A 65,907-nucleotide genomic window follows, 5' to 3' on the forward strand; every position below is an offset into this window, starting at 1 on the left:
ATTGGAATTGAGTGGGTTTTGTGGTGGTGTTAGACTTTACACTTCCAAATTTCGTGTCTTTTTCTTTCGTGGGGTTTTATGGTGGTGTTAAACCAAATTGAGTGGGTTTTATGCTCTGAAATTTGATACGAGTTCTTTGATGGTGATTTTTGTTCTGAAATTTGAGCAAACAACATGAAAAAGCCGCAGTAAGGATCTCATGGCTGATTCTTGTACATGGAGACCATAATTGAAGCTCTAATATCATTTTGTGAGTGAGACTTCTGCCAGCTTGGACATATTCACCATTTGTAGAACCTCAAGGAATCTGAACATACTAGGATTGGTTTTTCCCTATATTTATAATCCCTTTTTCTTCTCTTTTTTTTGTCTTCTTGTGTTTGTTCCTCACTAGTATTTTGCTTTTATATGGTTGTCTATGTTGCTGTGACTTACTTCTATGAATTGGTTTTCAGAACAAAGATCACCTGAAGACTTTAATTGGTTTTCAAATTCATCTTATGAAGTTGATTTTTATCAGTTTATATTCAAGTTTATGAAATCAGTTTGTAGTATTTACTCAATAGTTTGTATAAATTTGATAGTTAGTGATTGTTGTTAACATGTGAGTATATGGGTATTTGGTTATTGTGCTGAAATTATATGTCCCAAAAAAGCCACTACTTTTATCTTGCCAAACTCAAACTCTTGTTTCAATAGGGCAATGAAGAGATCAAAAGTCTTGAAGCAATGTAAAAAGAAGAAGAAAACCAAGGTATACTTGTTATTTAACCATGTTTACGAGCATATAACACGCCTTGGTGTTAGCATGTAAGTTGATTTTTTTTCTTCTTCTTAGATGGATGAAGCGGATGGTGTAATAACCGAGCGTGATTGGGGAACAGAGTCAGAGGAAGATGAAGATTGGGAAGCACGCGGAGAAACGAAAATCGAGTTAGAGGGAGAAGAAGAAGTATCAAATGCGTCTGAGGAGGAATTATCAGAGTAAGAAGAATTAGGAGGGGGAAATGGTCATGAGAAGGCAGGGAAAATGAAGAGGAGGAAGAAGGTGGACGATAGAGTTTACCGAGTAAGCGCGATACAAATTAATGTCATGTTTTTACTTAGAGTATAACACGTGATTAACACTTACATTATTCTGGAAAACATGTGTTAAGACTCGCTTTCTTACAATAACTAATAATGTGTTATTGTAAGTTCACTTCATAAAAGACATTTTTTTTAAGATAACATTTGATGTATGCTACTTGACGCTGAAATATAACTGATAAAAAATAATTTGTTAATCGAAATAAAATTTAATAAAACTATTACAATTCGATGAAAACATGCTCACTACTGCGAAATTCAGTAATAATCTCTCTTAAACACTAGATTATAGAATCATGATTCAGTATAGTCACACTAGTAGTAGGTTTATCCTACAACTATTTCTGATGTATGAGTTTTGTTTAATTTGGAGCAGGTGAACTCACTAAGTGACACATATGAGGATATGATCATTTTCTATAAATCCTAGTTCTATTAGGATTCTTTATGAAGTGTCCTAGTTCTGTTAGGAGACTTTGTATTTTATTTATTTGCTTTATAAGTCTTTATTTTATTTTGGGTGTTTGAGTGGTAAAGGAATCCTATTATGTTTAGGAGTCTAATTTCTTTGTCATTGAATCCTGTTAGGAGTCTAAGTGAGCTAGGATATGGTAATTCTTATCTTAGACATGGATAAGATTTATCTTAGGAGTGGATAAGTTTTACTTTAGGCGTGTGATTAATTATAAGATAGGATTAACTTAATTCTTATCTTGTTGTTAATTTTTATCCTAGGTTTATGCTTATCTTTAGTCGAACATGTACCCTATATAAGGGATGTTTATTTCATTAATGATAATCAGCTTTTTGTTGAGTAAAAGAAAGTGCGTAATTGCATATGTTGAGCTTAAGCTAACAAATTGGTTTCCGAGTAATAAATCAAAACAAACAACCGAGACTTGTTTGTCCATGCTCTTAACCGCGACTTAAGTGTAATATCCCTTTAGTTTCATAGTTAGTTCGTTCATAAATCACAAGACCATAAAAAGAGTTCGAAACAACCACGAAAATCACATCAAGTGGTATCAGAGGAGGGTTCATTGCGACGGCACGTGAGGGTGTGTGCGGTGTCCAAATTGTGATTTTTTTGGTTATGTAGAAAGCTAACATACAGGGCTACATCGTGTCAAAATTTCAGCTCAATCTGATCAGTAACGAAGTCACAACGATCTCAAACTTTGACGCAAATATCCAGTCTTTTATGGGAAGATGGTGAGTGAATCTTCCAAGAAGTTGGAGGACGATGTTGATCTCCTAGGGAATAAGATGTTACAGCTGGTATCTAGCCTAAATTCAGTGGTTGATGCTATGAAGGAGATGCAAAAGGAACTATTGGGGTTGAGGCACAAAGCTGAAGAATGTTCCTACAACTCCTATGATCGACAACCACGCAAGGAGGAGGAGATGAAATTGAGTGAACTTTCGGAATTTGATGGTACTTTAGAGCCTGATGTTTATTTGGATTGGGAGAGGCATATGCAGCGAATCTTTGATCACAAGAAGGTTAGTGATGCGACGAGTTTTTCTTATGCTACTCTTAAATTCACAAAGTACGCTTCTTTATGGATTAAAAACATGCAAGTGAGACGAGGAAGAGAAGGGAAGGAAGCCATCTCTACATGGTCAGATTTGAAGCTTAAACTAAAGAAACGTTTTGTTCCACGTACTTATAAGCAAGATTTATTTGTAAAGTTTAATTCTTTGCAACAAAATCAATTAACTTTGGCACAATATGTACAAGAATTTGAGAGGCTTTCAATGGCTTGTGACTGTAAGGATGAAGATGAGCAAAAGAGTGCCAAGTTTCTGATTGGACTCAATACCCCTATTGCAAATCTCGTGGAACTTCAAGTCTATCATTCTTTTGACGAGCTATGCTGATTATCAAGCAAGGTCGAGCGCCAACAAAAGGAGGCTAAGGGTAAGAGTACTCGATTTCCGTTTACTCCTAAATCTGAAGCAACGTTTTCTTCACCAAAGTTCGAGGCTTTAGATAAAGGTAGGACTATATATGCGACGGTGGTGGGGGATTTTGAAGCCAAAGCAAGGACCTTTGACTCCGGGGCAGGTGATCATGAAGGGTAAGCAGTGCTTTAATTGCCAAGGACATGGACACATAGCTCGACAATGTCCGAACATGGTTCTTATTTCGGTGGAGGAGCATCATGCTCTTTTAATGGAGCAACAAGAGAGGAAACAAGGTTGTTGTGGTAACAAGGCTTCTATTGTTTGAGGAGATGGAGGCTGCCTTGTTTAGTACCAACTTGTGCATCCAGAAGAGGAGAGACGATGGGAGGAGCATGATCCTTAGGCGTGCGTTGTGTGCAATCTATCGAAGATATGAGCATGAGCAGCGTCAAAACTTATTTCAATCAAGGTGCTTGATCAATGGTAAGATGTACAATTTATTATATTCGGGTTCTTGCACTAATGTTGTTGCTCAATCTGTTGTGAGCTCATTAAAGGTACCTACGCAAATACACCGTAGACCTTACAAGTTGAGTTGGTTGAATGAAGATGGTGGTGTGTTGGTTGATAAGCGGGCGTTAATAGCCTTTAGGGTAGGCACATACATGGATCAGTTGTGGTTTGATGTTGTCCCTATGAGTGCTTGTGATTTATTGCTTGGGCGTCCATGGCAATCAGATCGCCAAGTGATACACCATGGTCGAGAGAATATCTATTCAGTGGTGAAAGATGGGGAACGTTTTGGTCTCAGACCTTTACCTCCTACGCGTAAGATGGTGCCTAAAGCTGCTGAAGCTGCGTCCAAGGTAGATGAGAGTGTCGGCCATGTATGCATAAGTTCGTGTAGGGATGAGGAGCTAGATGCCGCAAGCAACAAAAGGGAACGACGAGCTAAGTTGCCGCACCTTCGTCAAAGTCCACGGATAAGCGAGGGAAATTATGTTTGGTTATCCCTTAGTGCTCAAAAACTGCATTTAGATCACAAGAACGATGAACCTATGGATGAGGGACCGTTCAAGATTGTGAAGAAACTTGGCTATGCAACATACAAAGTCCTGTTGGGCAAGGGGGTATGCGCCACAATTGGGAGTGCTGATCTTGTGCCGTGCCTGGAAGACCCTTGAGGACAAGGATTATTTTCAATAGGGCGAGGATGATACATATAGGGATATGGTCATTTTCTATAAATCCTAGTTCTGTTAGGATTCTTTATGAAGTGTCATAGTTCTGTTAGAAGACTTTGTATTTTATTTATTTGCTTTATAAGTCTTTATTTTATTTTAGGTGTTTGAGTTATAAAGGAATCCTATTATGTTTTGGAGTCTAATCCCCTTGTCATTGAGTCTTGTTAGGACTCTAAGTGAGCTAGGATATGGTAATTCTTATCTTAGACATGGATAAGATTTATCTTAGGAGTGGATAAATTTTACTTTAGGCGTGTGATTAATTATAGGATAAGATTAGCTTAATTCTTATCTTGTTGTTAATTCTTATCCTAGGTTTATGCTTATCTTTAGTCGAACGTGTACCCTATATGAGGGACGTTTATTTCATTAATAAAAATCAATTTTTTGTTGAGTAAAAGAAAGTGCGTAATTGCATATGTTGAGCGTAAGCTAACAAATTGGTTTCCGAGTAGTAAACCAAAACAAACAACCGAGACTTGTTTGTCCATGCTCTTAACCGCGACTTAAGTGTAATATCTCTTTAGTTTCATAGTTAGTTCGTTCATAAATCACAAAACCATAAAAAGAGTTCGAAACAACCACAAAAATCACATCACTAAGAGTAGGTGGTAGGATGAAGGAAGTTGGGAAAGTCCTTGCTAGAAGGTTGAAAATGCACAAGAAACAAGTACTAATAGGCTTGCCATAAAGTGCTTATAACATATTCATGCTTTATTTGTTGTAATGGACATATATAATAGTCTATGTTTCTGTTGTTTGCATCGTGACTGTGGTGTTTTAGTTATTGAAAGAACATAATTACATGTACACCAAACATAATTGTTGTCTTCATTTTGAGTTCTGACTTTGTGTTTGAATTACTAAAGTTAGATAGTCATTTGCACAACTTATGCCAGTTCACCATGTGTTTGAATTTATTGTTAGTAAAGGAAATATTATGTGATTTTATGAAAGTATATTATTAATTTAACCAATTATTATAAAAGAGAGAAGGCCATTGGTGGTACATATTTATAATGTAATTTGTCTCCAATTTAACCTTGTAGGACCCTAATATAAATTGTCGCGTGGAAGCATTTAGGCAAATAGTGAAGCAATTTTATGCGACAAAGAGACATTTGGTTAAGGAGATGAGCCGTGAAGGATTATTGTATTTGGCTGATCATAGCTTGCCTCGAAACTTTTGCTATTGGTTATGTACGTTAGTGGATGCTAAGCAAGCTTCGATTTTAGTCCTGCATGGGATTGAATTTCCACTGTCCAATGTTCAAGTGCATTGGGAATTTGGAATCCCAATTGGACCTAAGAAAATACCACATACTGTTGAGGATGCAGCTATGCAAATTAAGGTGTAAAGGTTAATGACAACATATGGTTCAAGTACACCCTCTGGTCCGAAAGGAATTTCACGTGCACAGATTATGCAAGAGGTTGTAGGTTTGTCTTTCATACCAAAACCTTGTTTCGTACTTTTTTTTTTTATCATGCTAGTAGTTACAACGAATCCACAAATGTTTCAGTTCATTAGTTAAGACTCGGCAGTCAATTGCCACATCCTTAGTCCTACACAGTTAACTTGATATGTAAAGTTAAGAATAATAAAAAATTTAAAAAAACACCCCGACTATGCTCTTTAGAATCACACTAGAAATAAATAAAAATCATATTCATATGAATTTGTGAAGCTGATCCGAAAAGGTCGTTTATAATATTTAATCCATATTTCCAAATTGGTTGAAGGTTCCTGTGTTGACGAGTTGGAGTTCAAGAAAGTGTTTATGATGATGTCCCTAAATGATTTGATTTGTTCGACAACATGTCATAGGCTATCTGCGAAGCTGCTCCCTAGTGTCGTAATTGCAGAAATTTAAAGGAGTACGACATGTGCACTTTCTTGCTAGACAAACTCATCTATGCAGTAGGGAACTTTTCTAAAAGATTCTACAGTGATGGGTTTGCGAAAGGGTGTGGCGGATGCACAATGTTTTTGGTGGTAATTGACAATATTACTATAAATTTATGTCCCCGTATTAGTTATGTTTACATATTATGTGTTATTTAACCTTATAACATTACTATTTTTATCATGTGTTAGATTTTGTACCTAGATCGTTTGAAGAGGCGGCCTGTGAATTGGGGAACATTCCCTAGGATTAGGGCGTGGTCGAAAACTGAGGTGATCGATCACAACGAAATATGAAGATAGAAGACACTCGGGTGACTACGGCAAACTTGGGGTTTGTTATTACTATTGTCAATGTTTACATAATTTACTTGGGGTTATTACCTTTTGAAAAGAAATTACAATAACACAATCATTTCTCATTTTTCAAATTCAAAGTTTATACAAGTTCACGAGCATATAAGACATGCAAAAGGTGGTCATAATGATTTATTTTTCATAACTCATTAACGAGGATATAAGACATGCTGAAACCAATCTTAAACTTACAATATTAATTATGTGTCTTGTTCCATTTTTTAATAAGTGCGTGGATGTGGCTTATGGTGAGAGACATCCAATGGTAGCTCGAGATTCAATGCCAGGGGAAGATGATGTCCTCCTCGGAAATGAGGTAAAAACATTATATATGTGTATATTCATACATGGTTAAATATTGAGCAACTACAACTCCAATTCTTTATACTTAATATATTATACAATCGAGTTTGAGATTGTTTGGTATTATGCGAGTATAAAGGCCTAATAAAACAAAGATCAAGGGAAGAAGGAAAGCAACTTCCCAACACAACCCATACCAAAACAAGCTATGGAACGGTAGTTTGATGAATGATGATGAAGTTGGCAAGAGTATGTTTATATTGTGTTGGATGATATGTAGAGTAATTTGTGACTAGCATAAAAAGGTCAATAGTTAAATAAGACTCAAAGTATGCTTAATGATATGATACAACGTTATGACTAGCTTAATAAGGAAGTTTATTATATCTGTTAATGATGTTTTTCACTTGCATGTAAAATAATATGTGTACTCTACTTATAAACTATTTGAAAAATATAAGGTACGAATATTTGATTTGATTGTTTGCAGTACAAGGAACACAAGATGAACAAGAGGAGGAATCCACTCATGAAATGCTCTATGGAGGAGAAGGATCATATGCGCATGAAGGTGAACATAATGACTTATACCGAGCAATATAGTATACTTAGAAGCTATTTGAAAAATATAAGATATGAAGACAAGATATGAGTGTTTGCGGGACAAGGCCCACAAGGTGAACGAGAGGAGTCCACTCATCATGAAGTGTTCCATGAAAGAGAAGGACTATCTGCACATGAAGGTCAAAAGTAAAAACGACTAATACCTAGCAAAGTATAATGCCTTATTCTCTTACAAGTTCATTTTCATAGTTTTTTAATAACTTAATGTTAGAGATAAATAATAGCGAGTGAAAATAATTTATGTTTAACCGAACATGAAGTTGGATAATTTGTAATAATATTCAACTTGTACTAAAGTTGACGGGATTGATTGAATTTATACTTTTATAATGACGTTGTGGTAGGAAGAGTAAACTTGTAAATAATGAAGAAATAAAGTACACATTTATTGCTAAACTAAACTTACTTGTGTGAAGGAGAGGACTCGACCCATGAAGGCTTTAATAAAGATCAAGGGCCTACTTTGCTTGGAGAAGGGGTCATAAACTCCCTGAACAAGTCCTTCATGGAACTCAGCCAAGTATGTTGTGCTGATTACATGTCTTTGTTTGTCACATGCAATCATACACAATCAGCCTTTAATGGATACTTATTATATATGTTGGTGATGAGGAAGGTAGTAGTATAAACCTAAATGTCATTTCAGAAATATATGAACAATTTGGCAGTCCGACTACATCTACGTGGGCTACACCTTCATCTGGAGTAGGTGGTTAAAAATACACCTTCTCATTTGGTGAGAAAGACATTGTGAAGGAGATTAGATATGATAATTTGGATGGTAATGTGAATGAGAAGGACAATGCGATTACATATGATAACTTGAATGTCAATGTCATTGAGAGCGACATTACAATGTAATTCTCAAGGAGAAGGGGGTAACCAGGAAAAGAAAATTAAATGTAATGTCGTTCTCAATGATATTGACATTCAAGTTATCATATGTAATCGCATTGTCATTCTCATTCATATTACCATCCAAATTATCATACCTAATCTCCTTCACAATGTCTTTCTCACCAAATGAGAAGGTGTATTTTGAGCCACCAACTCCAGATGAAGATGTAGCCCACGTAGATGTAGTCGGACTGCCAAATTGTTCATATTTCTGAAATGACATCTAGGTTTATACTACTACCTTCCTCATCACCAGCATATATAATAAGTATCCATTAAAGGCTGATTGTGTATGGTTGCATGTGACAAACAAAGACATGTAATCAGCACAACATACTTGGCTGAGTTCCATGAAGGACTTGTTCAAGGAGTTTATGACCCACTTCTCCAAGCAAAGTTGGCCCTTGATCTTTATTAAAGCTTTCATGGGTCGAGTCCTCTTCTTCACACAAGTAAGTTTAGTTTAGCAATAAATGTGTACTTTATTTCTTCATTATTTACAAGTTTACTCTTCCTACCACAACGTCATTATAAAAATATAAATTCATTCAATACCGTCAACTTTACTACATGTTGAATTTTATTTATCATATTGTCCAACTCTATGTTCGGTTAAACATAAATTATTTTCACTCGATATTATTTATCTCTAAGATTAAGTTATAAAAACTATGAAAATGAACTTGTAAGAGAATGAGGCATTATACTTTGCTAGGTATCAGTTGTTTTTTCCTTTTGACCTTCATGCGCAGATAGTCCTTCTCCTTCATGGAACACTTCATGAGTGGACTCCTCTCGTTCACCTTGTGGGCCTTGTCCTGCAAACACTCATATCTTGTCTTCATATCTTATATTCTTCAAATAGCTTCTAAGTATACTATATTGCTCGGTATAAGTCATTATGTTCACCTTCATGCGCATATGATCCTTCTCCTCCATGGAGCATTTCATGAGTGGATTCCTCCTCTCGTTCATCTTGTGTTCCTTGTACTGCAAACAATCAAATTAAATATTTGTACCTTATATTTTTCAAATAGTTTATAAGTAGAGTACACGTATTATTTTACATGCAAGTGAAAAACATCATTAACAGATATAATAAACTTCCTTATTAAGCTAGTCATAACGTTGTATCATATCATTGAGTATACTTTGAGTCTTATTTAACTATTGACCTTTTTATGCTAGTCACAAATTACTCTACATATCATCCAACACAATATAAACATACTCTTGCCAACTTCATCATCATTCATCAGACTACCATTTGCTTTCCTTCTTCCCTTGATCTTTGTTTTATTAGGCCTTACTACATACACTCGCATAATACCAAACAATCTCAAACTCGATTGTATAATATATTAAGTATAAAGAATTGGAGTCGTAGTTGCTCAATATTTAACCATGTATGAATATATACATATATAATGTTTTTACCTCATTTTCGAGGAGGACATCATCTTCCCACGACATTGAATCTCGAGCTACCATTGGATGTCTCTCACCATAAGCCACTTCCATGCACTTTGTTAAAAAATGAAACAAGACACATAATTAATATTGTAAGTTAAATATTGGTTTCAGCATGTCTTATATCCTCGTTAATGAGTTATGAAAAATAAATCATTATGACCACGTCTTGCATGTCTTATATGCTCATGAACTTGTATAAACTTTGAATTTGAAAAATGAGGAATAATTGTGTTATTGTAATTTATTTTTAAAAGGTAATAACCCCAAGTAAATTATGTAAACATTGACAATAGTAATAACTAATCCAAAGTTTGCCGTAGTCACCCGAGTGTCTTCTATCTTCATCTTTCGCTGTGATCACCTCAGTTTTCGACCACGCCCGGCCCTAATCCTAGGCAATGTTCCCCAATTCACAGGCCGCCTCTTCAAACGATCTAGGTACAAAATCTAATATATAATAAAAATAGTAATGTTATAAGGTTAAATAACACATAATATGTAAACATAACTAATATGGGGACATAAATTTATAATAATATTGTCCATTACCGCCAAAAAGTTTGTACATCCGCCACACCCTTTCGCAAACCCATCACTGTAGAATCTTTTAGAAAAGTTCCCTACTGCATAGATGAGTTTGTCTAGCAAGAAAGTGCACATGTCGTACTCCTTTAAATTTTCTGCAATTACGACACTAGGGAGCAGCTTCGCAGATAGCCTATGACATGTTGTCGGACAAATCAAATCATTTAGGGACATCATCATAAACACTTTCTTGAACTCCAACTCGTCAACACAGGGACCTTCAATCAATTTGGAAATATGGATTAGATATTATAAATGATCTTTTCGGATCAGCTTCACAAATTCTTATGCATATGATTCTTATTTGGGAAATTCCCACTGGTAACGCTTTACTATGGAACATTTGCAATGGTAAACCATTTTTCTTTTGAGTTTCAAAAATAACCCTATACTTAGTAATATTATACAACTATGACATTAATGATGGTTAAACCGTTAGTTCAACCGTTAGTATTATTGGTTCACCTAACCCAACTTAACCCCAACCACCACCCAGGCCATTGACATCCCACCCAACCACCATTGCCTACCCTTCCACATGAACCCCACTCTACCTGAACACCACCACCACCATTGTCCCACCCCTTGAAACCAAAGACTCATCGAAATCCCAACCTCGATAGCCTTGAAACAACTGCCTATCAATCCAAATCCCACTTCAGCCACCAAAAAACACCATTTAATGAAAAGGAAGAAATAATCAGGGGCAGAGCGAAGCAGGCAGAGGAGGAAGGAAGAATCGAGCAGGAGAAAGAAGGGGATAACACCAACATCGATAAGCCACAGTCACAACAAGAGCAACGCAACAATAGTAGTAGCACCAATGTGAAGGGGGGGGGGTGGAGGGGAACAGAGTGACGGTGAAGATCTGGGGAGGCAGCAACATCATCAACGTGAAGGGGGGAGAATAGAGTTACGGTGAAGATCGGGGGAGGCAGTAACGAAATAGAAAGAGAAATGAGAAGAAAAGTCATGGGTAGGGAAGGAGTAATAAGGAGAAAGAGAAAGTCATCGGAAGGGAGAGAATGACGGGAGTATAGTGTTTTCAGTTGAAGAGTGGTGGTGGCTGGGGATTTAGTGGGTTAGGTAGTGGTTTGGGATTAACTTGAGTTATGATAGTAAATAGGTTTAATGATCCAAGTAATAGTTTAACCATCATTAATGTCACGGTTGTATAATATTAGTAAGTATATGGTTATTTTTGAAACTCAAAAGAAAAACGGTTTACCATTGCAAATGTTCCATAGTACAAGGTTACCAGTGGGAATTTCCCTTCTTATTTACTTCTAGTGTGATTCTAAAGAGCATAGTCGGGGTGTTTTTTTTTTTTTTTATCTTTTTATTATTCTTAACTTTACAGATCAAGTTAACTGTGTAGGACCAAGGATGTGGCAATTAACTGCCGAGTCTTAACTAATGAACTGAAACATTTGTGAATTCGTTGTAACTACTAGTAGGATAAAAAAGAGTACGAAACAAGCTTTTGGTATGAAAGACAAACCTTCAACCTCTTGCATAATCCGTGCACGTGAAATTACTTTCGAACTAGAGGGTGTACTTGAACTATATGTTGTCGTTAACCTTTACACCTTAATTTGCATAGCTGCATACTCAACAATAAGCGGTATTTGCTTAGGTCCAATTGAAATTCCAAATGCCAAGTGCACTTGAACCTTGGACAGTGGAAATTCAATCCCATGCGGGACTAAAATCGAAGCTTGCTTAGCATCCACTGACGTACATAACCAATAGCAGAAGTTTCGAGCCAAGCTATGATCAGCCAAATACAATAATCCTTCAAGGCCCATCTCCTTAACCAAACGTTTCTTTTGTCGCATCGAATTGTTTCACTATTTGCCCAAATGCTTTCACACGACAATTTATATTATGGGCCTACAAGATTAAATTGGAGACAAATTACATTATAAATATGTACCACCAATGGCCTTCTCTCTTTTATAATAATTGGTTAAATTAATAATATACTTTCATAAAATCACATAATATTTCCTTTACTAACAATAAATTCAAACACATGGTGAACTGGCATAAGTTGTGCAAATGACTATCTAACTTTAGTAATTCAAACGTAAAGTCAGAACTCAGAATGAAGACAACAATTATGTTTGGTGTACATGTAATTATGTTCTTTCAATAACTAAAACACCACAACCACGATGCAAACTATTGAAACATAGAGTATTATATATGTCCATTACAAAAAATAAAGCATGAATATGTTATAAGAAATTTAAAGCAAGCCTATTAGTACCTGTTTCTTGTGCATTTTCAACCTTCTAGCAAGGACTTTTCCGGCTTCCTTCAGCCTACCACCTACGCTTAGTGAGTTCACCTGCTCCAAATTAAACAAAACTCATAAATTAGATTTAGTTGTAGGATAAACCTACTACTAGTGTGAGTATACTGAATCATGATTCTATAATCTAGTGTTTAAGAGAGATTATTACTGAATTTCGCAGTTGTGAGCATGTTTTCATCAAATTGTGTAACAGTTTTACTAAAATTTATTTTGATTAACAAATTGTTCTTAATCAGTTATATTTCAGCGTCAAGTAGCATACATCATATGTTATCTTAAGAAAAAAAAATGTCTTTTATGAAGTGAACTTACGATAACACATTATTAGTTATTGTAAGAAAGCGAGTCTTAACACATGTTTTCCAGAATAATGTAAGTGTTAATCACGTGTTATACTCTAAGTAAAATCATGACATTAATTTGTATCGCGCTTACTCGATAAACTCTGTCGTCACCTTCTTCCTCCTCTTCATTTTCCCTGCCTTCTCATGACCATTTCCTCTTCCTGAATTTTTCTTGCTCTGATAAATCTTCCTCAGACGCATTTGATACTTCTTCTTCTCCCTCTAACTCAATTTTCGTTTCTCCGCGTGCTTCCCAATCTTCATCTTCATCTTCATCTGACTCCGTTCCCCAATCACGCTCGGTTATTACAACCATCCACTTCGTCCATCTAAGAAGAAGGAAAAAAATCAACTTACATGCTAACACCAAGGCGTGTTATATGCTCATAAACATGGTTAAATAAAAATTATACCTTGGTTTTCTTCTTCTTTTTACATTGCTTTAAGACTTTTGATCTCTTCATTGCCCTACTGAAACAAGAGTTTGAGTTTGGCAAGATAAAAGTAGTGGTTTTTTTGGGACATATAATTTCAGCATAATAACCAAATACCCATATACTCACATGTTAACAATAATCACTAACTATGAAATTTATGCAAACTATTGAGTAAATACTACAAACTGATTTCATAAACTAGAATATAAACTGATAAAAATCAACTTCATAAGATGAATTTGAAAACCAATTGAAGTCTTCAAGTGGTCTCATGTTCTGAAAACCAATTCATAGAAGTAAGTCACAACAACATTGACAACCATATACAAGCAAAATACTAGTGAGGAACAAACACAAGAAGACAAAAAAAAAAGAGAAGAAAAATGGATTATAAATATAGGGAAAAATCAATCCTAGTATGTTCAGATTCCTTGAGGTTCTACAAATGGTAAATATGTCCAAGCTGGCAGAAGTCTCACTCACAAAATGATACTAGAGCTTCAATTATGATTTCCATGTACAAGAATCAGCCATGAGATCCTTACGGTAGCGTTTCCATGTTGTTTGCTCAAATTTCAGAACAAAAATCACCATCAAAGAACTCGTATCAAATTTCAGAGCATAAACCCACTCAATTTGGTCTAGCACCACCATAAAACCCCACGAATGGAAAAGACATGAAATTTGGAAGTGTAGAGTCTAACACCACCACAAAACCCACTCAATTCCAATGAAATTTAATAAAACGCCAATTATAATACACGAAATTAAGACATGTTTAGAAAATTAAGACATGTAATTTTCATGAATTAAACCCACGAAATTTAACAAAACCCACGAAATTTCATGATGTAAACCCACGCAATTTTCAAGTTATTAAACATACCTTCAATTCACGAAAAACACAGTTAATTCGTGCCTCTTTCCGGCGAATTTTCCAGCGAATTTTCCGGCATCAAACGTTAAGTTACAACTCCGGTGGGTGGGTTGAAGAGTGAGGTTTGGAGAGAGGATGACACAGTTTTCAAAATTATTACTCCCTCCGTTTTTCTTAGATGTAACATATTGACTTTGGGCACTATTCATCCAATCCACTTTGACCACTAATTGTTATTTATACATAAGAAAAAATATAGTCATGTGGGATCTTGTTTGATTCGTCACGGTATACACTTTCCAAATATATATTTTTTATAATTTTTACTTTTATACAATTGGAGATATTATCGGTCAAAGTTGTGCCTCGGCAAATGTGAAAAGTCCAATGTTACATCTAAAAAAACCCGGAGGGAGTATTAAACTAGCTTATGGAATGAAAGGGAATACTCCATTCCCATGCTTTTACAATCCTATTTTACTAAATCACTTGAATCGACAAACTTACCCTTGATATGGGCAAAGTTGCCCAAATCTGATATGATTTATCATTACTCGGTAATGGTATGGTACATTTAAAATGAAAAATCATGTGCTTAATTGTCTATTATTCTTAATGAACCCAATAGGGATATGTAATTTAGCAAGTTTTATGAAAATTTTGGCAAAATTCTTGACTCTGTTCTCAAACAAAAGTCAGAATATTATTTTCTTTTGGAAGGAAAGGTACATATAGCATAAAGACCTAGTGAAGAGTGAAGACCTATAGTTTGAACAAAAAAATTAAAGGAACATAATAAAAAAAAATTCCTCAAAAAAGCAACACAAAAGAGAGTAACAAACTCAAGTAGAAAAATCTACCTAATACCTTTCACCTTGTAATATTATAGACAAAGCAATAGTCACGAAACTTTGATGTGAGATAGTTTGCTTCATGGATAAATTGGAACATTTTCATACTTCCTCCGTTTTTTTTATTTATTTGCAACACTTTTTTTATCAACTCTTATGTAAAATTTGGGTAAGAGAAAGGTAGAGAGAAAAAAAAGAGATGGCTCCATGTGATTGGTGAGAGATAGAGAGAAGAAAAACAAAAGTAGAAAGTGTAGCAAGTAATTACTCCATCATGCTCATTTTTACTTGTCAAATCTTCCGCAAGTAGGACGACTAAAATGATGTCCATATACACCGCACTACAAACCTATGATATATTAGCCCAAATTTAAGTCGTGTCGGATCGGGATGCCCCTCGTTCTGCCCAGCCCGGCCCGGCCCGGCCCATGCACAGTTGAAGTGTACAACATTTGAACATAACAATACCATGTGGAACTGTTTTTCTTAATAACTGAAGAAACAAAATAGAGAAAAGTAAAGATTAGAGTATATAGGAAGCAAAAGCTGGGAAATTAGATGTACTAGGAAGTAGCTTCTAACATGAGAAAAGAGTTTCAGACATATGCTGAAGAAGTTCATGTGATGCATTATTAAGACACAGCCACAGAATACACAACATAACCGCAGCATATGATGCAGTAAAACTGTGTACTAGTTACTTAGTATTGTTGGTCCGAAAATGGCGATGATGAGACAGAAATCATGGAAGTTGACCATTTTCTTCACTGTGATCTGGGCAGTTACCATCCTCTATGGTGAAATGTTTGCTTATTGGGTCCCACTTTACTTCACTTATTCTTGGCCTCATCTTCACTCCTCTTCTTCCTTGGTAACCATCCTAATTTTCCATTCTACTTCTTTCTATTTCTGTTTTTTTGCCTGATTTATTGGAATTTTTAGCTATTAACTGATTAATATGAACTGGGTATGTTTTTGTTTTTGATTTGAGTTGACTCTAATATGTGATTTGAAGAAGAAAGGGGGAATTTTTATCTCTATCTTTTTTTGAATCTTTGGTTGAATTATAGAGTATCTTCTAGATTTGTTTTTATGTTTCTACTTACTCTTTTTATGATAGTTAAGCTGGGGTTTCTGCTGATTGTAATTAATTAAAATAGTAAGAGTTCTGAATGGTTATGCAACTTAATTACAATGTTATTAAGGAACAATGATATTATCATTTTAGGAAGGATAGAGTTGAAATATATCTTATGAAGGTTCACTCTACTGGCTTCTCAAAATCTCTGAATGACTATTGTCAGATCTTATGTCTTGAAAGCATAGGGAAGATAGGTGGAAACTGGAAAGAAATCGAAATCGTTTTTCGCCCCCTGAAGTATGATAATTAGGTTAGGTATATTAAGCAATTCGATAGTTACTGATAGAGAAGTATCTCTAGAATTCTTTCTCTAGTCAAGTCACCTACCTTGAAGGAAATTTTGCTATAATATGAGCAATAACATTTCCTTCCTGCCAAACCTAACATGTAGCTAATAACAATAACTTAGGTTGGAAGATAATTGCAAATTGTCTGATCATTTTCAGATTCAATTCCATTATATTGTTTGGGAAGTTGCTGGAATTTAAATTCTTATCAAACAAAGAAAACAAGAAAGAAAAAGGACGGTGATGGGCCGGAAGGACCGAGGAGTAGCCTTTGTTAATAGGAAAGCTGCGACCGCGCCACCTAACTCGCCTATACCCCAAAAGGAAATTGTACAATAGATTTAGGACACAGAACTAGTGTCCTAATTCATACCATTTATTTCAATTTGCAACTGGAATTAGCATCTCTTTAAAATTTAATTCAATACTTTTACATGCATATCCATGTTCTCACTTCTCACCAATAATGATCAAATCACAACAGAAGCCAATATCATATAAGATAATTGGACATTTGCAAATGCAATTTAATCATTAGTCCCAAAGCATCAATTCAATTATTCTTCTCAATTTCCCATCCTTTAACCTTTACAACCCTAATAATTTCTCAATTTCAATTCAAAAAAACCTGAAATCAGAAACCCTAACAAATTTTGCGTAAAGATTGAACCTTGGTGGAACTTTCAAGCTCTTTAAAACAGACTTTGATGAATTTCTGATCCAATTAAGGTATTGTGTATGAATTGGGTTCTTTACAACTATATTTGAGTGAAGATTGGGGTTTTGCTAAGAAATTTTGTAGGTTTCTCCATGAGAGACTTTGAGATTGAACAACTGGATGCTTTGTCTATAATTTTCACTTCTAAATTCTGCTTCTTATCATCTTCGTCTTCGTCATTGCGGTGCCGGCAGCTAGGTTCTCTACTTCGTTGGATTTGTGAAGATGAAGGAGATGATAATGGTAAATATAATAGTTCAGTCGAGGGAGTAGAAAATGACGTACACTAAAGAGATGGAGAGAAAAATGCAGATGTGACTGCTTGATTTTACACCTTCAATAGCATGTAACAGTGGAGGAAAGTGAATTTTGAGGGGGTAGATACATCATTTTGTCGCAGAGAGAGAAGGCTATACCAGGGGAGTCAGAGTGATCAGGGAATTGGAAATGACAGGCTTTAGAACAGCATTTTAAATTCGTGTTCGAACCCTTTCTAGTATATACATGGAATTGGTCCAGTCTCAAAACTTGTGAATTCCCAAACTCCTAATTTGGGCCAAATCCCTAACAAGCGAAAAGGCTGTTTTTTGTAGATGGAAAAAACTACCGTAAATCGTAAAATTGATAAATATGAAAACTTGGTATGATTCAGGTGTTTGGAGAGTGCAGAGATTAGGGCTTTGGAAGTGTCAGAGTGTTTTAGAATGAAATTCCAAGTTCCTGTTTGAGTCCTTTCTAATATACTACTATACATGGAACTGTTTCTATTCCAAAACTTGTAATTTCCTAAACACCTTATCTGGGCCAAAGCCCTAACAGGTCATGAAATTGTTTCTTTTTAATGGATGATTATTACTATGGATCTGAAAATTCATAAAAGTCAAAACATAGTATGGTTCAGGTGTTCTAGTATTATTCTGCAATATGCTTATATGATGGATGTCTTTTTAACTGTGATAATGTCTTTTCTTTTCTGATTTGTTCTAAGGCAGGAGATGTTCCATACGATTTCGTGAAAGTAGCTGTCCTCACTGACCCGCAGGTGAATTTTGTCTTTTCCCAGTGTTTGATCTGAGACTTGCTCAAGATAATAACCGTTCTTTATGTTTGACAGCTGATGGACAGAACCTCCCATAATTTTGGTCCCAAATCACTTATTTTGGACGTTGCTGAGTTCTACTCAGATCTGTACATGCGCAGGGCATTTCTCTCTACAATTTTGCCTTTCAAACCTGATGCAATTTTATTCTTGGGTGACTACTTGGATGGAGGTCCACAGCTGGCAAATAAAGAGTAAGACCTGGTTACATGTGTTCATTTGTTACTGATGTAGCCATCCTTTTGGAGGAAATATATCTGAAACTTTGCCTGCTTTTAACTTTCTGATTTAGCCATTCTTTTGGAGAAAATGATGTTGCTTTGCTTAGTCAGCTATCTGTTGGAGCAAAATTCTTGTTGACATCTGACTGGTGTGTTATGAAGCTCAAATTATTGTTGACGTAAAAAGCATTGGACAGAGAGTCACAGAGACAAGGTGTTGCTCTGCAAAGATTTTGGGGGGTGGGGGGTGGGGGGGGGGGGGGGGGTGTCGAGACCACTGCTTTCTGGAGTGAATTATCCTGTAAATTGTCTAGATTCTTCCACTATTACGTTTTTAGATGTATGTGTAATAATAAGAGTGAGAACATAACATAGAATATCGGAAAATCTTTCCATGAAATAAAAAATTGATCGAGGAGTAGTCTACTACGAGTGAACTATAGGTAAACTAGTGTGATTTTGGATACAGGTTGTGGCTACAGTAAGGAAAGGCTTTAGAGTAGAGGACAGATAAGGAGAGTGAGAGAATTGAGCCACCCCTTCAAATTTTCTTTTGACTTATTTCAAGTTTCTAGACGAGTCTCTAATTTTTCAGTCTTGGTCTTGTAAAATGTTGCTCTGGTGTTTACAAGTGACTCCTTGTGCATCCAATAACAATTTTGTCCTGATTTCTCCTCATGTGCTTTTAAAAATTATTTTGCTTCTCATCACTGTGGCAAGAAAATTCTTTAGCGGATCCTTTAACTTACTTTCCTTAGAAAACCATCTTGCATGTATGTTCTAATTTCCATATCTGAATCATGAATGTTGCCCTGTAGTCATGACTTGTGAGCCATTCAAAACATTCTGATTATATGTTGAATTGTTGAAAGATTTCCTTTGTTTGACTTTTAGTAGCTGCATAGGCTCATGTAATTAATACTTAGAAGCTTTCGTCACTTAAGTATTTATACTCAGGAACCACTTACATTCTCTTAGCAAATAGATGGCAGGAATCTTTGAGCCGGTTCAGGCATATCTTTGATCATGGTAAACGAGGAAGAACTAAAGATATTCCAGTTCACTACATTCCAGGAAACCACGACATTGGTTATGCAGGTCATCTTTTTCATAAGCCGGAGGTAAAATATTGTGTTGTTTTTGTTACTTGGGTGAATGTAATTTGATCAAGCTCTTCAAGGTTTCTCAATTATTTTTAAATGTAGTTACCACCTTGTAGCAGAAACATATTTGATGTTCTATATACTTTTTAGACATGTTCTCTGGAAAACGGCTTTCATTGCAGTATTATTTGATTTGCCTATTTTCGGTCTACCCAAAAGAGTGCAATCTGATCATGTACTTGGAAGACCCATAAAACCAACAGGGAAAATATCCAAATGTGTCTGTAACTCTTTATACATTTTTGTTTTCTCTTCATTGTAGTTTGCCTTTGTTTTTTCCCCTTCCGTGTTTCTTTGGAGTAACTAAGTCTGATGTAGCCTTGAATATATTCATGTCGTCGTGGAAATTTTCTCTTTATGCCTGTATCATATATTTCGATTCTCCCTACTGACTGGCTATGATTCATTTGCTGCAGGTTATGGAGCGTTATGAAAGCGTATTTGGAGAAAGATATTATAAGTTAACTATTGGGAAAGTAGACTTTGTTGCGATTGATGCTCAAACTGTTGATGGTAAACTAAAAAAATAATTTGTCACATCAGTATCTTTCTTGCATGTGTATCTGTACAATCAACAAGCTTATTAATTTGGTTTGATGGTGGTTTTAAATAACTCTTTTAAACCTTTTGTAGTTCTCTATATATGATGTTTCAAAGTCGCTTTTTCCTTGTTATGATCCAAGTGGGCCTTCGTTATAATACTGCTATAGTTGTATAAATATGTCACTACTGTATGCTTATTTCCTTTGCTCTATGATTCATGAAAATATTATCAGTGATGAAATTTAAATCTAAAATTTTAAGGCTCTGTTTTTTGTGTTCAGCTCTTTGAAAATCCAAACACTGAGAAAATTTGTGCAATTTAAGACTAAGGAATGCTGTAGAAAAGCAAAACTGGTGAAATTGCTAATGTTCATCTGATTGATTGTTCAATGTGAAAATTCAAAAGTAAGATAATTACAAATTTCATTTTTTGGTTTGTGATAGTGAAGACGCATGCAAACATATAGTTGAAATTGCTTCCAATAATCCTCAGTATTTCACACTTTTCACATTTCTTCTTTAAAGAAACCGTTATTTCAGAAATCCTAGTTTTATTGACTTTTACTTGGTTACTGTTGTAAATTCCTAGTAACCAAATACATTTTCTGTTGGTGGTTTGTGGAGTCTGTTTTACCAAAAAATTAGATTTTACTGTTGTAAATTCCTAGTAACCAAATGCATGTTCTATTGGTGGTTGGAGTCTGTTTTACCAAGAAATTAGATTTCGCTTGCAGGTAGATTGGAAGATACTCCAACTTCACGGACTTGGGATTTTGTTAATGGTGTCTCAACGGGTAAGTCAACTTCAGTCAGTCTCGTTTATAATTCGGTCAATATAGGCAGCTAGACTGGCGTGATAAATACCTTCAATATGCCCCTGGATGAAGTTGCTCATTCAATCCCAATGATGCAGAGTTGCAATTTTGGTAGCAGTTGAAACTTAGTTTCTGTTATTAGCTGCTTAGAGTTACAGGAACGTAACATTGGTTGTTGCCACACTTGTATTAACCTGGACCATTGTCCCATTTTTTCAATTTGATCCTGTCATCTGTGATTCGTCACAAATAAAAAAGTTTGTTACTCCTGCTTAGAATAAGCTCTTACACCTGTTTCTTTTCGTGTTTTTCATTTTCAAAGAATTTCCATAGAATTCATCACCTCCATTTATGAATCAAAGAAACATCAACTTTTCTTACAGATATTAAATCCCTCAGGAATGCCTAGGTGGGCTTCTGAAACTTTTCCAGTCTCCGGGAACTCCTGAAACATTGTCTTTCAGAACATTTCAAAATAAGAATATACTTAATGCGCTTGTTTCATGCCCACATTTTCAAGAAAATAGAAATATAATTTCATGCCCACTTGTAAATCTCAGTCATCTTCCACCAAACTTTAGATCCCTAACCTTTCCAACCTCACATTAGTAGCTGGGACTCTCATGGCCAGAGGGCGTTCAGAGTGGGCGGCAACTGGCAAGAGAGAAGGGGGCCGAGTGAAGGTGTAGTCTGTACGTCTACTGAGTAAAGCCAAAGATAGAGGTCCCAGGAGGGAAGCTGGTCAGACTGACACACACAGAGGGTTTGGGGGGGGGGGGATGCTCTTTTGTGGGTCTTACTAAAATAAGTTAGAGAGAAAGAGAGGCTGAGCCTTGGGAGGAAGGGGGACTGCTTCTGGTTGAAAAGAAAAGTTGGGGATATTTTAAATGCGGCTAGTTGAGTGGTTTATTTGAGTATCAAAAGCAAGGGTTTCATTTCTAAAATTTGTGGTGAAATATTTGACAAATATCATCAACATTTTATATAATCTAATTCCATCACCCCATGTCCTACTTTGAAGATCTTATGTTTCCGTTTCCTTACTTGTATCCATTTCTATGCTACATAGGATCCCACCTAAAGTTGAATTTTTTGGTTTTAGAATTTCTTTTTGGACAACATGTTCAGTGGAATACTGACCAGAAAGTAATCAATCTTCTTTCTCAGATGTAAGAGAAAATCCAAGGGTGCTATTGACCCATATCCCTTTGTATCGACCAGATGAGACTCCTTGTGGTCCACACCGCTCTTCAGAAATCATCAATCAGGTATTGGTGGCTTCGCTTTATGATTCGTGTCTTTCCTCCTTTGCTGCACTGCTGCCTGCTGTATAACTATCTCATGAAATAGACCTAACCGTTTGGTACTTAAACTCACAGGCTTTTTTTCCTTTGTGTTCAGAGGATTTCTCGTTCTGCTTATGATCAGAGGATACTGTAAGTGACATATCTCCACTTTCTGCTGTCAATGCTTGATTGTTGCTTTCTTTTTGTTCTGCTAAACGGAAAATCTACATTGAATGATGCAGATATCAGAACTATGTCACTGAGGAGTCCACAAAGCGTTTACTGGACTTAATTCACCCTGTATGTTCTCTGGCCTTTTCTCATTCTGTTAGGAGCAGAATTGAATAAGTCTTTGCATCTAATGACTAAACCTTTTCTCTTGTATCAGGTACTTGTCCTCTCAGGTCATGATCATGACCAGTGCACAGTCAACCACAAAACAAAATATGGTAGTGTCAAGGAGGTAATCTCTGGAATCTTGAATATGTTGCTGGAATAGTTGCTATGTTTGGTACTCTCTAGCTAATGATTTTTTATTACTGTCAGCACACTCTTGGGACATTAAGTTGGCAACAAGGGAATTTGTATCCATCGTTTATGCTTCTATCTGTTGGTAATTTTACACGTGCAAATGCCTCTTCTCCAGAACCAGTCATACTTGCTCAACTATGCTTTCTTCCAAAGCAACTATTTATATATATATGGTAATTGTTGGTATTTCTTCCCTTTTTCAAATTTTCATTTGGAACATAAGTTGCCCTACTGACTAGTTACATGGTAATAAACGATTCAAGATTGGAATGTTGTATTCTGAAATTAAAAGTTTATATTTGGCTTATGTTATTGACTTCCAATTCTGTTTATTTCAGGTATATCATACTATTTGTTGTAACCATCTTTGGGCTGTCATTTTTGCCTACATATGTAATAGACTTCGAGCTCCACTTCAGACGTCTGATAATGAATATAAATAAATTGGTCAAAGATCTCTTTTCAAGTGGTGTAAAAGAGAAAAATGAAGATGAAAACTGTGAGTATGACATGATGTGGGATGCAGAAGGGGGAATGCATCTTATCAAGAAGCCTTGTAAAGCCCCTACAGTTGTGTCCAAGGAGATGAATTCAAGTGAAAGGTTTGTTGATCTTTCTATATTCATTTTACTGACTAGTGGCTTTGCTATTGACATTTGTTCCTTTCATGTGCTAGCCCTTCCCATATCATAATTTGTTGATAGAATACCAGAGAATGTAGCATATAAATTTAGCTTGCTGGAAAGATCTAAGAGAGAAGATATAAGATGAAGCAAAAGACCAATACCACGGGCAGTAGATTTTGTTCATGTGAAAACATCAGAATTCTCGTTTTTTTTAGTTACAGGAAACATTTTCCATTTTACTCCACTTTTAGGTTGCTGGCACAAAGCTGGTTAGAGGGCAGGATGCTAATTATAATTCACTCTTTGCCACAAATTAATTTGCAATCAGATTTAGACCACTGTTACCTTGCCTTGTTAGCTGCGCTTGACTTCATGATGGCAAGTGCATTGAAACAATTTTTGAAGTAAAAAGTTTCTTACTATTGTTGTAGAATAGCGTCAACAATAAGAAGCTTTTCCCAATCAAGTGGAGCCTGAATGTAGGGTGGCAACTTGTTTCATTAATGAGTGTCCTCTTGAGGTCCTTTTGTGTGTGAAATTTTTGGAATGGATTGCTTGCTACACTATGAAATTAGTCTTTCCATTCTTTTAGCCTTTCCATTATTACAAATGCCACAATGATTAGTGTGTGTCTAAGGAAATACCTAATCTATTAGAACACATTCTTATTAAAGGCAACATCACCTTTTTTTACATATACAACTTCCAAAATTTGAACCTTTTAATCTCTTCACAAAAATGCAAAATTTCTAAAGTAATGCGAGGCACTTTTTTCCATGAATTATATAAAAAATAGGAGTTGCGTCAAATTGAGAAAGTATGTACTTTGGTAGGGACGTAGGGTAGTATTTTCTTATACTTCCTCCATTCAGAAATAGTTGCACCATTTCTATTTTGTGCACTATTCACATCTTACACTTAGATTGTCTTTGGTGATTTATATTTTAGGAAACACATAGTCATGTGGGGTCTTGTTAGATTTGTCTCGATGTAAATTTTTTTAATATAAACTTTTTATAATTTTTACTTATTAAGAATTAAAGATATTAATGATTGAAATCATATATCGGCATGCGTGAAAGTTAAAAATGATGCAACTATTTCTAAACGGAGGAAGTATATAAGCACTGGACCTTTCTTCGATCTATTCACAATTTTATAAATGTTTGGGTAGTTATAGAGAAGGAGAGTTGCTATTTGAGAGTAGTTGCGTCCTGGATATGATCAAGCCCTAGTAGGGAGAGAGATTGAGAAACAAAATATGTGAGGTCGTGAGGGTATGTAGGTGAGACTTGAGAGTTTGATAGTGTTTTCATTTTATAAGGCTGGAATTTTGAGGATTTTATACAATATTGGCTGAAGGAGATGGGATGTCGATGAGTATCATCTCGAGTCATCTTTGTGAATATTAGAATCTTATTATTGTCAGTGTGCCCATTGGAGACCCAAAGTACTTCTAGATGATCTTGCTTTCACTTGTGTGATTAGAGACTTTATTAATCTTTAGTCATCTTTGTGAATATTAGAATCTTATTATTGTCAATGTGCCCATTGGAGAGTCAAAGTACTTCATGATCTTGCTTTCACTTGTGTGATTAGAGACTTTATTAATCATTCATTGACTGATGAGTTCTGTTATAATGACTGATGTGGAGAACTATCATCACAGATTTTGAAGCTGGCATAAAAAAGTACTTAGATTTTTTATCCCACATAACAAGCTGTTTCCATTTCTCAGTATATGTTATTATTGCTGCTTAAAACTTCTTCATGAAATTTTCATTGCATGTTTGATTACAGAGGCAACGCTGTGATACGTGCAGCTAGGAAACAAACTCTCCAAGAGCAAGAAGCTGCAACAAAAATGGACATGAGTGGGGATTCTGGTTCTGATGTCAAAAACATGCCAAGATCAAGCAAATCATGGATGAAGATAATGCTGCAAAGATGGATCCGGGTTCTTGGGATGGTTTTGGTAATTGCGGTGGTGAATGTACCGTTATACATGATGCTCTTGTTTAAAGATTGGGCTGAATGATGATGCCGCTGAGAGACTCGGATCACGCTAAGTTGGAAAATCTGCGAATCTGGGTTACCTGGACTAGGAACTGCTATTTTTTGTATTTATGTATGCTGCTTGTAATCTCTCTCTTTCTGTATTTCCTCAGGTTGGGAAGAATCTTGTTATAATCTCATGTAACTACAAGGTAAAACAAGTGTTGTGTTGTAATCTCATGTAACTACAAGGTAAAACAAGTGTTGTAAAATCAGAAGATGACCCAGGTAGTTTTTGTAGGGGATTGCAGCTTCAGTGCTGGGTTCTTAGATGTTTTTTTTGGTTTTTATGAGGGATCTGAAAGAAATGTTCTTAAAATAAAAAATAAATCCTTCTGTTTGAGAAGATCTTGTAACAAGACAATTATTCTCATTCTTGTATATTCTCTTATGAGAAGAAAATTTAGCTGATTCATTCAAAACCCTTCTCATATAATACTACCTAGTTATAATCTTGAATCATCTCATATGGTTTATCAGTCATTATAATTATCATTTAATGTGGATGTCAGTTAACTTAGCTGGTAATTAGATGCGTGGTGTAGCCAAGATCTTATATTTTGTCTACTTCACTACTTGTGTAGCGTCTTATAATTGGATATATCATTAATTGGATATGTGCTATGACAAAGGGAGTTTATTATCTTTGATTTAACCTGTCAAAAGACAAATTTTGGCCCTGTTTGGCACTAGCGTTATGGTAGCGGTTAGCGGTTGGACAAGATTGAAACGCTACTTAAGAAAATTATGATTGTTTGGTAAGGTAGTGGTTGTAGTAGCGGTTGTGGAACGTTACTACAAGTAACGTTTGAGATTTAGAGGTAGCGGTCTAGCAAATAAACCCTATATATTCGCATAAGGTAGAATAATTAACTATTTTTTTTATCTTTTACAATTCCAACAGCTACTTTTGCCAAACACTTCTAATTAAACAACTAATTCAATCGCTGACCGCTGACAGCTACTAGTAGACAGCTAGCAGCTACCCCCAACAGCTACCGCTACTATCACCGTTAACAGCTACTAGAACCGCTAGTTTTGCCAAACATGCCCATTACCTCAAGGCCTCCTATTTGGGAAAGCTATTAGGCTGTGCAAACAGACCAACCGTATATCATCACGAAAACTTTAAAGTCAAAAAATAAATAAATGCTGCTTCCTAATCTCTCCCATTAAGGCTACAAAGTACAACCTTTCAATTGAATAATCAACGCTCAACCATTAATCACTCTCCAAATTCTTCCCCTAATTACTCAAAGTCTCTTGCATATTTTCAATTCTCATAAGTAGGTATGGATAGTTGTGTGTTGCAGTCATTTTATTCAATTGGACGTACTAAATTTTGAAGTAGTACGTAGTTACTGTAAACTCTAAACGGAGTAAGATGAGTAATAAGATAAGGTTATATCTCGTGAAACTGAAATTTCCACATCAATACAGCAATTTGGCCTCTGCCCGTGAAGCCACCTTGTATTTTTACGTCCTCACACCTCTGCATGCAAAATTTCTGACTCAAAAAAATACAACGAACAAGACAATAATCATATTCAGAGAGTTACAGGCATGAATGATGAATTACATGATACATAAAACATACAACAGAGGATTTTGCTTCGTTTTAAGACTTACTTAGATGTGCCATTTAATTACATTAGTTCAATAAAGTACAAAAAAAGAAAAAGGAGGATTCGAAAATGTTACCTATCTCATTCACAACACTTCAATCTTAACTACTACGTCAAGATATCTTTCGTTTTTCTTTTATGCAAGTGATGCTGCATGTAAAGTTTCTAGAATAACATTTGTATGGCATGAAGCAATTTATGATATATGTGGCAACACCCAAGTTCAACCAGATTACTCATTTTATCACAAATGTTGCGCTCACCCATTTTCAAGGTGGATTCTTTTAGTTCTTACTTGTTATTGTATAAAGCATTTATTGTGTATTCGGGTGTATAGTAAGTAAGCTATATTTAGAATTATTTTTTGCTCTTTGTTTATTGGGAGATTTTCACCAATTTTTATTTTTTTTCTGCTCATTTGACTATGATATAGTACACCTAAAATATAGTGAAAATTTTACTTAATATAATGTGACATAGTAATATTTATTACTTCTAAAGTTTGTACATATCTCCCATATAAAAAGATAACTACTACCATTATAAAAAATTGATATTTATCAAGGATGTTGGTTTAGTGGTTAAGATTAAGGTGTTGTGAACGATAGATAACAAGTTCGAATCCCGAATTTCCTTCTTTGTACTGGCTCGTCGCTCATATGGATAAAAAAAATAATAAAAAATTGATATTTTACTAAATTCGAAACACCTTCAAGAATTCGTTACGGTATCAACAAACTAGGAGCGGGCAGGGGCGTAAAGGTAGGTAGTCCTAACTCCTATATATCTCTTCTCTGAAAACTCGGACAACTTTTCCCTTTTCTTTTATCCCCTCATTTTTTGCTGTATTCACTAAAAAATATGAAACAACTCCTAGAAAATACCAAAACTAACAAACTTGTTTCATTGGTGATATGCTTATTAGTTCTCACAACCCTCTTAAGCACCTTAGCTCTTTACTCTCCAATCTCTTCCACCATCATCAGAATAGTGCAAATCTACCCAACAAATCCTCGAATTCACCCTCTAAAAGGTATGCACCCTTTTTATTTCATTAATCTTAATGAAAATCCGAGATATGACAAGGGTTCGATTCTTGTTAGGGTCCGATGTTACGTGGGTAGGTTGTACGTACGTAGGACCCCGGACATTGTTGTGTAACAATTTAGATTTGAAAATATTTCATAAATCTTAATTAGTATCTATATGTTGGTTTTCTTTATTATATTTCAGATGATTATGCAAAGTGTGATTTATTCAAAGGACAATGGGTTGAAGACTCAAAAGGTCCTCTTTACACAAATACAACTTGCTCAACAATTCCAACATCAAAAGATTGTTTCTTGCATGGGAGAAATGACAAGGAGTTCTTATATTGGAGATGGAAGCCGCATAGATGTCAACTGGCAAGATTCGAACCCATGACCTTTTTTCAAATAATGCGCAATAAGAGACTTGCATTTATAGGAGATTCAGTTGCTAGAAACCAAGTAGAGTCTCTTTTATGCCTCTTATCCCAAGAAGAAGCTCCAATTGATGTGTACAAAGATGCCAAAGATCGATCTCGAACATGGTTCTTCCCTAAGAGTAATTTCACTCTTATGGTGTTATGGACTAGGTTTTTAGTTAAGGGTGTTGAAAAAGAGGTTGGAGTGTTTGATTTGGAACTTGATCAAGTGGATGAAAAATGGAGTTATGATGTGAATCAAGGGTTAGTGGATTATGCCATTGTTTCAAGTGCTCAATGGTATTTTAAGAAGAAATATTTGTATGAAGGAGGGAAATTGGTTGGATGTCTATATTGCAATGAAACCAATTTGACTGAATTTAAAGTGAGTTTTGCTATTGGGAAGGCTTTTCAAACTACACTCAGGTAAACTATTATTCTCGAATATGCTTAAGTATTACCCCCTCCGTCTCAAATTAATTGTCACAAGTTTTTTGAAAAGTTCATGAAATAACGGAAGAAGTTGGTAGATAGGTGTAAAAATTTGAGTGAAAAGGACGTGACAAATATGGGATAACTTGAAACTGGAAAATTAATTTGGGACGGAGGAAGTATATGCTATGTTGTTGGAAAGATTAGGCAAAGTAGACAGCTTTTTGTAGAGAATGACATGCAAAGTTTCATATTAATCATGAACAACAAATTGACCCAATAAATAGGTGTACAAAGCAACTAGAAATCGACAACTAGAAGAGATGAAGTGTGAGTAGTGGCCCATTAAGTATACCACTAATAATAACAAAAATCCATGATCATTGACTTAATTAATAAAATAATTAACTTAATAATTGACTCTAAAATACATATGTAAGTAAACTATTCACCACTGGCCACAACTTTAGAAGCACTAACACACACTGGTTTCTTTCGGTTTTATATATACAATTTCATGCTCTCTTACATTGATAATAACATGCTTAACAATTGTGTGAGTTATAGTGGAGTGTGATTATGGAATGCATGTATATATATCTCTGAATAGTTGCCATAATGTATTAATGTTGGGAGTTGGGGACCATATACTTTGTATAATTATTGTTCCTTACTTTCTACAATAATTTGTTGTTCTTCAACGTCGAACCATCACAATCATCTACCATGAATTGTTGTAGCCTTGTATATATGTAGACCATAAAATAGCAATATATACATATAATAGTAATAATAGTGCCAAATCTTTCATCTCAGTACGTGGAATCAGTTGCATGAGTCAAGATTTTATCTCTAATTATGATCCACGATAATCAAAATACCTCTACTCCCTTTTGTCAAAAAGTTAAATGATCTTGCAATTTGCAAATCCGATTTCTCCATATGGTTCTTAACACCCACCATACAAGTCATATTTAGCCTCACTATACTAAAATATCCATGATCACAAATTTGTTACTACCTTTTACTAGGCATCCTCTAGTCATCGTTTCACATACCCAAAGATATTAATATGATTTACTTCCTCCGTTATATAATACTCGTTATATTTTCCATTATGGGAAGTTTCAGATTACTTGTTACACTTCCTTTTTAGGTAATAAACTCTCTCTATCTCTCTCTTCTCATATGAGTCTCTTTTCTTTTTACTCTCTTACCTCTTTTTTCTTCAAAAATTGCCTAGAAGTCCGTGAATTGAGAAATGTAGCGAGTAATATGAAACGGAGGAAGTATAAGTTATAAGCAACCCAAAAAGTCAAAATCTATATCGAACATAGATCCACCCAATCCAAAATTGATCCGAGAGACTAGTTCAGTAATTTGATAGGTATATAAGCTGTAATTTTCAGGAGATGAAATCTACATGTTCTAATCTAAATCATGACCTACTTTTGAGTTTTGATAGCAATGAAACATAAAATACATGCTGCATGCAGGTACATAAATGGGTGCAAGAAATGCAAGGGCATGGTAACCTTGGTTAGGACAATCTCACCATCACATTTTGAGAACGGGACATGGAGAAACGGAGGCCATTGTGACAGATCAAAACCTTATAGCAAAGTAGAGGTAGAAAATATGTTGGCAACAAACAAAAACAATGTAGAATGGGAGGTTAGAAACATTCAAATGGACGAAATCGAGCGAGTAAAGAAACAAGGAAGCATCAAAGGACAACAAAAATTTGAAGCCATGGACATAACTAAGGTAATGTTAATGAGGCCCGACGGGCACCCGGGTTCACACTGGCGTGACAAGAAGAAGAAAGGGTTCAATGATTGTGTGCATTGGTGCATGCCTGGGCCTATTGATGTGTGGAATGATCTCTTGTTGGCTTTACTTAGGAAACCTGTATTGTAGAGCGTAATGGTTAGTTAATTAGGTTGAGATCTTACATATTAGGTAAAACACAAAGTTTGTCATTGTGTTTCATATCTTATGTATAAGGTTTAATTTTGTACAGGTTTTCGCTTGGGAGAATTGAAGTAAAATATGTTTTAGTTCTTAAATTTTGGTTTGATACGTTGCCTATTTCATGTACCAATTAAATAAATGGAGTGGCACGCAAGTTGTTTACAAATAGTGGGACATAAGATTAACCTGTAAGAGGAATTTGGATAAAAATTAGAGGTTTGAACTTATATTAGATGATTTGATTAAGTTATTCTCTAATTTGAAGGCTCGATGAAGAGAGGTTTGAAATAGTTTATTGGATCCAAAAGGTTACTGTTTCTGCCTAGAAACTAGTCAAAAGAGTAATATGTTTAAGGTGAGAGTCAAATCCCGAATTAGGTTAGAATCCCGAGTCTCGTAGTCTCCAATCCTGCAAAACAAGGAAAAACTGGCCCGGGGGTGTTCCCGGGAAAGCCCCTCGACGCTCAAGTCAGTTGAGATTGAGGTAGAGAGAGAAAGTAATCCAAGTCTAGAGAGAGATGCTCTGGTTTTGTTAGGTGAGAATTGAATACCTGTTCATTGATGAGACTGTTGGCTTTTATAGTGTTGGGGATTTCTCAGACAAGAAACCCTTTAGGGGAGCATCCCAAGACCTAGGGAAGCCTCCACCTTTTTAAGGTAATTAGCTTTTGTCCCCCAAAAAGCTGGTGAATCTTCCTTGGTATGTGAAACTTAGGCCTTAGGAGAGATCCTTTTTATAGTTTATTGGGCCAGATCAGAGGCCCAAACAATTAGCCCCGCGCCAAATAATCGAGAACGGATTCGCGATCCCGGATGCGGTTGGTTGGCGAAATTGTCGGGATTTCATCTCGTCCCGGGAGCCCGACCCGAGTCGGTCGATCTTAGGAGGATTTTCAAGGACTCCTCTTGGATCCCGAGGGAGGCAGCCGCTGTTGCGCTGGGCGATAAGCGTCGACACCGACCCGAGAGTGTCGAGATGTCTTAGAACGTACATAGGTGGTGTACTGGAATCCCGAGTGGGGAGGTTCAGCCCCTTGTGCGCCATAGATGGACCCGACCCGAGAGTGTCGAGATGCCCTAGAACGTACATAGGGGGTGTGCTGGAATCCCGAGTGGGGAGGTTCAGCCCTTTGCGCGCCATAGATGGACCCCGGGCTTGGCTATCCCGACTCGGGAATACCACGGTCCCTTGGGGGAGAACTTCAGGCGTCAGGTGGGGACCCCGACTGGAGGCTCTAGCAGGCACTATCCCAACCCCGATATTAGAATGATGTGGGTGGTCTTGCCTCTTGGATTGACCAAGGGTATCCGGCTCGAGGGCTAATGAACCTTCATGTATGATCCCGAGTTTGAGATGATTGAGCTTAGCTCATTATTTGGCTAAGTATTGAGAGGCCCTTGGATTGACCAAGTAGGGGTACCCAACTTCGGGGGCAAATAGACATTCTCATGTAACCCCGAGTTGGTTATGATGGTACTTAGCTCATTATTTGGCTAAGTATCGAGAGCCCCTTGGATTGACCAAGGAGGGGCACCCAACTCGGGGGCCAATAGGCCTGCCCAGGTAACCCCGAGTTGGTTATGATGGAACTTAGCTCATTATTTGGCTAAGTGTCGAGAGCCCCTTGGATTGACCAAGTAGGGGCACCCAACTCGGGGGCAAATAGACATTCTCATGTAACCCCGAGTTGGTTATGATGGTACTTAGCTCATTATTTGGCTAAGTATCGAGAGCCCCTTGGATTGACCAAGGAGGGGCACCCAACTCGGGGGCCAATAGGCCTGCCCATGTAATCCCGAGTTGGTTATGATGGAACTTAGCTCATTATTTGGCTAAGTATCGAGAGCCCCTTGGATTGACCAAGTAGGGGCACCCAACTCGGGGGCAAATAGACATTCTCATGTAACCCCGAGTTGGTTATGATGGTACTTAGCTCATTATTTGGCTAAGTGTGAGCCCCTTGGATTGACCATGTAGGGGTACCCAACTCGGGGGCTTGTGAAACTCCCTTAGCTCATTATATGGCTAAGTATGAAACTCCCTTGGGCTGACCATGGGTATATCACTCGGGGATGACTGGAGAGTCAAGGTTTTTGAGAGGGCATTTGACCCTTGGAAGTTTGACCATTAACTTTTGGGCCTGAATTTGAATGGGGCCTTTTCTTCTGTTTTGGCCCAATCTTTTGAGGGCCCATTGAGGGTCCAGAGGTTGTCGCGACGCGGAGGGGAGATTTGAGGTTATAAATAGAGATGGAGAGAGAATTTGTCCGTACTCCAAAATCATTTTCACACTTTCACTCTCTCTCTCTAGAATCTCTCTCTAGAATTTCTCTCTAGAATTTCTCTAAGATTTCTCTAGGATTTCTCCCATCTCCTTCTGATCCCGAGTCCTCCGAGTTCTCCTAGGGCGCGCGTTTCCAGATTTCGTTCCCGACCTTGATTTCCCGAGAAGGTACGCTTCTTAGTGATTCTTTTATTTTCCTAGGCTTTTAGGATGGATCCCGAGGTGGATCCCCTTGTTCCCGCTCCATCCCCCGTCAGGTTGTCGGAAGAGATCCGAGGGGTGGATGGTTTTTTAGTTAGCACTCGGGTTCCCTGCGAGGATCCTTCTAAGGTTCCCGATGCGCTTCCCTTGACAAATACACCCGACTCTTTTAGTGAGGAAGATGAAGGGGTGGTGCCTGGGCCCTTCGAGGTTTCTTTGGCCCATAGGCCTTGTAGTTCTAGCTATTTGGACAAGTTGCTTTCTGATCAAGTAGTGACGGTGTCTGAGGAGGCGGATGAAGCTCCTACTACCTCTGGTCAAGAGGTTCCCCTTCTTGACCCCGAGGGTGGTCCCCACACTTTCTTTCCCGAGGCCACCTTTATGAAATCTATGGAGAGAAACTCCAAGTATGTGAGTACTAAGTTCTGGATCATGGATCCTTATTTCATTGTTCGAGCTAAGGGCACGGAGTCGGTCTTAACTCCCCCTGTCGGGTGTGTCTCCGTGTATCATCAAAGTATGCAGATGGGACTTAGGTTCCCCTTGCATCCTTTTATCAAAGAGTTACTCAACAGTTATCAGCTCACCCTTACTAATCTTCTCCCGAATAGCTGGTTGACCATTAACGGGTTTATCGCCGTTTGTGAACTTCTCGGGGTGGCCCCGAGTTTGCGCTTGTGGCGCAACACCTTTACTCTAATGCTTGGTCCAGCTGACCGTCATGCCCGGGATGGTTCCGCTTTCAATGTCGCCCGGGGTATAAGGTGGTTCGCGACCCTCCTTCGAACCAAAAAGGATTCCGCCGCATGTTTTATCATGTTTATACAAATGCCGAGTGGGGCATCCCTATCTTGCCTCCCGAGGAAGGGCCTAGGTTTCGATTGAACCAGACGGTTCCCGAGATGTCTCGAAAAGAGGCCATTGTGGCGATCTATCTTACCACCACCCCGAGGACGGAGTCGGGAGATCTAGCTTATGTGCCCTCCAACTGGTTGCCTACCCGTCATACCATCCGGGACGAGATGTTCCTGGCGGCTGTAGGCTTGAGTTGTAGCTGCGACAAGGGTAATTTTCTTCCAAGCCTTTCTGAACTGCCTTTTAATGCTAAAGATTTGACGTTTGTTTGTTTCAGGTGTTGCCCGAGCTCGTTTGGATCCGGCGATGGCTGAACACTTCACCGATGGAGCTGACTTGGCTGCGAGACTCATGGCGGAGCTTGATGCAGAGATCATGTCGGTGCCACCACCTCCTAAGGTAATCTCTTGGTGGAACTAGTATTTCATCTTAGTTGATTGCGAAAATTTTGGTGGAGCTTGCTCTGATAACTTGTAATCCTTCCTCAGGATACCGAGACCAAGAAAGCCAAAAAGCCCCATGTTCGCTCCCGAAAGCTGAAGGGAGATGTGGAGAAGGCTCAGGCTGCTGAGAAGGCGGCCTCTGAGAAGGTGGCCTCTGAGAAGGCGGCTTCCAAGGTGTCTGAGAAGGCATCTTCGGGGGTCTCCTCTGGAAGTAAGCGTAAGGTCGGGAGCTATCCCGAGCAAGCCCTGGGGGATTTTGAGGAGCCTCTCCAGAAGCGCTCCCGAATTGAGAAGTTCGGGATCGACCTTCCTATTACTGAACTGAGCTCTGCCCAGAAGATGGCTCGGGTAAGGGCAGCTGTCAAGGACATCTATACCGATGCTGATGACAAGGCCATGCTGGATTTGGGCCTAGGAGAGATCAATGCCTTATACGAATCATGGCTTGAGGTATGTCTTGTTTTTGCATTGCTTATCCTTTACCGACTCCAACTATCTAACATGCTTCGATCTGCAGACCTCCATCCGCATGACGTCGGTGATAAATCGACGCTCTCAGTTCGAGCACGGTGTTAATGACCTTAAAGGTCAAGTTGAGGGCCTTAACAAGACTGTCACGGACCATGAAGCTGAGATTCTTCGCCTCGACACCGAGCTTAATTCCCAAAAGGAGACTTTCGAGGAGGCCTCGAAGGCGGTGAATGAGCACAAGGCGCTGTTGGAGAGCAAAAAGAAGTTAGTGGCAGATCTGGAGACCGTCACCCTCGCGCGCAATACTGCGCAGAAGGACCTTGCTGAGGCGAAGGTGAAGCTAGCGAAGTCGAAGAAGAAGATTCGTCACCTCGACCGTAAGCTGAAGGAAGCTTCTTCCCAGGCGCAGGTCGAGCATGGCAAGTTCCTCGAAAGCTGGAAGAGGTCTCCCGAGGGACTCGACTTCATTGGTCAGATGGCTTCCCGTTCTTATGCTATGGCAGTTCGGGATACTAAGGAACGCTTGAAGGGCGTACTGACGGGTCCCGACTCCACCTTGGACTGGAGTGGAGTGGAGGCGGCCTACAATGCCCGTATTGCTGAGGAGCAGCGATTGAAGGCTGCGGCGGTTGCTAAGAAGGATCCTCCTTCCTCCTCTGCTTCTAAGGCGCCCCTTTCGTCTGCTTCCAAGGCTTCTGAGGCCCCGACAGTCGAGCCTGAGAATCCCGAGGCCGATGCTGAGCCCGAGGCCGATGCCGACCCCGAGGATCCCTTGTCTGAGGGCTCTCATGAGGAGGACGGCACTGGAAGCACCGATAGCTCCCCAATTAAAACTGCCGCTGCTTAACTCTTTTTGTTTTTAGACTTGCATGTACTGAATCCTGAGTGTTCTCGGGTTATGTTTTTGTGGTTCCTGAGAGTCTGTTCTCGGGACCTTTAGGCTGTAACTTTTTAAGCTTTATGAATGGAAGTACTTTCTTGATTCATCTTTTGCCTTTCCCGTGTTATGTCATAAATGTGCATCATTCGTTGCAATTATAAGAATTGTCAATCTTTTCATTACTGTTGCAATGATACCGAGCTCTAATAAGGTATTGCTAGTGGCCCCGAGTTGTAACGAATGATAAAACCGACGGCTCAATTGTGGCCAAGGCGGCTTTAGTCAATGTTAAAGACTCAAAAAGGGGACTGGCGAGTACCCCGAGCTGGCTTGCAATTTGATTACAGAAATGGCTCAAGTGTGGCCATGTTAGCACTTTGATTACAGGAATGGCTCAAGTGTGGCCATGTTACAAGGTTACTTAGATAAAATACTTCTTCAAATTGTCTGCGTTCCAGGGTCGGGCAAGGGGGTGCCTTCTGGTGACTCAAGTCGGTATGTCCCGGGTTTGACCTCGGCGACAACCTTGTAAGGTCCATCCCACTTTGGCCCGAGCTTGCCTTTGAGATGGGTGAGGCCTGTAGCTTCCACCTTCCTCACTACCCAATCCCCGACTAGGATAGGGCGAGCCCTGACCCTTTGATTGAACTGTCTTGCTACTCGTAGTTTGTTGTGAATGGATCTCAGCAGAGCATTGCCTCTTGTCTCGGGAAGTAAGTCGAGATTGACTGGTTTTTCTTCTTCGTTCTGTTCGTAGTCGTAGAATGTCATTCTCGGGGATGGTATCCCGACTTCTACAGGAAGGACAGCGTCGCTTCCATAAACCAGGTTGAAAGGCGAATGGCCAGTTGCCTCTTTCACTGTTGTCCTTGCTGACCATAATACTCCCGGGAGATCGTCAAGCCAGCTTCCCTTAGCTCCTTCCAGAGACTTTTTTATCCCATTCAGCACAACTTTGTTTGCAGCCTCTGCTTGACCATTTGTCTGGGGTCGGGATACTGCTGAGAACCTTGTTCTAATGCCGAATCTGGAGCAGTACTCCCGGGTTGGCCCACTGTTAAATTGCCTTCCATTATCGAGATGAGAGTCTTGGGAACCCCAACGGGATGATGTTTCTCCATATGAAGTTCTGCACCTGCTTATCCGTTATGGAGGCCAGTGGTTCCGCCTCGACCCATTTTGTGAAATAGTCGATGGCTACCAAGAGAAACCTCCTTTGCCCCGAAGCGGCGGGAAAGGGACCTATGAGGTCCATTCCCCACTTGTCAAATGGAAGGACAGCTTGGATAGTGGTGAGCTGATTGGTCGGGGCCCGAGGTATATCTCCATGAAGTTGACAATTAGGGCACTTCCTGACCAGGTCCTCTGCATCACGTTTTAGGGTGGGCCAGTAGTATCCCGCCCTTAGGGCTTTCCCGGCTATTGTCCTGGCTCCCTGATGGCTGCTGCAAGCCCCTTCATGGATCTCCCTTAGAATATAGTTCCCTTCAAATGGGGTGACGCATTTTAGCAAGGGGTGCGTGTAAGATTTTTTGTACAAGTTGCCCTCATGCCAGAGAAACCATCCCGCCTTCTTCTTAAGGGCCTCAGCCTCCTTCTCGTCAACGGCAAGAATCCATCCCGAAGATACCCTACGATTTCTGCCATCCAGGTGTCGGTGCGGTTCAAAGTATGCACTTCCAAAGAGTTGATGCTTGGCTGCTCAAGGACTTCCCAAATTATGCTGCGGGGGCTAACCCTTCCGCTGAGCTAGCCATACGAGCAAGGGCATCAGCCTGTTGATTCTCGGACCTGGGGAAATGCTGGATTTTGAAGGAAGTTAGCTTCTGAATGAGCTGTCGGGTCTTGTTGAGGTACATCCTCATGTTGTCTTCCTTAGCTTCATACTCGCCCGAGACCTGCCCCACTATTAGTTGGGAGTCGGATTTTGCTAGTATGTTCTGGGCTCCCCGGTGATACAAATTTGTAGGCCCAGAATGAGTGCTTCATACTCGGCCTCGTTGTTTGAGGCAAGGAAGTCAAATTTCACAGCATATTCCATTTTGTCCCCGATAGAGGGTATGATGACCAGTCCAGCTCCACTTCCCGACTTGGTCGCAGAGCCATCTACCTGTAGCTCCCACGACTCCCTTACTTCGATATCTTCTGGTCGGGAGCAACATTCACTGATGAAGTCCGCCAAGGCCTGCGCCTTGATCGCCCGACGAGTTCATACTCTAACCCGTAATCGGCCAGCTGGTCGGCCCATTCAGTCATTCTGGTTGAATGATTCCTGTTCTCAATTAACTTCCTGATAGGTTGTCCGGTTAGGACGATGATCTGATGCGCTTGGAAATACGGCTTCAACTTCCTGCTCGCCATTACCAAAGCGAACACCATTTTCTCAGCCTCGCTGTACCTCGACTCCGCCCCTCGGTAAGCATGGCTAATGAAATAGACGGGGTGTTGAGATGCTTCCCTTTCTGCAACCAACACCGCGCTGAGCGCATGCTCTGATACCGAGAGGTATATGTAAAGAGTCTCTCCCGGCAAGGGAGATATGAGTTTCGGTAGCGTGGCTAAGTGTTGTTTTAGTTGTTGAAACGCCTCTTCAGCCTCCTGGTCCCAGTCGAACTCTTTTCTTTTCAAGGCCCTAAAGAAAAGCAAGCTCTTGTCTGCTGACCGAGACAAAAAGCGCCCTAAGGCCGCCAGGCATCCCGTCAGCCTCTGTACCTCCCGAACGTTCCGGGGTGAGTCATGTTCAACACTGCATTAATCTTGTCGGGGTTGGCTTCTATCCCCCTCTCATCTACCAGGAACCCCAAACACTTACCGCCAGTTACCCCGAATACACACTTCTTGGGGTTTAGTTTCATGCCATGGCGCCTGAGTGTCGCCAATGTCTCCCTTAGATCCTCTACATGATCCTTCTTCTTTTTGCTTTTAATAATCATGTCGTCCACGTATACTTCTATATTCCTCCCGAGTTGCTCTGCAAAGACCTTGTTTATGGTCCTTTGGTATGTGGCTCCTGCGTTTTTTAGCCCAAAGGGCATCATTTTGTAGCAGTACACGCCTTGGGCCGTGACAAAGGCAGTATGGACTCGGTCCTTTTCAGCCATGGGGATCTGATGGTATCCCGCATTGGCGTCCATGAAGCTGAGCAATTCGTGACCTGCAGTAGAGTCGACTAACCTGTCAATTTTCGGGAGGGGATGGTTGTCTTTAGGACATGCTTTGTTGAGGTCTGTGAAGTCGACGCACATGCGCCAAGCGCCGCTGGCCTTCTTCACCAAGACCACATTAGCTAACCACTCAGTGTATTGGCATTCTTCAGTGATTCCTGCCTCTAATAGCTTCTTCACTTCTTCTGCGGCAGCGGCGTTCCTCTCGGGACCCTGATGCCTAAGCTTTTGCTTGATAGGGCGAAACCCCTCCTTGATGTTTAGCTCGTGGGAAGCGAAGTTGGGGTTCAACCCTTGCATGTCTGCAGCTGAATAAGCGAATACATCCTTGAATTCTGTTAAGGTCTGAACCAGTTGATCCCTGATCTCGGGATTGAGGTTTGAGCCAATCCTCAATGTGTGCCCGACTTCTGAATCTATCACGACCTCTTCGACCTCCTCCACAGGTCGGGGGCGTTCATAGTACTTGGGGTTTTCAGATATATAAACCCCGAGTCCTGTGGGGACTTCTATTGTTCCTCTCTCTTCCTCTTCTTTTCCCTCTTCTCCTCGGGTGCTTTGGCTCGGAAGCTGTTGATATAACACTCCCGGGCCGTTTGTTGATCACCATAAATCTTCCCGACTTGCCCATCGTCGGTCTCATATTGGAGCAGCAACTGATATACCGAGATGGCGGCTTTTATTTTATTCATGGTGGGCCTACCCATAATGACAATGTAAGGCGGGGTGTCAACAACTAGGAAGTCTACTGGAGACTCCTACCTTTTCCTCTCTCCCCGAGCCTTACAGCCAACATTGCCAAGAGGATAGACCGACCCGCCTCCGAAACCAATTACGGTTGGTTAGTAGGGATCACATCCTTCTCGCGTGGTATTTCAGTTTGAGTAGGCAATCAAGTGTGATGATGTCGGCCGAGGACCCACTGTCAACGAGGATCCTCTTTACCCGAGAGTTTGCTATTTTCATTTCTATGACCAAAGGGTCATCGTGAGGGGTATGCAAGTGCCGGTCAGGCTCCCCGAATGTCATTATCGGGCATCTCGTCCTTGCAGGCTCTACATCTAGCACCTGGTGTGTCATTGCTTGGAGGTGGGCCTTCCGAGCGCGGCCAGATGATCCTCCCGAGGCATGCCCCCCGGCTATGACACCGACATACCCGTCGGTGTTGTCACTATCGTTTCTTGCTTCTTTCTCCTTCCCTTTCTCCTCTCGGGGATGCTTGATGTATCTGTTCAACTTTCCTTGATCAGCCAAGTGATCCAAGGCCTTCTTCAACTCCCGACAATCTTTCGTGGTGTGACCACACTCCCGATGGTATTCACACCATAACCTCTGATCCCGCCTATCTTTGGAAGTTCTGATAGGTGGGGGAATGGGTAGTACCGACTTGTGTTTAAGATCCAAGTAAATCTCCCGTCTGTTTCTGTTAAAACGTGGGTCATTCCCGTTATCCACTGCTCTCGGGAGCAATTGTTGGTGGTTCCTCGTGTTTCTGTTTGGCTCCCGGTAAGGGAGCTCTTCCTTCTTCTTCTTAGCCTTTTCCCCGACAGGCTTACAGATATCCGAGGCTTGGATGAATTTCTGGGCCCGACTCATGGCTTCGGTAAAGGTGGTTACTTCATTCTCGGCGAGGGACCATCTGAACTTTCCCGGCCAGAGTCCGGACATTAGGGCGGTGAATGCAACCCCGTCCTGAAGATCTGAAATCTTCAGCGACTCCTCGTTGAATCGCTTAATATAATCCGCAAGGCTCTCGTGCTCTTGCTGCTTGATGGACATTAAATGGATGCTGGTTTTCTTGTGCCTGCGTCCAGCAATGAAATGTTGGTGAAATAATGCCTCCAGAACCGAAAAGTTGGTTAAATACCCGGGGACAAGCCCGAAACCAACTGAGCGCCAACCCTTTGAGGGTCGTCGGGAAATAGCGGCACCAAGTGGCTTCACATCCCGTCTGCACACTCATCTGAGCCTTGTAGGCGCCATATGATCCTCGGGTCGCTACTGCCCGAGTATTGCTCGATGGTGGGGACCTTAACCTTTCCCGGGTTGGGTACCTCCATGATCTCCCGACTGAAGGGGGTCATAAAGTTGAGGATCCCCTATTGATCAAGGTGTTGGTCTTGTTCCGAGGAGGCCCTGAGTCCGCTTCGTCCTCCTGCCTCGTCCTCTTGGACCCGACAGGAGACTTCTCCCGCTCCCTCCTCGGGGTCTGAGAGTGAGCCTGCTCCTCACGGTGCGTCCTTTCCCTTTCTTCTCTCTTCTTGTTTAAGAGGATGCGAGCGTCCTGCTCTGCTCTGCGCCTCCTATTCTCTTCAATAATGCGCCTGGCATCCGAGTTCTGGATCCTCTGAGAGTGAGCCTGTCGGGATCTCTCTCCTCCCACTCGCTGCTCGCTCCGGTTAGGAGCGTGAGTTTGAGGGTTATCCCGGCCACGGGTCTCTGCCCGGGTCATCTCTCGGGGCTCCCCTTGATTGAGCTGGGGGATCCCGGCTATGAGCTGCTGTAAACTCCTCTGCATGTTATCATTCAACTGCCGAGCAATTCGTTCGATGTCCGCCATCGTGACCGGTGTTGGGTCCTCTCGGGGGGCAGAATGCTCGTCATTGCGAGGGGTCGACCCCTCGTCGTCTATGGCCAGGGATTCAACCAAGACGTTGGGTTGGTGAGACTGGAGAGGTGTGGGTTGGCGAGACAGTGAACCTCGGGTGGTTTTCCTTCGGGGTGCCATGTTGCTCTCGGTACGTGATTTTGAGATGTAGTATCCCCACAGACGGCGCCAAACTGTTTCTGCCTAGAAACTAGTCAAAAGAGTAATATGTTTAAGGTGAGAGTCAAATCCCGAATTAGGTTAGAATCCCGAGTCTCGTAGTCTCCAATCCTGCAAAACAAGGAAAAACTGGCCCGGGGGTGTTCCCGGGAAAGCCCCTCCGACGCTCAAGTCAGTTGAGATTGAGGTAGAGAGAGAAAGTAATCCAAGTCTAGAGAGAGATGCTCTGGTTTTGTTAGGTGAGAATTGAATATCTGTTCATTGATGAGACTGTTGGCTTTTATAGTGTTGGGGATTTCTCAGACAAGAAACCCTTTAGGGGAGCATCCCAAGACCTAGGGAAGCCTCCACCTTTTTAAGGTAATTAGCTTTTGTCCCCCAAAAAGCTGGTGAATCTTCCTTGGTATGTGAAACTTAGGCCTTAGGAGAGATCCTTTTTATAATTTATTGGGCAAATCAGAGGCCCAAACAGTTACTTTTGAAAAAGTTGGAAGAAGCATCTTTTTGTCATAAAAGATTTGAGATTGAATAGGTTAAGTTACATTAATGCAAGAGAAGTCCATTTATAAACAATAAAAAACACAATTATGGATTATCTCCATGCCCTTATTTGTTATTTTACATGATTAAGTAGCAATCAACTACAAGCTACTTATCAAATACTTTAATACAAACAATTAATATAATTTATATAAATATATTAAAAGGCGTAGTAAATATATCAAGTACATATACTAAAGTCTTAACCATTGGACTAAGTTGTATTTAGTGTTATTATCATAAAGTATTATATTAATAAGTGAATTTTTTTCTAATCCAGACCTAATAACTAGTGATATTCAAACCCAGCTAATATAGTCAGCTAGTAACAAATGAAATCAGATAATAATTATCAACTATTCACTAATTGTCAAACATAGCCTAATTCTATTTTGGGCCATGCTCGGACCTCTGCTACGTTGATTTGCCATTTACGAGTTATGAGTATTGAGTGGCAGATGGGCCGGACCAAGAGAACTACCTGTAAGGTTACAGGCTGTAACTTAGATACGAAAATAAGCTACAATTTCAGAAAAGATTAATCTAAAAAATATCTACATAACTTTGAAAAATGCCCACTTCAGGACTTCTTTACATGTTAAATATTATCCGTCCGTGTTTCAAATAATTGGTTTGGTAAAAAAAATCCAAACCTAAATTCATCTTTTATCTTATTAACAACAATGAATTTTGTAGAATATTTGTACTACTTTTTTTAGATATAAAATGTTGCAATGAAGTAGACAAGATTGACAGGCTATTTGTCATATCTATCGGGAAGCAAACAAAGCAGCTAATTGGATCGTCAATGTTGGTCACTTAGTTTATTCCGAATTTAATATAGATCATTGTAGTCACTTTGCTCTTCACTCTATTCTAGTAAACAATAAGGTTAATTGGAGCTCCCCTCGTGCGAAGGGTTTCCTAACCTTCCTTTCTCCTTACCTTTTATATATTTAAAAAAAAAGGGTAGACATGATTGATGTCAAATCAAAGATACTACCCTTATATAAATTTATCAACTAAACTAGTTGAAAGTTGACCAAAAACGATTTCATTCATCATACATACGGGTGTACTATGTCCACGATGTACCCAAGACTAATCTGTGTACATTTGCTCATTTGAAACTCTCTTTTTTGATACATTTTGCTCATTTGAAAGCAAAAAAAAACCTTGAATATATATATTATTTTTTTAAGGTAAGATGAAGTTCCTTGCAAGGAAGAGTGGAAATTGGGGATCTCTCCTGGCAAGGGGTGAGACTCGACCCCTAGACCTGTGGAATCGGAGGTGATGTCAATACCACTAGACTATCACCTGCTGCTCAAATAATCTTGAATATGCCATGCTCACAAATCACAATACACCCATAGTGTATAATAAGATTTGTATACCAAATACTAGTCCAAAGACAAAACATTACATCTGTAATTTATATCCAACAATGTAAGTAGGTAAATTTGATGAATTCAATCAAATCCATTGCCATTACTTAGTACATTAACGCGGAAATTGACATAGTCAAGATGGCATAGACTATTAGTACATCATACGGAGAACTACTCTTCCCAAGCTCCCAACCATTACCATCTGCAGGCTGCAGCTACATCAGGTGCAAACCTCACAATCGTACAGAGCTTACACAGCGCCATGCCATCCACAAACTCGAACTCGCTAACGTTGCCATTACAAGCCTCTGGCCGCGACAACTCCTCTGAAACACCAAATCTAGCACCATGGCGGGAATTCTTCAACATTCACGCACTCTCAATTCCCGACTCTCTCCTCGATGCCACAACTCGTCTCCGCCGAAACATAACTCATTTTAGTGTCAACTACATCAACCTTGTTACCAGCATCACTTACCTCTACTTAGGCTTTTTCGTCGGCCCACTTCCTTTCACCCTTTTGGCCTTCTACCTTGTCTCGACCATCACGTGTTACTTGATCTACGTGAAATCCGAGTCCCTTCTTCTTCGACGCATCTTCCTTGGCCTGCTCGTTTCGATCACGGTCTTACTGTTCGTTGTTATGCATGCCTGGATTGATCTTCTAGCCGTCTCTATAATATTTACCTTCGTTGTTTGCTTGCATGGTGTGCTTATTAAAGTTCCCTCTAATGAATTTGATGGACTACACATTGATGCTCAACCTCAGCCGGATCAATCTAGTCCCCTTGTGTAATTAAAGTCTTTGGTTTTTTTTTTTTCATTGGATCTACAAAACCTGTTTAATTTGTTTAGTTTGGGAGTTTGACATTGTCTTTCTGTGGCCAATTCATGTATGTGACTAGTAAAAGTTCTTTTTTAAAAGGTTGAGTAAAATGTTCAGCTTGTAGCGTGTCTTGTGGAAATCAGAATGATCATTAAATTATTATTGCCACAAAACTCACAGAATACTAAAGAATGTGCCCTGCACTTTGGAAGGGGAGAAATTTGGGATCCTTCTTTCAAGGGGTGAGAATTGAACCCTATCACATAAGTAGAAAAATGGCCTTACAAGTTACAACCACTAGGCCAACTTTGATCCTCGTGTTAATGTCTTATATATCATGGTGAAATATAATAGGTACAGAGGTACTTGAGTACGTGACTCCGTATGTCCAAAAAACAAGGTGGCCAATGGGCGGGTCGAGCGGTGGCCAATACACGCTAGACTGGCTTGCCATGGCATGTGACTGAATCCACAACACGTCTTGCAGGCTGGGAGGGATGGCTGGTGGGCTAGTTTACTCAGACCCACAACGGTGCGGTTTGGACTTTTGCGGTTGATGAAGCGGATCATGGGTTTGATGGGCTGGATTGGGCTAGAGCGCTGGACCATGCTAGCGATTTTTATTATTTAATTTTTTTTAAAAAAAGTATTTAAAATATATAAACAAAATAGTGAAGTATTAGGATTATTGTACATAAAGTCTGAAATTAAATAAATTCAGATGATTAGTAATTTGTATGATGAATTAATTCTAATCATTTTTTTTTTAAGAAAAATTGATGTTAAGGGTCCCAACTATGTCCCAATATTTTTAATAGGTACTAACTATTGATTAACTTATGAAAGTCCTAACTTTGAGGGGGCATCTTTTATTATTGGACCCAGATGACTTATCACTTGTCGAGTAGGTAAACTAATATTATTTTATTTTATTTTAAATTTATTTAATATTTCAACATCTATGTTTTTTAACTCTTGAACTCATTAACCACGATAGGAAAAATTGTGAAATAGTACCTCTTATAGCACTAATTTTGTGAACTTGTACCTTTTATATATTATTTTGTTAATTAGTACCTTTTATTCTGCTAAGTCATCATCCTTGTGTAGATGTACTCATTTCGGTTTTTTTGGATGATAAAGCAGTGAATCTAGCAAAAGGAATATACCTCTGAAATTGTAGAGAATTGACTTAGAATTAAATTTCCTATAATTAAATTGTATTTGATTATTAAGAAGAATTTTATTGACAGGGAGAATTTTGATGTAGATGGAACAAAGTTAATGGTTTATGGAGAAGAGAGGGATAAAAATGGGAGGATTAGTAGGGGCAAGAGGGACACATGATGTGAAAGAAAGAATTTACAACACACACACAAGAATTGGAGAGAAAACAATAAAGTCAATGTCGGAATCTTTACCAATTTGGCCGGAAATATGAGAAAAGGTATTGAAATTAAAATATTAAAAGTAATTAAAGGTACTAGTTGACAAAATAAAACATACAAGTACTAGTTCACAAAATCAGTGCTATAAAAAGTTACTCCTTCCACCCATAATATAGTGTTTACTTTTCATTTTCCACGAGAATTAAGGAAAATGGAAGGAGTAAGGGCTTTCTAATTTCTTGGTACCTTTGTCTTTGAACTAACTATTTACTTTCTTTTTCCTTTAAATTAGAATAAAAAAGCAATAAATGTTCATTGAAATGACGTAAAACAATAAATAAGGGCACATATTTTAAAGAAATATAGGAGTATTTTGGATAATTTATGTAGAAATGAAAGATAACTTAGTCCAAATAAATTAATAAAAAAAAAATTAACCACAACATTCGGAAAACTATAGAAGAAATACGAGCTTTATATTATGGGACGGAAGGACTACTACTTTACAATTTTCCACCAACATACGTTACGGTATTGACAATTTGACATAGTCAAGATGGCGTAGACTATTAAAACATCATAGGGAGTACCACTCTTCCCAAATTCCCACCCAATACCATCCCAAACCTGCAGGCTGTAGCTACATCAGGATTCAGGTGCAAACCTCGCAATCGTACAGAGCTTAATTACACAGCGAGCGCCATGCCATCTACAGACTCGAATTCGCTCACGTTGCCGTTACACGTCTCTGGCGACAACTCCTCGGATACATCAAATCTAGCATCATGGCGGGAATTCTTCAACATTCATGCACTCTCAATTCCCGACTCTTTCCTCGATGCCAAAACTCGTCTCAACCGAAACTTAACACATTTTAGTGGCAACTACAACAAACTTGTTATCATGATCACATTCCTCTACTTAGGCTTTGCCGTCGTCCGCCCATTTTTTTTCACTCTTTTCGCCTTCTACCTCGTCTCGAGCATCATAGTGTACACTACATCTACGTCGATTCCAGCTCCCTTCTTCTTCAACGCATCTTCCTTGGGCTACTTGTTTCGATCACGGTCTTACTTTTCGTTGTTATGCATGCTTGGATTGAACTTGTAGCCGTCTCCGTAATCTTTACCTTCGTTGTTTGCTTGCATAGTGTGCTTATTAAAGTTCCTTCTAAATTCTATTGAATTTGATGGACTACATATTGATGCTCAATTCAACCAGATCAATCTACGCCCCTTGTGTGATTAAAGTACGTAAGATAATGTGAACTCCTCGGTTCTATTGTATTACATGTGTGATTTTTTCCTATTTGTTTAGTTTGGGAGTTTGCCATTTTGTATTTCCATGGCTAATGTATTTGAAATTTTCCTATTTGTTCAGCTTGTACTGTGTCTTAATTTGTGGAAATTAGAATGATTATTAAATTATTATTGTCACAATTCATAAAATACTAAAGGATGATGTGCACATATGCTGCCTTACTTTAAAAATTCATCATATCAATTCTTATCATGGTCAATATTATAGGTCCTTAACTCCGTATGTCCAAATCATGCTTCGGATAGCTGTTTTGGTCATAGTCACTGAGTCATCACTTGATCTTGCAAGAGATCGTCTACTTTTAGTTTAAAATTAGGTACAGCTTAAATCCAATATTAAGAACAAAACATGCCACTTTTTTAAATATAGTGACTAGTTTAATCTATGTGAAAGTATTGGGTCAGACCGTCTGACCCAATATTCTCGTCAGACGGGCTGAGCCCAGTACTATAAAAGTGACAAACGACGTCCCAACTGGAGATTCCGTGAGGCTTCTTTGAGTGAGGCTTCTCAATCAGGTTATGATTATCCCTTTCTAGTTTCTTCTAGTTTTGCACTCTTCCTTACTCCCATGATAACTCTTGCCTGTTAGAAAGTTTTTCCACATAAATGATATTCAAGTCGGAACTGCGGAACTCAATGTCAGAGCTGCCACCTTCTGACCAAGAGATAACTTCCACATTTCCATGTGCCATCATATCTTTGGGGAGTTAATAAGTAGTAAGTTGTTGGGCTTGAGACCTTGTTTTGCATTCTTCTTTACTACTTTCCCTTCCCCTCACCAAATAACTGTTGTCTGCCACAATTTTGTTAAGCTGGCAGAAGAGGAATGTAGAAGAAGGAGAAAACAGAGGTTAGTGTTTTGTTTTCTTTTCAGTTGGACTTTGTTTCTTTCAGTTGGACTTTGTTTTCTTTCAGTTGAACTTTGTTTCATAATATGTATACCAACTGAAACAAATAATAGACCAACTGAAATAAACAATGGACCAACTGAAAGAAATAATGGGCCAACTGAAAGAAATAATGGACTAACTGGAAAAAAATGAAGACTACCTGAAAAAAAATGAAGACTACCTGAAAAAAAATTAAGACTAACTGAAAAAAATTGGAACCACCTGAAAGTCGTCCGACCAAAGATTATGGTCGGACGAGTCCGACACAATATGTTCTCATAATCTATTTAGGGACCAGTTTAATCTATTTCATGATCAGTTTAATCTAACTCATTCAATGACTAGTAGTTTAATCCATTTAGTGACTAATTTAATCCATTCAGTAAGACTACCAAATTATTTTTTGAAATTTTTTTGTTATAATTCGAGAATCAAGAAAACACGGAAGAAGAAGAGAATGGATGAATAGGATAGTGTTGGATTAGAGTAAAATGAAATGGGCTTATTAGAAAAATTCAGTATTGAAATCGTCTAATTTTATGTTAAATTAGACCGCCTATTCTAATAATTTGTGATTAGTCATAACTTAAACTTACTTCTGGTAGGCAGCATTGTGTAGATAGTATACACTTAATTTTTAAATATTTAGTACTTACTAGGTAGTCCCAAGGGCAATAAAGTATAGGACATTCGATCCAAATTAAAATTATAGGATACCATTTCGATTCAAAAGATTCAACCCTAATTCCATGAAATCAAAGTATTATAGCTAATAAAAGGGGTTAAGTATAAAGAAAAATTTTCTATAAAATAAAGAATAATTGACATCAACCAATAAAACTAAGTGGCACACATAAATGAGACGAAAGATTGTTTTGCTAGTCTAGGAAGATGGGATTCTGTTTTCTTTATACTTTAAACTTCTTTCTATTGTTCTTCGAGTGATGTCAATATTTTTTGGCTTGTAAACGACTAAACATGTCTTTGTAGAAACAAGACTGAGCATTTAAATAGATATATTTTGCTTTTTGAAGATTGGTTGGATGAGGTTTGAGGACAGAGATTGAAAGGTATTATTCCCATATGTCCATGTCTTAATCAACTTTTATCATTTTGAATATTATAGGTTCATTTATGCGTTAATCAACCCCTCATCCATATTTAAATGGAAAATTTGTCAATTTTTTTTATGAGTTCATTTTTGCGAAAACAAATCAAAAAATTAATTAATTTTTGCAAGAAGAAACCTGAAACCATTTTTCGGTGTTGACCCTTATCTTTCCTGCGTTGTCCCTAGCAATTTCCCTTTCACCATCACATGATCATAACACCATGAACCACCCCCCCCAACCACGGAACCCACTACCACCAAAAATGAAACGGAAACTACCAAAATAAAAGAACGAAAACCATCGAAAATCGTAGAAAAAAACCACAAATTAGATTCAAACATAAAATCTCAAACATAGCGAAATTGCAAAATAAATACGTCGAAAACCTTTGCTCAAGATTATCTCATTTCTTTTGCTCAACCAAAAACCACAAATGAGCAGATCTCGAACTTAAAAACTCAAAAATCGAATTTTAGGGTTTGATACTTCGAGAGTCAAACCTTAAAATTCGATTATTGGGTTTGAACAAGTACTTGAAGTTGAGATTCAACAAAAACAACCCAAAAAGTAGAAGGAAGAGGGAGGTAAATCAGAAAGGGATGGGGCTTAGACTCTGAAGAGGCAGGATCGAGAGAATAAAGTGGGAACCATGGGAAGTGAGAAAGACAGGATGAGTGAGAAAAATAGGGAGAGGGGTGGCTGGTGTGGTGGGGGAATAGCGGCAGTGTTGGTAGTGGTGGCTAGGTGGTGACTATGGAGGAAGAAGGGAAATTGCTAGGGTCAACGCCGGAAAGATAGGAGTCAGCACCAAAAAATGGTATGAAGTTTCATCTTGCAAAAATAATTAACTTTTTGGTTTGTTTTCGCAAAAATGATTTATAAGATTTTTTTCGCAAAAATGAACATTCACTCGCTCTTCCCGTCTCTCTCCCCGAATCCACAAAACATATATTGAAACGAAACTTGACATAACTCTGGAATACAAATCATAATTACTGTACAAACCGAATACTTATAGTTATCATTATTAATAATTTACTTTGAAATGATACATAACTCTGAATTTAGTATATAACTCTTTAGTATATAACTCTGACGATCCGTTTGGTAGTCATTATTAAATTGCAGTAATGAGAATGAATTTTAAGTGTAATTTTATTAGGGAAACACCCTTAAAATCTCCATGAGGAGCCATTTTTTTCTCCATGGACAAGCAATCTCACCCTAAGCTTGTGTTTTTGTCTCCAAGGGGAATCAATTTTCATTACCATTTATTACCACCTATAAGGTGATATTGGATGGGAATGAAAATTAACATTACCATGAAAATAAACAATGATGTTCTTCACAAATGTACACAAAAATGCATTCGCATTATCACCATCTATAATCAACTACTAAACGGACCGTGAAGGTTATGAAATCAAATCTTATACAATTCATTTACTAATTTTTCTTTTGTTACATGAATTATGTGTAATCCAACAACCTTAGAAAAAAAAAAGTTTGCAATAATGAATCAAGAGATTACGCTTTATTTACAAAACAAATGTAAATCATCTTCACCACACCCTACGCCACATCAAACCAAAACCTGTGCCTGAATTCTCACCCTTTTGAAGTTCCACTCCTCAACATCAACAATGTCCGCAGAACTACCACCTTCCTCCGCCGCAACAACCACCAGACCATGGCCTGAATTCTTCGACACAAACTCACTATCTCTCCCCGTCTCTCTCTCCGACGCCACAACTCGTCTCAACATCAACCTAACTCACTTCCGAGTCAACTACATCAACATCTTCCTCATCATCTTCTTCCTCACTCTCTCTTTACGCCCACTCTCTCTCCTCATCATCTTCGTCACTTCTCTCGCATGGTACTTCATCTACTTCTCTCCTCAATCTTCGCCGATTGAAATCTTAGGGTTCGTCAACGACGATCGCATCATCGTCGCTGTACTCGGTGTAATTACAGTTTTAGCTTTGTTCTTCGCACATGCGTGGTTGAATTTGTTGCTCGCGATTGTAATTGCGGCGGTTCTTGTTTCTTTGCACGCTGTTTTTAGGGGTTCTAGTTATGGAGATCAGGATCCGTATGGTGGTCTTCTTGATGCTGAATCTGGTGGTTATAGTGAGTTCTAGTTTTGTTTTTAGGGTTTTTTTTCTCGATTGGTGTTGATTTGTGATTTTTAATTGGAATTGGAAATCTTATTAGTTGACATGATTGAGCTTAATTGGAATGAATTTTGTTCCCGATTGATCGAATTTTGCCCTAATTGCCTTCGCAATTTTATCCAATTGTATTGAATTTCAGATGTAGCGCAACGTTTGGAATGATTTTGTATTATTTGCATTCAAATTGCTTTCATTGTCAGGTTTTGGAGTTCAAAGAAGTTCATTCTTTTCCCCAATTTAATGCATACAGAAATACTGAAGAATATGCTAGAAGTAAAGCTTATTGAGCTCTCTCACTTGTCTTTTGAGTTTGTATTCCATTGAAGAGATAATTTTCCAGATTGTAGTCAGAATAACATTCTTGAGTTGAATCTTGACGATTCAAATTGCATTTGTTTAATGGAGAGGGTCGGAAATTTGTCTTAATTGAGGATATATTGCTGACAGCCTAATAATAGTAGTACCTGAATACCTGACCAACACACAGCTATCGCTCAAATATTATTGTTATTCGGATTCTTCGTTTTACCTCAAGTGCCTGAATCGGATTCTCAACACTTTGACATGGGTAATGTATAATTTGACGCCTTACCTTAGGCCTGAAATTTTCATAGATAGCTAGATTGGACCCTTGGTAACTTGATTACAATTTGCAAGATGTATTATGAAGTATAAAAGTGCACTAAAATAAGACTGAAAATGAATTGGACACTTAACACATTTTTGAGTAACATAGATACTATCATACTTGTATAAAAATGGGGGTTACCAGCAACGCCAACCACCTCTGCATCTGTTATATTTTGATTGATTTTTTTTTTACATTAACGCGTTAAGGAGAAGGACCACATTGGACCGTAACCTCCCGCAGGTATATCTTATAAAACTTCGCAGCCCCATGCTATTGGGAGCGGGAGAAAACGATAGAGGGAATCCCCGCCCCTTAGAGCTGTAGTTGGCAAGAATTATACTTACATTCTTAAGGTTACAAGTTGAAACTCTTACTAACTACAGATTACGCCAATTCTTCACCAAGTACTACTTACTTGGTAATGAGTTGGTATCTCGATTGCAACTTGAAAGTCGTATTACACAAAATTGCACTAAAACAAAGTTTAAAGGGAGATGTATATGATTCTAATGATAGACAAACTTTTTCTTAACAAGAACTAAAACTATTTTTGTATAAGATAAGATAATTAACCCAAGGACTAATCCTTACTATTCTAAACAGCAAAGCCTTGAAATTCGAGGCGATACTTTACTAAACTACCACCTCTTCCTAACAGGAACTCAACTTAAAAAGCAATGGACAATCCATTTAAGTAACAGGTATGACACATTATGAGGACCTACAAAACTTTATTTACTGTGCTTAAACATATCACTAGCTGTAGCAGCTTTGGTCTCAACTTGCGGAAAATATTGTATAAGTGTACCAATGGAGACAAAATATTTTGCATTTAAGAAGTACTTCATTTATTACGAGTCTTAAGTTTTTATTAACATATGCTATGAAATCTGAAATACATATCTGCTCAGTTTCATTTCTTCATATATCTCATAACATAAGGTATCAGAAACATGAACTTTAGACTCAGATCAAAATACATTATATATTTAGTTCCTTTGGATAAAGCTCTTACAAGTTACATCCAACATAAGTGTAAGTATATTATATCCCCATTTTCTGCCATCTCACTTCCAATTCTCCGAGCAAAGCAAGGCTTAATTTTGGAAGCCTCATCAGCATATAAATGCTGGTTCGCCAAAAAACAGTCATGCACCCATAAGTCTCTCTTAAAAATCAACATCCAAAAGAAAAGAAGAAAAAAACCCAATGCAATTTTTGCAAATTGGGTCAAAAATTTTGGATGAAATAAGAGAAGTTGATAAAAAGAAGTTGCATTACTTTTTGAGTAATCAAACCCAGCTTGCTAGGTGAAAATCGAAGGGAGAATGACCAGAAAAAGGGGAGAAAAGGCACCACTAGCTGAATAGTTGTACCCTAGAAAAAGGTATATAGTAACGTATATATTTAGCTAGTAACTGAAATGCACCGGATTTCATCAGAACTCGCGCAGATTTAATAACATGGAGGGATGTACGTTTACTCATCGCCTTGGATGTACCAACAAAGAAGCATAGTAGCACATCTTCTAAGAATGTAAACTCGAGCACGTTGCTCTTTAACCAAAGAGGCACACTTCCTTGTGAACCCATTACCTTTTCTCTTAGAAGGAACATAAGGAATGCTCTTAAATTGCTGGATTTGAGCCATGAGTAAATGTTTTTTAAGAGAGAAACAAAAGAATATAGTACAAAAGAATTTTAGGGAAAGAACAAGATGAACCTTACAAGGTGAAGAAGAAGTACTAGTACTAAGAATATGAGAGAATAATAGACAATGTTGGTGTATATATATATGCGTATAAGTTGACAAGAAACTTAAGGGTGATTTAAGAGGAAGGTGAATATGACTATTATCGAGAAAAGAGTGGGATTTGTAAAAGGAGAAAGACGTAATGTTCAAGGAGGGGGAGTGAACGTGGGCATGAACTTTAAATGCAAATTACTAACAACTTGGTAGTAGAAATATTGGAAAATGTTTAAAAATTGAGTTAGGCTTAGCTATTTGGTAGTTTTTAATTACCTCAAATTCTTATGAAATTAATGTGGACATATTTGTGACTGTGCTGAGAATCAAGGTTAGCCTTTTAGTTGTAAGGTCCTTCTTCCACCTCTGTGATAGGAGTTCGATTTTCACCCGTTGCAAGAAGGATCTCCAATTTCTCCCTTACTTGCAAGGGAATTCTTCGTACCTTGAAAACAAAAATTTGTAACTATATATAAGGCGTATATCTTTTCAATTTCATGCTTAGCAAGCTAAAATCTAGCCAATAGTTTTTAATTGAAAATGTTCTCTTTTTTTAATAAGGCATTCCCATTTTTCTAAAAATTGCTTTGATAGCTGATTTATGTTATAATTTTCTTGACTGATTCTATTGATAAAATTATACTATTAAATTTATCTTAAAAAATATTATAATTCTTTTTGTTGTTGTCTTATAACAATTATCTACTAGTTTTTATATGCACGCGATGCGTGCGAAGATACGTAGAAAATTAATTTCTTTTAGGAGATGAAGAAAATTAAATTAATTATTAATTATTTCTGATAAATTAGGAATATTTGAATTGTTGATGGTTTTCTTTTTGTAATATTTTTTTATTTTTTAAATTAATTAGGTAGTTTTATTTTTTATCTCTATTATATAAGACAACACATGGGGGACACCAAAAAATAGAAAAAGGAATAAAAGAAAAAAAAAATAGAGGATAACTAATTATTTCATTTGATGAAAAAAAGGAGGGAAAGTAGGACATTTAAACTGAACATCAGTTGTTTTAGAAAACAAAATGTAAATTAAAGACTACTCAATTTATTTTATTTTCTACTTCATTTGTTATCACGTTATCGCACGCATTGCGTGCATGGTTTTCTTTTTGTAATATTTTTTTATTTTTTAAATTAATTAGGTAGTTTTATTTTTTATTTTCTCATTAAAGTAAGTAGTTAGAATAGGGATGTTATGAAGGTAAAATGGGATTTCTAATATTTTGGCGTCCTACCCCACTTCCCATATAGAATAGAGATTTATATCAAGAGTAACTAGACGATTGAATACTCTAAATTTAACCTAAAATATTGTGCGTGCCTTATAAAGAAATGGAAGGATCAGATATTTTATATTTGAGATTATTATTATATGCTAGTTAGGGGAAGGATGATTACAAAGTTAGCAAAGGGGGGCATAAGAAAAGGAGGGATGTTTATACAAAAACAAAGCAAAGGTAGAGTTTTAAGGGAACAAATAACCGGCAATGAGATCATAATTAAAGAGGGTTAAGGGCTTGTTTGGTTGGATTGGCACTAAATTTTATAAACTTCCATCTCCCAACACACGTCACAGACACCATGGTTACAGCACTACTATACAGTACTCCCTATTATTGAGGTTTTTTATTCATACACGGCCAAACAAACAATGGGCTGTTATTTGTTAAGAGGTAAATTATTATGGTAAGTTATTAATTAGATGGAAGATGGGAGTATATAATATGTAGAGCTATGGATTATGAAGAATAATATCCAATTTATTTATGCAATCTCACCAGAAAATGGAACTTGTTTAGGGTTTTATTTTTTTTCTTACCTCATTATTTAAGTATTGATGTTCTAATCTTGTAGACAGTATTGGACACTAACATTTGGACTGAGATTTGAACTGGTTAAGTCATTAATATTTACATTAAGAGAAAGTGGCAATTAATTATTTACTCTTTCCGTCCCAAAGTTTGGTTTTCATTTTCCTTTTTTCACGGTAATTTATGCAAGTAGAATCTAAGAGAGATAGCAAAGATTTTTTGTTTATTTAAATAAATATTGTATGGAAAAAGATGATTTAGGAGAAAGAATGGAGAATAATTGGTGAAAGAGTATTAATTGTACCATTTTGGTTGAATAAACAAAGGAAAAAAATAAAATTCAAGAAGCAAATAAATGATGGGACACAGTTATTCTAGACAAATTACGAAAAAATATGGAATTAAATATGGAAATGGAAAATATATTTTGGGACACTCAAAATGGAAGTGAAAACTATATTTTAGGACGGAGGGAGTATTTTTTTAAGACTCGCTCGTTTTCTATTTCCAATTTTTAGTTTTTTTTTTTTAAAATCAAAAACAAAAAAAAAAATGAAAACTATAAAAATAGTTTACAGTTTTCTGTTGTCAGTTTTCAAAATTGATATGTTTAATATAAGTATGACTAATTTAAAGTTTATTATACCCCTTATATCATGTGACTTTTATATTCATAAAACCAAAAATTGGAAACCTATAATATATCAAATGGGCCCTTAGTTAATTAATTTATTAATCTGAGACAAAATACAAATGAGAAGAGGAAGAAAGAAAATGATGAAGATAATCAGATCTCATAAACAAGTATAAACAAACATTTTTTTAGGAAAAGTATAAACAAACATTTTTTTAGGAAAAGTATAAACAACATTTTAAACCCGTTTAAGCCAAAGGTTAGCTTTTGTTAACACCTTAAGCCAATAATTTAGTACACTTTCAATCCCAAAATCTTTGTTCCTATCTATTTAATTTGTTTTCAAAATCTTAAATCTTTGAAATGTGCAATTAAAAAAAAAATTGTTAGAAATATTTCTGGAAAATGTGAAAAGGCAATATGAGAAGTATAATGGATTTGAGGGAATTATATTTCAAATAGGGTTGTTCAAAAATATTTGATCCGAATCATCCGATACAAAAATCCGCCAATCCGATCCGATTTTAAGATTTCGGATATTTCGGATCGGATATCCGGAAAAAAATTCAGGTTTTCGGATCGGATATGGATCGAAATTTTTCAAAAATGTCAGCAGCCCAATTCGAAAATCCGGTGACGGTGATCCGATCCGAAAACTCGGTGATCCGATCTGAAAAGTTTGGATATCCGAAAATTTCGGATCGGGTCGGATTCGTGTCGCAATTCATCCAATCCGAAATTTCCGGGTATCTGAATTTCCAGATGAATCCGATCCGATATCCGACATTGAACAACCCTAATTTCAAATATGCATTTGTTGATCTTTTTCACATAATATAAGAGTTTAATTTGATGGCTAAATGTAAGTTTCCACATAATTTATAATGATATGGAAATTAGTTTTAGATAATTAGAGGTATCATTTCATACTTTATTGTTACCTTTGATATCTTTTGTCAAAATTTTCTATTCTTTATTCTCTAAAATTTTTGTATATTGTATAAAATACTTCCTCCATATATTTTAGATGTTACGCTTGCATAGTAATTTACTATTTACCAATTAACCTTGTTCAATTTATTATTCCTTAATCCTTATGTATAAGAAGTAATATAGTCAAGTAAGAGCTTGTTTGATCCATCGTAATGCATATTTTCATAATATCAAATTTTTGTATTTCTTCTCTGTGTAATTAAAAATAGGAAAATGATATACATAGCCCTAAGGGCTATGTGTAAGGTGCTTAAAATGGAAATAAAATATTGAATCAAGCATTTATTACCTCAGTTGATGTGAAAATATGTCTTGAATTTTTAAACTGTTTCCATTTAAAGAAATGTATTTAATGTTTATATGTAGCCCTAAGGGCTACATATAATATTACCCTTAAAAATATTATTGATCAAATAAAGTAATGCATTAATGGCGAACAAGAAGTATAGCAAAAACAGAGGAAGTATATACATTATCCGTAGTTATGATACCTGATCTAATACATTGATGATGTAATTAACCAATCATTCATAGTTTGTGAAATTGTTGACATTCGTAGAGCAACTAATTCATGCAAACATGTCCTAAGTGTTTAACTTATCGAGCATTACAAAGTTCAAAATTTCTAGAGTTGTACTTTTAAAAGATCTACTCATCTATAACTGTAATCAATTTTTTTGTTTTCTCAGAATTCTTTGACTTTACTTAGTAGAGTTACAAAGTATACTACTCCCTCCGTCTTTTATTAGTTTACCCCTTTCTTTGGATCACATTTGCCGAGATACTAATTTCAACCTTAATATCTCTAATTTTCGATAAGCAAAAATTACAAAAAGTTGATATTTGGATAATACACATTGAGACGAATCCAACAAGATCTCACATGACTATATTTTTCCTTAAATACAAATTACAAAAGATAGTCAAAGTCATGTATGTGAATAGTGTCAAAAGTCAAAAGGGGTAAACTAATAAAAGACAGAGGGAGTATTTGTGTGCGTCTTGCGTGTAACATGAAGCACCATACTTTAACGTGTAACAAAATCTCACATATATATAATGACATAGACTCCAACAAAAATGAAATGATTATTTAAATGATGACATAATATATACTATTTGGGCCGGGTATGAAAGAATGATCAAGACTTGTCTTACTAACTTTCTACGTGAGTTCGTGTTGTTATAATACAAAGAACTAGATGCTTCATTTGGGAAGAGTAATTATGAAATCAGAAAGCTACTGAACTTTAGTCTTTGATGAATTTCTTCACAATTATGGAGCCTACATGCATGTATTGTGTCTTGGAATGAATTGGACTTCATATAAGAGAAAATTTCAATTGGTAGTGGAACTCGTGGAGCTGTGTTAGAAATTTTGCCACCTATCCATGGGTCAAGAAAAGATCTAGGACTCTTAAGGTCTAGAATTTCCTAATCAAGCGAGCTATTCTCGACCTTATATCATGCATTATTGACATAGATGTTATTGATAAAAGAGGTATAAAGAGGGGTAATGTATGTCGGAGTTTGCGTAGAAGTAAATAATTAGCAAGAAAAGAGAGTTTTGTAAAGTGTGTGAACAAGTAATTCTTCTCTCAATCTTATTGCATGGATCTGGTTAACGTTAGTGTGTACATCATTTCTAAACAATACACTATATTTTTATTCATGAATCTACGACGTTATGAACAAAGTAATACTCACTATATCACACAGATAATCACTAGATATATCATGCGAAAACTACATCTTTCTATATGTTAAAGCACATGTTACGATATATGCTACACAACCTACATCTTCTTGTATGTTCAAAAATTAAAATTAAATTCTTGACTATATTGCATATACTTTCACTATATGTTTTTCGTTAATAAAATCGACTATATTGTATATAATTAAGTTCACTATATTTCTATAAAACTCACTATATGAAGTTAATATAAATTACTAACCCATTGCATACTAAGTTAGTGTGCATCAGATACATTTAAGTATTTATATTCTTCTCTTCGGATGTGTTATGAACCAAATATAAGGAGCAAAAGACAAAGAACTAATATTACTTTTGAATCAAATTATATATATAAATGTGTTCTTGTTTGAAATAAATTATGTTGATGGACTAAATGAGTATTTTATTGTTTCCGCACATATATAGATTGTTCATCACTAACAATGCGTACCGGATTCAGAGATTGGAACTTCCCCGCTTTGGCAACTCCCCTGATACTCTACTGAATCTTTCACCCATCAGGTCAGTACACCACTAAATCTGACTATTTCTTTCTCTCCACACAATAGGAACTTCATAGCATGAACCCCAGTCTCTATCGAAGATCTTTCGAACACGCAAGGGTTTGAACATCATGCCAAATTGGAAACTTTTTATCAAGGAGCTATGGCACAACGATATTGCGCTGAACGTAAACCTATTAGGGCTAACGAGCTCTAAACTATGCCCGGTTTGCTTTCGGGCACTGAAGGATGCCAACACCTTTTCAAATTATGTCTAGCTTTTGTGGTCTGGCTTGGTAGCTATCTATATGGTTCATCCTTCAAGATAATGGCCACACCACCTTCCGTGATTGGATGGTCGTCTGTGCTCAGTTCTTTAGGAATGAAGATGCATGTTATCCATGACCCCGGCCCGCTCATTCACCTTAATTCGTTGCAACACCATTGGGCATCTAGTGCAGAAGGAATGGTCAGGTATTCCGGCGGAATCTTGCTACTTTCAAACAGGTCCAACAAGCTTTTGACCTAGGGATGACAAAACATCAGGAGGATTTGGCACCGCTTGGCTTCATTTTCGCTAACATAGCCCAATCCCTTATTGCTACCCATATGTACACATCCAGATCATCGGCTCCATGGCGTAGAACCACTCGGTCAAGTAGTGTTGTGTGGATTTCTACTGATGCTCAAATTTCCACTCGTCTAGGTCATGATTATTGCATCCATGCCAGCTCAGCCCTGTTGACTGAAGCTCAAGCTTGTCTCCATGCGCTGACTTGGGCCCATGAGCGCAATCATAAGTGCCTTTCAATTTACACAAACTCGACAATACTTGTCAATTACCTCCACCACGTCCCCAAGAATTGTGACACTCCGTCAAATGGGTCATTCAGGATATTCTACACATTGTTAAGCCAACACGCTGGTGTTATATCACCAAGGTTCCTCGAATGCAAATTCAACAAGCTCATGATCTTGCTACCTATTCTATGTACTAGCTTAGCAATGTTCTGTCTTATACCTTTTAAGTTTACGTGCTCAAATGCACATCTTTATTCTTTTCCATTTTTGTTAAACAGTAAGCTCTTTTTTATTAAATAATTGAACTTCAAAACAAAAAAAAAATACAAGCTTACAAACTTTCAGCTGCCACCTAGGTGGAGCAAACCATTTAGGAAGGTCCCTTCTAACTATGCCCTAGATAGCTACATTACATAGCACCTTCTAGTGCATTCAATTATTCAATTTCATCTACCGTTCATTTACTAGAAAAGTCTGCCTTTAACTCTTGCACAAATCAAATATACTTGGTTTAACAACAACATCAGCCATGCAAACTTCCTTATTCCACACAACATTATCCCTGATTTTCCAGACATAATAAACTAAGTGCAGCTAGGGCAATAATAAGCAGCATACAGCACACATACTAGATGCTCGTAAATGCAATAAGATGCTCTTCAATTTATTTATTGAGAACGTATTGTGTCGGACTCGTCCGACCATAATCTTGGTCGGACGACTTTCAGGTGGTTCCAATTTTTTTTCAGGTAGTCTTCATTTTTTTTTCAGGTGGTTCCAATTTTTTTTCAGGTAGTCTTCATTTTGTTTTCAGTTAGTCTTCTTTGTTTTTCAGTGGGTTTTTGTGCTTCAGTTAGACTTACTTGGGTTTCAGTTGGTCTTTATTCTTTTTCAGGTAGTCTACATTTTTCTTCAGGTAGTCTTCATTTTGTTTCAGTTAGTCCATTATTTCTTTCAGTTGGCCCATTATTTCTTTCAGTTGGTCCAACTGAAAGAAAAGAAAGTCTAAATGAAAGAAAAGAAAGTCCAACTGAAAGAAAAGAAAGTCCAACTGAAAGAAAAGAAAGTCTAAATGAAAGAAAAGAAAGTCCAACTGAAAGAAAAGAAAGTCCAACTGAAAGAAAAGAAAGTCCAACTGAAAGAAAAAAAAGTCTAACTGAAAGAAAATAAAGTCTAACTGAAAGAAAAGAAAGTCTAACTGAAAGAAAAGAAAGTCCAACTGAAAGAAAATATAGACCAACTGAAAAGAAAACAAAACACTAACATCTGCTTTCTCTCACTTTCTCCTTCTTCTTCATTCCTCTTAGAACTGAAAAAATTCAAAGCCCTGGTATTTTATAGTTTCACAAAAATATATCATTACAAACTGAGAAAGGTGCAACTGATTCCCGTGCTTTAGTTGCTCTCCCTGAGGGTACTTCCCAAGCATTATCTATGGGTTCCAGCAAACCAAAAATGTAAGGATTTGAGATGACGACACAACGTAGAATTCGCTGACCTTTCTCTGTGTCTGAAGTTACTTTGTTTCTAGAGTCTTGCTAACTGGATAAAGAAATATCATATGCAATGAGTCACCGGCTCACCGAAGGAAGCAGAATCAACAATAATTGGCTCTTCTTCAACTATTTTGGGTTCAACATATGTGTTCGATGGTTCAGATATGGTTTTCGTCACCTAACAAAATTAATATACTTTTCTTTTTCTCACAATCAGACCTGAAGGTGGAAGAAGATGAGTGAGCAAGATAATTGAGTTATTTAAATACGAAACGGTAGAAGAACGAGCGTGAAGGACGCGTTGGGTTGGGCTCGTCTGACCATAACTTATGGTCAGACGGTCTGACCCAATACTTTCACTTATTTATTTTACATTTCTTTTACAATTTTAACATTTATGGAGTGGCAGGATAAAAATATTCTTGAAAATTTTAGATGAAGACACCAAAGTCTTTAGGATTTTTCTATGATATACTTATGTGTTTCTTCAATTTCTACTTTATATCCCAACTTTTTTAAAGTTCTGCACAATACCCTCAAGCTTACCTCGTTTAAAGTATAATGGCCATGCTCCTAACTATATGTAAATAGTTTCGTTTACTTTTCGTAATCAAGTGGAACTAATCTAACTATTTGGAGGGTAATATTGATAAGTTAGAATAGTTCCACTAGATCGAAAAAATAATGAATGAAATTAAGGCGTTTAGTTAACGACAACAACATAGGCATAAAAAAATGCAAGTTTGAGGCACCGCATGAAATTTTAAGAAGGTTGGAGTACAACATATAAACTAAAAAAAAATAAGAATATAGCCTAGAAAAACCCAAGTATTTTATAAAAAGAACTAACAAATTACTCCCTCCGTCCCATAATATAGTGCCTATTTCATTTTTGGTGGGTCAAACTTTAAAATCTTTGACCGAATATTCTCATTTGTATATATATAAAAACATATTCATGTGAGATCTTGTTAGATTCGTCTCAATATGTAGTTTCATAATATCAACTTTTTATATTTTTTATTAATACAAAATTGAAGATATTAGAGGTCAAAGTTACGTTTTGGAGACCGTGTAAAAATGAAACAAGCACTATATTATGGGACGGAGGGAGTATTATTTTCTCCCAACATTATCTTCGTTTTCTGTTTTTAGTAATTAATGCAAATTAATTTTGACCTTTCAATGACAAAATTAGAAAGAATATACTTCTGTGCATAAATATAAAAATCATGCAGATTCTGTATATAGCACTAAATCTTTACTATTTCCAAAAGATGAATTAATAACTTTATAAAATGTGATCATGGTAAAATTGGCCGACCTCATATATATTATCCGATCACCTCAAATCCTCAATCCAACTCAGACTTCCATCAAGACCGTAGCTTGACTAAGCAGCACATGACTGAATACCAACTTATACCAGAACAAAAACAAATGATAAAAAAAGAATCACAAATATATTTTTTATAATTGCCAGAGATTTTGGAAATAACTAACTAAGAATAATTAGTAAAATAATAATATATTATCTGGGTTCAAAGATTTGGTAAACTAGCTTCACAAATCAGTTGTAGTAGTAGGATTTTCCACATGACATGTTGTTGGGTGGTCTCAATTCAGAACAACTTAACTCATCATAGCTTTGCTGCTCCTACTCGATTTGCTAATCATAAGCCAACATAATTTTTATGCAAATTTGAAAATAGATAACTAAAACTAATAACAATTATTGCAGATCTTAATGACATTAGTTTATCAAGTAATATCTATTTAGGTTTGTGTTAAGGAACTCTTATTTCTAGTATATAATCACAACTGCAATTGCTCACAATATTACTTTTATATATTTTTTAGAACATTCTACTTTGAATGATTAACTAGTTTTTAATCCCGCGCGATGTTATGAGTTATTAACATTTTCGTGTTAAAAAATATCATTTAATGTTACATATCTTATTGGTAGAGGTGGGCATGGGCCGGGTCAGCATGCGGGCTGGCCCAACCCGGCATGAGCCCGCTCGAGGTTCGGCTCGTTGTCTGCTACGTGGGCCGCGGGCCTGTCACTGTCAAGAAATTTTATTTCAAGCTCGCACAGGCACGAGCCCGCCTAGATTGCCCATGGGACGGCTCGCGGGCCGAACGCTCCTTTCCTTTGTTTTTTTAGCCTAAAACTGTAAAAAAATCCAAAAAAAAAACAACATAAAACACGGGCCAGCCCGCAGGAGGCACGAGCCCGGCCCGCGAGCCTGGGCCGGACCATGGACACAATCTGGAATCTTATATGGAGCATGTTTTTAAATTCTTTTAATGTGTATAATGATGACATGGAATGAAACAACTAAAAGGAGAGTGTTACGTGGTGCATAGATTTGGAGCAAAGCTTTTCAGTGAAAAAGTATTCAGTAATGGTTGTTGTCTCTTTGGAGTAATTAAAGAGCTCGCATTTTCACTAAAAATAAAAACGAAAAAAAAGTCTTATTAGTTTTCTGCTAACGTCTTTTGGTTTTGGTTCCACAAAGTAAAAGATGCCTCATTTTTAAGGGATATATTTGTATAAAAGAGGTGAATTCACCAAACACATCTAAACAATTAATAGTCAAACAAACAAACAAACAAACAAACAAACAAACAAACAACAACCAACAAGCAGTTGTCAAACACCTCATTAACAAACACTAATTTGAATGTTTGACAACATGAAAAAACCAAAAGCGAATAATAAAGTCATCTAAAACGCAAAAACATTTACCAAATACCCCTCAATAGTTAAAGTTATGTGCTTGTTAACCTAAAAGTCATACTGTTAAGTTATTACATAACTGAATTGGTTGTAACTAATTCTGTTATAACTACTTTCTGTTAGTAGTTAGCTTTCTGAGCTATAAATAGCTCTCTGAGCTTCTGTATTCATTTGAACATTTGAGCAATAATAATTTCTTCTTCTTTCTCTCTCTATACTTTCTTCTTCTTTACATCAGATTGATGTTGATAATTTGTTCATGGTATCAGAGCTTAAGGTAGCTCAATTATCTTCCGCAAAATCATTTGTCTGAATTTCTTCTTCATTTCTTCAAATTCTCTCTCTCTTCTAATTTTCTTCAATTGTTACAATGACTTCTGCAAATTCACATGATAGTTCTACTCAGAACACTAATCTGAATTGTGATGATCATTATTTCCTCCATGGAAGTGATAATCCATCTCTTTCTTTGACTGCTCACTCTTTCAATGGTAGCAATTTTCTTAATTGGAGTAGGAGTATACAAATGTCATTGATTGCTCGCAACAAATTATGTTTCATTGATGGAACATTGTTACAGCCAGAATCAACTTCAAAAGATTTCCAGAAATGGATACGAAATGATTGCATGGTAATGACTTGGATGTTGAATTCAATTGAGAAATCAATTGCTGAAAATTTTCTGTTTGTAGTTTCATCTCGTCAATTATGGCTTGAAATTACTGAAAGGTATGGTTCTACAAATGTTCCTCAAATCTTTCAATTACATAGATCAATTGCTTTATTACAGCAAGATAATAACTCAATTGCTGAGCATTATGGTAAATTGAAACGTTCTTGGGATGAACTGAATGCATTGGAAGGTCTACCAGACTGCACTTGTGGTGCAATTTCTA

At 37.5% G+C, this 65,907-nt stretch overlaps 5 protein-coding genes across 7 annotated transcripts; 4 read left to right on the forward strand and 1 right to left on the reverse strand.

The window, feature by feature from the left end:
- The first annotated feature begins 15,724 nt into the window (after nucleotides 1–15,724).
- On the forward strand, nucleotides 15,725–26,162 carry LOC104899652 (uncharacterized protein C630.12). 3 transcript variants are annotated; one of them, XM_010686881.4, is made up of 13 exons: nucleotides 15,725–16,086; nucleotides 18,350–18,403; nucleotides 18,476–18,654; nucleotides 19,667–19,802; nucleotides 20,261–20,357; nucleotides 21,122–21,181; nucleotides 22,370–22,470; nucleotides 22,604–22,638; nucleotides 22,731–22,788; nucleotides 22,877–22,951; nucleotides 23,035–23,192; nucleotides 23,358–23,621; nucleotides 25,446–26,162. In XM_010686881.4, the coding sequence occupies exons 1-13, from the start codon at nucleotides 15,937–15,939 to the stop codon at nucleotides 25,681–25,683; spliced, it is 1,605 nt and encodes a 534-aa protein (XP_010685183.2). In that variant the 5' UTR covers nucleotides 15,725–15,936; the 3' UTR covers nucleotides 25,684–26,162. The 3 variants fall into 3 exon arrangements, with proteins under 3 accessions (XP_010685183.2, XP_019106479.2, XP_048504083.1); XM_019250934.3 differs by lacking the exons at nucleotides 15,725–16,086; nucleotides 18,350–18,403 and having other exon boundaries at nucleotides 18,519–18,654; nucleotides 19,660–19,802; XM_048648126.1 differs by lacking the exons at nucleotides 15,725–16,086; nucleotides 18,350–18,403 and having other exon boundaries at nucleotides 18,541–18,654; nucleotides 19,639–19,802.
- Nucleotides 26,163–28,110: 1,948 nt separating this feature from the next.
- Nucleotides 28,111–31,229, forward strand: LOC104899654 (xyloglucan O-acetyltransferase 4). Its single transcript, XM_010686882.3, has 3 exons — nucleotides 28,111–28,358; nucleotides 28,559–29,198; nucleotides 30,701–31,229. Exons 1-3 carry the CDS (start codon nucleotides 28,187–28,189, stop codon nucleotides 31,122–31,124), a joined length of 1,236 nt encoding a protein of 411 aa, XP_010685184.2. The 5' UTR covers nucleotides 28,111–28,186; the 3' UTR covers nucleotides 31,125–31,229.
- Nucleotides 31,230–34,424: 3,195 nt separating this feature from the next.
- On the forward strand, nucleotides 34,425–36,712 carry LOC109134490 (uncharacterized). The gene is made up of 3 exons (XM_019248242.3): nucleotides 34,425–34,918; nucleotides 35,008–35,412; nucleotides 35,480–36,712. Exons 1-3 carry the CDS (start codon nucleotides 34,826–34,828, stop codon nucleotides 36,278–36,280), a joined length of 1,299 nt encoding a protein of 432 aa, XP_019103787.2. The 5' UTR covers nucleotides 34,425–34,825; the 3' UTR covers nucleotides 36,281–36,712.
- Nucleotides 36,713–40,329: 3,617 nt separating this feature from the next.
- LOC130589565 (uncharacterized) lies at nucleotides 40,330–41,256 on the reverse strand. The gene has a single exon (XM_057390861.1). The coding sequence runs from the start codon at nucleotides 41,254–41,256 to the stop codon at nucleotides 40,330–40,332; it is 927 nt and encodes a 308-aa protein (XP_057246844.1).
- Nucleotides 41,257–51,236: 9,980 nt separating this feature from the next.
- On the forward strand, nucleotides 51,237–51,981 carry LOC104899656 (PRA1 family protein D). The gene has a single exon (XM_010686883.4). The coding sequence runs from the start codon at nucleotides 51,358–51,360 to the stop codon at nucleotides 51,856–51,858; it is 501 nt and encodes a 166-aa protein (XP_010685185.2). The 5' UTR covers nucleotides 51,237–51,357; the 3' UTR covers nucleotides 51,859–51,981.
- Nucleotides 51,982–65,907: the final 13,926 nt, after the last annotated feature.

Source organism: Beta vulgaris, chromosome 7, assembly GCF_026745355.1.
Source record: "Beta vulgaris subsp. vulgaris cultivar EL10 chromosome 7, EL10.2, whole genome shotgun sequence".
NCBI classification, from domain to species: domain Eukaryota; kingdom Viridiplantae; phylum Streptophyta; class Magnoliopsida; order Caryophyllales; family Amaranthaceae; genus Beta; species Beta vulgaris.

Coding starts and splice junctions, on each gene's coding strand:
- LOC104899652 (XM_010686881.4), top strand. CDS start 15,937: ATGGCGATGATGAGACAGAAATCATGGAAGTTGACCATTTTCTTCACT. Junction 18,655..19,666: donor CCACAGCTGGCAAATAAAGA/GTAAGACCTGGT, acceptor CTTAGCAAATAG/ATGGCAGGAATCTTTGAGCC. Junction 22,471..22,603: donor CTTCAGAAATCATCAATCAG/GTATTGGTGGCT, acceptor CTTTGTGTTCAG/AGGATTTCTCGTTCTGCTTA.
- LOC104899654 (XM_010686882.3), top strand. CDS start 28,187: ATGAAACAACTCCTAGAAAATACCAAAACTAACAAACTTGTTTCATTG. Junction 28,359..28,558: donor TCGAATTCACCCTCTAAAAG/GTATGCACCCTT, acceptor ATTATATTTCAG/ATGATTATGCAAAGTGTGAT. Junction 29,199..30,700: donor GCTTTTCAAACTACACTCAG/GTAAACTATTAT, acceptor TGCTGCATGCAG/GTACATAAATGGGTGCAAGA.
- LOC109134490 (XM_019248242.3), top strand. CDS start 34,826: ATGGCTGAACACTTCACCGATGGAGCTGACTTGGCTGCGAGACTCATG. Junction 34,919..35,007: donor CGGTGCCACCACCTCCTAAG/GTAATCTCTTGG, acceptor ATCCTTCCTCAG/GATACCGAGACCAAGAAAGC. Junction 35,413..35,479: donor TATACGAATCATGGCTTGAG/GTATGTCTTGTT, acceptor TTCGATCTGCAG/ACCTCCATCCGCATGACGTC.
- LOC130589565 (XM_057390861.1), bottom strand. CDS start 41,256: ATGTCCATCAAGCAGCAAGAGCACGAGAGCCTTGCGGATTATATTAAG.
- LOC104899656 (XM_010686883.4), top strand. CDS start 51,358: ATGTCCGCAGAACTACCACCTTCCTCCGCCGCAACAACCACCAGACCA.